This window comes from Pinus tabuliformis, chromosome 8 (assembly GCF_031772625.1).
Source record: "Pinus tabuliformis cultivar Carrire ecotype Pingquan chromosome 8, CPIR1, whole genome shotgun sequence".
In the NCBI taxonomy this organism is placed as follows: domain Eukaryota; kingdom Viridiplantae; phylum Streptophyta; class Pinopsida; order Pinales; family Pinaceae; genus Pinus; species Pinus tabuliformis.
In genome coordinates this window covers 1000224793-1000296881 of record NC_142294.1, presented here as the reverse complement: position 1 = coordinate 1000296881, position 72089 = coordinate 1000224793, and the positions used below count along the sequence as shown (strand labels likewise).

The 72089-nt window shown below is 39.4% G+C and overlaps 1 pseudogene; it reads left to right on the top strand.

The window, feature by feature from the left end:
* Positions 1-23765: 23765 nt before the first annotated feature.
* Positions 23766-64146, top strand: LOC149238761 (ubiquitin-conjugating enzyme E2 22-like; annotated as a pseudogene).
* Positions 64147-72089: the final 7943 nt, after the last annotated feature.

Here is a 72089-nt window from a genome sequence, read left to right as displayed (position 1 = left end):
TAAGCACTTGTTTATAGTATTTTCAGTAGGGAGAAATTGCATACCTTATCTTTAAGGTTCCAAATATTAATGATGTTCATGCTAACCGTAATGAAAAATTATTCAAAGCAAATTAATATGGATCTATGGTGCCCTTCTTTATACATATGCAAATCTAGTGCGGAAAGCTTACTTACTCTATAGAAAATTATACTCGTTAGTGGTCCATTTTAATTATTATTTTGTTGGGTAAGAAAACATTGTAAGACAATTAATCTGGAAACCAAATAAACTGTATATTAACGATTATCTCAATCAATGATGTACAATGTGTACATATTAATACATATAGGAAACAAATGAATTAGTTTTCGGGTTTTCTTGGACTCCAATAACTACTCAAACTAACCCAATCTTAATCCCGAGGATTAATTGTCTAACATTACCCATTTAATCTGAAGGGATGTACCGAAGTCCAATAATGAGAGCTCAAAATGCAAAAATGCATCTCAGCCAAGAGTTGCATATCTCTCAAGAAATGGTTTTTAAGGATGACCACAAACCAATATGGGAGAACTCAATGTCTCAACCAACACCAACTCTAGAACCTTTATGGCAATTCTCTAAACAACCAAAAATGTGATTTTAAGGTGACCACAAAATCTGGAATAATCAATATAGTTCCTCGAACAATTACAAATACAGAAGTACTCATTCACAAACAACTCAATCAACATAATACAAAAAAACAAAACTCTCAGAACTCTAGCTCTAACGGGGACAAGTTGTGGCTCAGGCTCAATGTAGATCTCTGACTCAGGCTCACTTGAAATCTTGAGCTCAAACTTGTAGCAGACCATCAAAAATTCCCCAGGGGGGCTTCACTGAGAAAGTAATACCATATTATGTGTGTTCATATTGGGGCATAAAAAATTCAAAAAACACAAAATAATATATTGACTTTATAGTAATGGTTTAAAGGGGTTTTATTTGTTATATATATATATATATATATATATATATATATATATTATAAGGTATTTTTTATACTAAAAATTGGCCAAGCGGAGGCCAAAACAGGCGGGGAGTAATGAGGTTCGTGGATCGGGTCTATGGGAGTGACAGTGCACACTCTGTTCAATTTGACACATCTGGTTAACATTGCATGCATATGTAACATTCAATTTGATCACCCAGACTGTAGGATAGAGTCTTGAATTGGTTGAGACATTGACAACCTATGTTCGCAAGCCAAAAACATATGAGACCTCTATTCCTAACCTTGTAAGGGGATACCTGTGTTCATAGTATATGTATATTGGGAGAGATTTCTATTGGTAATAGAATGTGGATAAACATTCCAGGTATTTTTACTAGTTTTCGTTTTTGGGCTAAAGAGAATTATTCTTGTTCTTTAGATAATGATTAAGGATTGTTGTTTTTGGTCGAGTATAGCATTGTTTATGAGAATTCTGGCATATGGTGGAGAAGGTTTTGTTTACTCATTTCCTTTGTGAATGACCTGTGAGATTTTATGAGTCCATCAATTGGTGTTTCACAAGTAGCATGAACTCGACTAGAGTTTGACCTGCCAGATATCCATGAATCTTGTCGTTTGAGATGAACTACCGCCAATGAAATGGTTACACACCTCTTCCACCAGATTCAAAACTTCACCATTGTTGCTAGCTCTAGCCATGGAAAATCCATCTAAGGTAATACAACGATGCTCAATTTCTTCCAAAACAATTTAATATAACGAATACAAGGGAACATTTCCTTGATTGCAACCTCGATTGGAGCAGAGTAAATATTCTATAAATATGGAATTTTTATCATATGCCCAAGTAGGGAAACTAAGTAATGTCACCTTTAACACTGCTTGTATACCTATTTGTATATATCTAACAAGCAAGCAGTCTATTACCTTAGATGGAATAAGTACACAAGAACAAAATACAGTAAATGCAAAAGTGGAAGCTAGATAATCGTATTGATAAAATAGTATAGTATCATTATTTAATTTTGAATTTTTAGTTTTTAACATTGAACATGTCTCTTTTGTTGCAGTGAATATCCACCATAAATTTTCTTAGTTGGAGTGGGAGATGGGCCTTGGGACATGATGTGGTAGTTTGATGATAATATTCTAGCTTGAGAATTTGACAACTTCAAGGTTATCTGGCATTTTTTTTTTAAATGGAGAGAAATGATGTGCAGTAATTTGTACTTTTGTACTTCCATTTAATTTTCTAGCTTAATTTGTAATTTTTCTTTTGGTTTTGTAGTTTGTGAACTTTATAGAGATTATGTCCAAGGATGTTGCTCAATCTAGGAAGGAGATTGAGTTTTCCCTTGCGTCACTTAAGGAAATACCATCTTAGTACAAGGCCACACTAGATCTTCAAATACTGAGGTATCTTGAATTTTATTATCATCATGTTCTCCTTATAGATTATAATAGTGAGACTTCTTTAGATAAAATATGTCGTTAGTTTTTATCTTATCGATTGATGACAAAATATGGGTAGTTATTGTTGTTTTCTCTTTGTAAGAATTGTTGGAATATAATTGACAAAACTCACTATATTCTATGGTTTAAGATGATAAAATTTGGATGGATTTTCATACAAAACATTAAAACAATAATGGCCCTAGTTCTGGATAACCTGCTACAACTAAGAGTGCATAAGAGGATTTTTAAGGTTCATTTCCAGTTGATATGCTACTCTTGAACACCTCTATAAAACCTCTCCCAAATCAATATATATAACTTTCTCTAAAGTAACCCTAAGCTTGCTATGCACTCTGACCATAGAATCCATCCATTATATTGCATAATTATAGCAAATATATATTGCAACTTTTTCCTATAGACTAATATCTCACTTTCCTAGTTCTATCTTGCTTTAATTTAACCACTGCCAATGGGATTGCAAAGAAGTGATAGGTGTAGGAACAAAAGTCATCTCCATAGTTGTTTTCAACTGTAGTTACATTTACACATTGTTACAAGATTCCAAAATGGAGAAACTTGTGGAGTGTATATCTAAGGACTGCTTTTCTTGATCTAACTTAATGATTGCTTCTATTGATCTCTGTATTGATGTGTATGGTTCAATTTCCCCACTATACCTTGCATTTTTTCTCTTTTACCATTCTTATGTCTTCAACAATTTGGCTCTGTGGGTTGTGGGGATATGTCTCTATTCTTATGGATCCCCACAAATGTGGGTTGTACAAACTTATCATGTTTTGGAGGTCTATTCAGGCTTCTTGCAACCTAGATTTGTAGTCATTCTAGATTTGCATAGTTGGATCTTGTGGTTTCTACTAGATAGTGGATATGTTGTTTTTTTCCTCAACTAGACATTGAAAATCATTCTTGCAGTCTCCTTAGACTCTAAAAATATTCATAGTGCACATTGCAGCTTCATACGTCCTGTAGGTTGCGACTAACTTAACTGTCCATGAGATTTACTCCCCCACAAAATCAACAAATCTGATTTAGATCCAATCTCACCACTTTGAAGTTAATGTTCCTCTCGACATTCAAGAGTTGGGGATTTTCACTGGAACTTGTTTCTTTGTTGTATACATCTCTTGTCTTTTGCTCATCTGCTATCAATTTAATATTCAAACTGACATTGAGTAAGTGCTTCTCTAATGTTATTATAACCAAAGAAACCTTCTCCTCCCTCTTGTATGAATCAATGAGATAAGTTTTTTCATCCTCTTACAATTTATATTAATTGGCACGCCTTAAGGTAATTACATATTTGCTCCACATGTAGGGACTATCTACCTTAATCTCAAAAATGCCCATGGGCAGTACATCACATTTGAGTTGACTAGTAAACTGGGAAGAACCCATGAACTTGAACTCAAACTATTTTGTGACTATCAACTCTTTACATTATATGGAATAGTTCTCAAGGATTCAAAGCTAGATGGGCCTTATATATAATATAAGTCTGTCAATCAAAACCTCTAATATAAATTTCTTTTGACTCCATGAATTGAATATTGTAGCCACTCTAAACCTTTTATCTGCATCTTGACAAGGAACATATTTTCTCTTTAATTGCTCGCAAAAGTGATGGGTTTTTAGAATGGTATTGACGGCCTTTGGGTCTTGTTACCTTGGCCTAAATATACATAGATTTTTTATTCTTCACTAAAGGTGTAAAAACAAAATGACTCTTAACTCCTTTTTTCAATGTATTCGTGCAATTTATTGCCTCTAACTCATTTTCAGTGGAATTGCAAAACTTATTGATGATTCTAATACGATGTCTTTTTATTCTCTAGAAATTTGAAACTATATGGTATTCTTGTGGAATTCAGAATTGTAATCATTAACCTTTTTCCATGTTTTTGTCCAAGATGTTGTCATTCTCTTTCATACCCTCATGGTATAACTTTTGTAATTTTTTCTTTAATAAAATTTCGCCAATTGAGGAGTCTTACTTGTTTTCTGTGAGTAATTGCTTTTCCACCACACCATGAATTTTCATTATATGTATTCTTATGGGATTTGGAGGTTTTCATGAAGTCTAAAAAGTCCAATTCATGAGATGATTCTTGCATGCCTAGTATACCTTTTCTAGCTAAATTTTACTAGTCTTTACATTCATTCTACCAGTAGAAATCCAACATTCAATATGTATTCACATGGTTGTTTTAGATTTATGCATCATTTCACTGTAGAAGCACCTTTCCCTTCACTCTTCATGTGCTTTCATTTGCCCATCCTTTTCATCAACCTAGTGTTCTAAAGACTTTACCACATCATAAAATAACAAAAAATAAATTCACTGTTTAGTTTCTTGACCTCTTCTTTTGGTTTGTTGCTTGGCCATTCTTTTCCTAGTTGAGGAGGTTCATTTTCCCTCACATCCTATGAGGGAGAGTATTTAAACAATGTTAGTACTACTTTGGGGAGTAGCTAAGTCACCAAACACGTCCCCACCCCTCGTGTCTCAAATCCTACATGTTAGACGTGACACGTGGGTGACACGTGTCCGACACGAGTTTGACTCATGTCCTATTTGTAGGACATGAGTTTGAGTCATGTCGAACATGAACCCTACTATGTCTTGAAATTTGGACACACATATATAGTGAAAAACCATCTTGAAATTGATTTATTGCCTCATTCTCACACAATTTAGTCACAATTTTGGATTTTCAAAGGTTTTGGAGTATAGCTAAGGACAATTAAGCAATTTTAGAGGGGATTCCAAGTGGTTGGAAGTGGATTTGTCCAAGCCCTACTAATTCTATTAATGGTAATGTTAAATTATTATCCTTCATTTTCATCCTTTTACTTAAACTTTAACATTACCATTAATTGACTTAGGATGTTGGAGAGTGGTTTCGACCTCATTGGATTTCATATGGAGAAAGTAGAATTTTAGATCCCACTAAAAATCCAACCAACTTAATAGTTTTTCAGGATTTTAGGATTGGGGGGATTACAATGTTTTTGTTGGAATTTTTCATGTATGAGGGTATGGAACAAGAATTTAATTAAGAGGAGCAATCCCTCCATTTATCTTGATGTTGGTGGTATTGATTGTTGAACTCCTCTATCACGACCTAGTAAAAATGCACCCATAGCTCAAAAAAATCTCAATTTGACATGCTAAGTTTTTTCTATCTTATTTTAATGCTTAGAGGGTGATGTTGATTATGAGGATCCCAATATAGACAATGATTTTGACGATATATAGTACTAGAATACAAGTTATTTTTTGTAACATGATTTTTTTGGGATTATACAAGCCATTTAAGGCCTCTTTGTTGATGTATTTTGGTTTATAGATGGATTTCATTTTCACTCAATTCTATTTTGGTTATATGCATTAGTTGCGTGATTGAATTTATATCATCATCATGTAAATGTTTTATATATTTCATTTTCATATTTTAAGTGTAATTCACTAATATATAACGTGTCCTCTGTGTCATGCTTGAGGGGTCATCATGTCACATGAAGGACATTCATATTTTCATGTCCTTTGTGTCCCATGTCTTCGTGGAGAAGTGTACTTTGTTATCTGGTTTCCTAATTCACTATCAATTGACATTGTCTTACCTCTGTTTTGGAGCAATTTCACCTCTTCATCAACCTATGCGTCCTACACATCAAGGCCCATCAACTGCCAATGTCTACCTTGCATCAACTGTTTACCTTGCACTCGAGATGATTTTTAGTCTCAAACTAGAAACCTACATTAGATTTTAGATTTTCTCTAGGTTGAAAACTACCTGTTTTCTAATCAACAATGGCATCATTGTTGATGATCACTATTATTTCAAAATCTAGAATCCTAGTGCAAAACGTCAATAGGAAATCTAGGTTTAGGAAAACAATGAGATCAGCCACCATTGTTACCTTGGTGGCTTCACCCGTTTTGTTTTGTTATTAGATATTATCCCCATAGGGGAGGATTCCCCAATAAGCTTAGAGGTTAGATGAATAAGGGATTCTATTCCAACTGTCTCTCTAAGGAGCCTACAAATTTACCAACCTTAGAAAGGTCTTCAGTAAAGGAAGGTTCAGGGGGGGAGAGAGAGATGATGTATTGAAGGAAACCACTGGTTAGGCCTAAGAGATGGAGACAAGTCCTATAGATATTCAAGTTATTTTATTTTACTAGCCACCATCAATTTATGGATTGTTTTTAAATTAGTTTTTTAGGATATTTCAATTTTTACAACATGCAAAACTTATGATAGCAATAGTAAAATAGCCTATTAGAAGTTTTCACAAAAAATCCTAAAGGTTTAATTTGTAACCACTAGGTTTTTAATGGTTGGAAATGAAAAAAACAAACAAACCCTAAAACTAAGCCCTAAAAATAGGGGTGAAAAATGAATAAATGATAAATTTTTCCCTTTTAACATAATATATGCAATGCTTAATTTAATGATAGTAACACATACGTGAAATCAAGCTATTAAATGTATATTTACCCAAATCCTAACCCTATTTTACCATCAAATAAAGAAAAATGGAAAGTTTAGGTTGATCGACACACAAGGACTAGTTCCTTCTATCATTTTGTCAATGGACTCAATAGGACAATGTTTAAGAGGACCCTTGAACAAAGAGGAGAGAGAATTTGTTCTACTACCAAACCCTAGTGAATTTTGATTCAAGGAGTGGATACTTTATGAAAATTTTTGCATAATAAGAAACAAGAGTGCATAAATAATATTAAAATTTTAATATGGCACAAGATAAACCCTAATTTCAGTAATTAGTTCAAAATGGAAGAAAAATAACTTTAAACTTACACCATTCAAACAAGCATGACTTCAACAATTCAAAGAAAGTCTCTCCATGCAAAACATATCCTCTCCAAGGTAATTCACAGACTTGGTTAGCCATTATGTCCAAGTGAAAGAGAGAGAACTAATGTGCACTATTTGCAAGAGAAAGAATTGAGTGTCTATGATAATGATCCACTATATTCTACTCCCCTCTATTTATAGGATGTTAACCAAGTCGATTTGGACATAAAATCCCTAAAATTGTGACTTTAAGTGTTCACAAGGAAGATAGGTCATAGATTGACCTATAAGATAGCTCTCTTAATGTATATACATAATAAAATTCCATCATCATCAAGTGAAATTCTCCATCAAGGAAAGTTCCAATGAGTTTCCAAGAGTTCTCATCACTTTGAGACATCCCATCAATGTGAAAGGGTGCATCATCAAGCCACAACTCCTCAGCCACAAATCCTCAAGTCGTATGTCATCATTAAGAGGCCACATGTCATCACTTTGGGGTTTGTAAGGGTGATGTTGCAAACCTAGTGCATGAAATCATCTTGAAGTGGTGTACCAACCCTCCCAAAGTCTCTCAAGTCATCATCATCCTCGTTTGGGCTTTGGAACAAGACAATGCTTATCAAGAAGGTGCAAGGACAACTTGGGGGCATCTTAGGTCCTCTGGGGTACATCATCAATTTTGGAAACATCATAGCCCCCGTGCTTAGTGTTTCAAGATTTATATGTGTAGAAGTTGTCATACATCTATGTGAGGGCTCATCTATGTGGGGCTAACATTGTGGTTGCAAGGTCATAAATGTAGTCATGTTGCAGTAGAATCCCTCTTCAAGGTACTGTATAAGTGTCAAGACATCCCTCAAGAGATATCCAATACACTTGGGAGGAAACAACTAAGACATACCCTTAATATCAAGTGTTATCAACATTATTAGGTAAAGAAACCATGAAAGTATCATAGTGGACCATATTTAATGTTAGGGGCACCAAAATACTTCACATAAACCTTGCCTTCAAATGTCATTCTAGTTGATGATTTGTAGGCAAGTTACCACACTTATGTTTGTGATGGATATTCATTATCCCTATTAGATGTTTCCAACCCTAAGGAGAAGGAAAGTTCCCAGGAAGACACATTAATCCACAGGTGCATATGATAAAGGTGGACATGGAATGGGAAAGAATTTTGGGACGATTCCATTGCCTTGGTAACAATTGAATGGGGTTGAACATATTGGAGTGTAATGATGAGAAGATGGAACAATAATGGGGGCTTCAGTAACCCTTTTTTCAACCTATTTTTACCACCTATCTAGTGTGCCTTTTACTTTAAATATTTTTCTTTTTCTTTCTTGCATTAGCTTGGGTAACTTGCTTTCTTGATTCTTTCAAATACCCCTTAAATAGGTAATGGTTTCTTGCTCATCGGGGTTGGTAATTTCATAAGTTCCTTATATTTAGATAGATAATGATATGCGAGGAATTGGGTGATGGCTAATGAGGGGAGTCATGCTCAGGTCAAGCCTTTGTCCAAACACTTTACTTGTCCTGGATATATTTTGCATTTTACGTTTTATTTCATTTGTGGCTATAAATTATTTTATCTTTTTTTAGTTGCAACAACCTCTTCTAGGCCCTTAATTAAAGATGAGGATGAAGGGTGCCAGTACCGGTGACAAACGACAATCAACCCAAAAAATGGAAGTGGATACAAATGATTGTTTTAAAGTGATAAGTTTGAATTACCTTGGGCATGTTGTATCAATTAATGCCTCCTATTTGTGCCCCTCCTAGACGGTGAAAAGGAAAGGCCTTAGGGAAGGTCACATTGGACTAGGCACAAAGGAATCACCTCTTAGTTGAAGCGTGGGAATAAGGATACAAACAAGAGTGGTCAATCATCTAGCTAAAGCTGTTATTCATATTAGAATGCCCTTAACATTAAATGAAAGCAGATTATTACAAAAATGGTTAGTGTACCTTATAATATATGACCCACCTTCCTTCATATATGCTAGGTGAGGAAGAAATAATTTGTTATCACTTAGGTTGTTCCCCAAAAGATCTTGAGAAAAGGGAATACGGCCGAGGTAACCACTAACCAGTCTTTTAGCTGCATATTCTAGCCAATTTGCAACCAGAGAGGGCTCTCTCTTTATGATTTAGATTTGTTTTGTTATATGTTAGGTTAGTTATGAAGCACAAGTATTTTTTTGGTGTTTGGAAGGTGACATTCAATAGAGTAGGACTGCAAGATGAGAGAAGTTCAGACCATTGGGTTAATGGAGTCAATTGAAAATGAACCTCTGGTAGGGTTTCTTTGGCACTAGAAGGACTGCAGAGCAAGATAATTAAACACGGAACAACTTTCAAGCTAGAATAATATGGAATGAAGTTAGGGAATGAAAGGCAATCGAGAATCTTTCATTATGCTAACAAAGGGAAATTGAATAAACATTACCAAGGAGCAGTTAAGAATTCCTTGATGATGTTCAGAGTGAAAGAACTAGGGAGACAAGAGCAATCAAGAATTCTTGCCTATGTTGGTCCTGAAGAAAACATAATAATTGACAGGAATTGAACACAGAGTACAGTCAAGCAATTTCTGAGTTATCCTTTTTTCTTGCAATTCAGAATATGATATATAGATGATATGTAAAACATAATGTTGTGGGGAAAAGTATCCAACACGGAATGACCCTATCCCACTCTAAGGGTGATAGTTCCTTAGCAACAGCTGAAGCAAAGCTATCTAAAGTTACTTCTTTATGACATGCAAGAGATGAAAGGAAAAGATCCACTTACCGATGTCTTGCGCAAATGGTCGATCCAATCTCCTCTATTTGCCGCTCGCTCCCAGCTCCAAGTCTTCTCACGGGCCCAGCTACACGAGATCCTGCGAACAAGACAAGAAAAGGAAACTACAAGAAGCATGCATTCATAATTGATTCAAGGATTAGCATAAATCAAATACGCAAGTAAGACAATACACCATTGAAACACATGCGAATAGAAGAACCTCAAATGATTTATTAATATAAGGAAGTAAGGTTCAGGCGGTGATACAACCGTGAGAGGTCCAATCCAGCATCACCTTCCCGACGGAAAGAAATCTCCTCTTCACCTCCCTCAAGCAATCACCCAATACTCACAACTGTAAACCAACAACAATTCTTTGCACAAAATTCCGGCCTCTAGATCCCATGGGATGAGATCCTTATATAGAGTTTTGGAGTGAAGATAAGTCAGCTTGATGTGTGACTTGTTGTCCTCTTCAACTCCAGTTGTTCTTCAGTCCTTGAGTCCACTCGGAGTTTCTACCTTCCACTTGGAGTTTTAGAACCTCTTTACTCATCATTAGGCGAATCTTCTGATCCAAGTGTCATTTTGGAAGCTTCCTGGGCACTGGCACATTGAGAAAAGATTCCTCCATATGTCAAAGTACGCCCAGCGCAAGTAGCCTTTGTTGCACTTGCTATGCAGCGCAGGTACACCATGGAGCTTTTGTCATTCAGCGCAGATGCTTAGTGGAGCAGCTGCTTTGATCCAAAATTGACCTGTTTTTGAGTGTTTTTCAATGGAGAACTGATTTGCAGTGCTGTGGTTTGCTGACCTTGTTCCTCTAGGGGTAGGAACAACATGTTTAGGGACTTTGGATCCCTTAGATTATTGACATTTCATGCTCTATGCTGTAAGGCACAAAAATGTCTATAACAGTTGCCCCCTAAAGTATGAGGTCGTTTATCGGGTGAAATGCTTTATTAGGAGGATCCGAAGTTCATTCAATCGTCGGGAGGTGACCTGTAACAAAATACAATACAATACATTATCTTTTCATACTTTCTTTTCATGATCTAGCTGATGCGGGCATTTCCCATGCTCAGCTTTATAAATACATTTGCTGTACATAAACAGACGATCGTCTGATAATAGACTGATAATTCTCTGCTTTTAATTATCATCCTTTTAGTAGGATGATCATATGCTGCACATGTCTATGTTTTTATCTCCTGAATATATATCGCAGCCCGGATGGATGAAACTAGATCCGGGGTCTTCAAACTTGTCCGATCTTCACTCTAGTACAAGTCGATCCATGTGAGAATTTCTTGAAGTCGAACATGGAAAGACATCGCTTGATTACCAGTCAATAATGTAAACTGTTAACAAGCGCGAGAGGAATCACCGATACTGATGATGACCCTCAAGGTACTGCAGCACAATTCACGTGGCGTGAATATAGGATCTGACGTCGAACACCACGCAAAGTCTCCCAGTCGAAGGTCATTAATGTATACCTATCACCGGAAGTGAGAAACTTGCCATTGAGGCATGCAAGCTTCAAAGTACTGAGGGGGTGTTCCTAGATCCACTTCTTGGATAATGAGCTGATGTCGACAAGAAGTGATCCGTCAAAGGAGGGCCTTAATGAATCCCACATCAGTGACACGGAACGGAGCTAGTGATGATGGTGAAAACGATCTGTGAAATATGATTCAGGGTGGCGGTCATGGAAGGATGAAAGATGATGTATGGTAGTGGATGGGACCCGGTTGACACTTTCTGAATGACATCTCTTGAACATATAACGACACTGATGTGATGGATCGGTAGCATTACCCCATGTATGGATGGTATGGCGAGACCATGGTGAAGGGACCGGTGAATGATAATAACCCAACCCGATATTTACGGAGGCAAAAGTGTCATGTTCAAGAGCGACTTGCTACCATTAAGCTTTGAGGTTCTCCCAATTTTTCCCCAGTCATTTCTGACCAGTACCTCTTTATTTTTGTCAAGCTTGAGGAGGATAACATATGCTTGTTCTATAACCTGCCCTTCGGGCAAGCCCATCGCTATGTTTTAACGAGCTTAACGATAGGGAAACTCGTTCTCGTCTAAAGACAAGTTTGTCGCTATCTAATATTTTTAACGAGCCCAGTGACAAAGACAACTCGGTCCTTTTCATCTTTAGAGAGTCTGAAAAGCGTACATAAAGTGGACTCCAGAGGTCCTTTTTCGTCATCTAATCCCTTAAGTCCAAAAAAGTATAAAACAATACAGAAGGGATGAATGTTCGATATCTTTATCGAGCCGAACTAGACAAGCGCTCGATCTTTTTGTGCAATAATCCCTCAGGTCCAAAAAGATTAAAATCTAGAGGAGGGATAGCTTTTCCGGTCTTTTTAACGAGCTGGAAGGCCAAAACTCGGCAAACTTTTCATATTTTACGAGTCAGTGAAAAGAGCTCAAAGAAGACTCGTATTTTGAGGAACGAGTGATAAACAGGGATAGCAGCAGATTCCAGGTACAGGTTGGAATTTTCCAATCACGGCAGTATTACAAGGATGGCTAGGTGAAATCACTCTTCGCAGCTGTTCCTCAAAATAGGTAAACAATCAAGTGGATGTGAATGATCGGCCAAATGAAAAGTGGAGGTGATGGTGCAAACACGACCAAGGCTTTTATGGCTGATGAATTTACGGTCTCAAATGGTTATTTACCGGTTCATTTTTTCTGGATGAGCTTGAACTCTGGGGGGGAAGCTTGCTCACATGCTTATGTTTATTTTTTAATGAGCATGAAGTCCGCGTTAAAACTGCTCGGTTTTGCGTTTATTTTTTAACGAGCATGAACTATGCCAAAACTGCTCGTTTTTATGCATACCCCCAGCATCATAATGACGCATGTCAAAGGAGGGTGCCCCCCAAGCTTCATTGCATTCAACTTGGTGGTTGGAATGAAGGTTTACCTTTGAATTTTGAAAAGGGGGTTTGTTTCATTTTTTAATGAGGTTGACACAGTAAAAGAACTATCCTCATGACTCCTTGTTTCATTTTTTAACGAGGTTGACACGAGATAAGAACCGTCCTCGAAGCCCACTGTATTTACAGTATTTCCATTAGGGCGATGATCCATGCTGACAAAATATTTAGGAATCTTCCGAATCCGTTGGATATAGAAGATTTCATATTGTAGGTTTCCACTGTGGCTACTTCTGCCAGATTACCTGCCGGCGGTAGGGCAAAAGTACCCATAAGGCAGGGTCTTTTAGGAGACCTACCCCAATATTTTGGAGCGATTGATTACTTTCATGGATCATTGTGCTGCTTCCCGTAACTTGAAAACTGTTGGGGAGAAATGTTTGTTGGTCGACGATTGTAATTTTTCCTTGAAAAGGAAATACAATCCTCCTGAAGTAGGTCGACACAACTGCAGCCATGGCATATATCCAAGGCCTTCCCAGTAGGATGTTGTAATCGAGGTTTCCGTCGATTACTTCCACATCAACTTCTACTGTTTTGCCCCCCAGTTCAACTTGCAAGTTACTTAAAATCCCGTATGGAGTGTATGATCGTCCATCAAATGCTTTTAATGTCGTTGACGATTTCGACAAGGGTGGTGAGCCTAAATTTTTCCAGCAACTCATCGACATAAGACATGTAGATGCCCCCTCATCAATAATTGTTCGATGAACAGTTTTGTTGAGGGCTTTCACTTGAATAAGGAAAGCTAGTTGAGCTGGTAACTGAGGGTCATATCCATTATGATCAAAGGCCACAAGATTGGAATCCATTGGGCCAATCCCACTTATTGCTGATAGTAAAGCTTGCTCTTGGGAGGGGCAATTTTGCGCTACCTCAAGTGTCGACATAGCGGACGGCGATTGGGCCAGGTCCTCTACTATATTATAATTCTGTGCTATTGTTGCACGAGGATTAAATGTCGATTTGTGTACTACTCCCTTTGGCGACTTTATCATTGGTTCAGGAATGATGGGTGGCACGACTTTGGTCAAAGTTGTTGTTGAACTACTAGGTTGTTTATTTGCCTTGTTGTTCAACTGCTTTGGATTCCTGTAATCTTTATTCCTTGTCAAAGCATTATTTTGCTGTTTCGATGTGGACAACATAAGCACTTGGGATCGGGAAGCATTTTGATTAGCAACCAGATTTTGTCTTGGATTAGGAAACAGATCAGTCAATACTGCTGGGGTTTTTGAACTCTTGAAGAGTTTCTTAACTTCAGCTATATGTGGACAATCTTTCGTCCAATGATCCTCATCGCATATATGACACCCTGTCGGGGTTTCCCTTTCCTTTTCTTTTTCTTCTTGCCCCCTGGTTGCTTCAGTTGTTTGCTCTTGTCGGTCGACATGGCATTTACTTCTGAGGCAAGAAGTTCCTCATTTTCATTTTGACTAGAGATTTTGCGTTTGCCAGTCACGCCATTATTGGCGTGAGAGTTAGTATTCGATTTAGGAGGGGGAGGAATTGAAAATTCAGGTCTAGGGGCGTCAGGTATTTTGTCATAGAGCGTGCCCGACTGAGTATATACTAAGTCTAAGTATTGAGCACGAGCAATGACTTGCTCCTCTGTTACGACTCCTCCCTTGGCCACATCTTCCGTTATAGCCGGAAGTAACGACTTTATAAACCATTCAGCTAACAGCTGATCGGGAACGTAAGTTTTCACCATCCTACGACGACGTCGCCACTCATGTATATGATCAGATATGTGAGTGGCCGTTGTCTGTTTGAAGTTGGTAAGGAGTTCTGTTCCCGTTTCATACCTTATCGGTAATTGAAAATGGGTTAAGAAAGTCGTGGCTAAGGAGCTGAAATTGTCGAAAGAGGCTCTTGGCAATTCAATGTACCATTTAGCCGCTGGACCTGTCAATGTCCTCTGGAAGAGGTGAATTCTTATCGAATCATCGTTTAGAGTGTTCGATGAACACCACAGATGAAAAGTCATGACGTGATTCGACGGTTCTTCACCTGGATTTCCATTGAATTTAGGAATGTCCGATGGAAGTTTATGCGGAATTGCTGGCCACCAAGGGGCATAAGCAATTGGATCATTCGTCAGCCGGTTTAGATCTGGTAATTCTAGAGTTGCTACAAAGGGCAACTGTTGGTTCAGGTTAGGCGAAGCATATCCAGGATAAGATGGTATCGCCTGAGCAATGGGTCTTTGCAGACCAGCATAATGCTGACAACTTTGACAAAGTTGATGGGCATAACCATTATAGCATGGTTGCCCATTACTTACAAAGACTTGTTGCTCAGGTCCTTGATATGATTGCTGGAATGGCGGTTGTTGAGATTGAACCAGCTCTGGTTGTTGGACCATTTGCTGTTGACCAATACTGGATGATTGACCAAGATGAGGAGTCACAGTACTTGTTTGAGCCTGAGTCGCTCCAGATAAGGAGGCACTACCCTGAGATTGTGATTGAGCCGCTGAGACAAGAGGTTGTTGTATTACAACAGGTAGCGCTTGTACTTGCGTCGCATTCGCCATAGCAGGTGTGGTGGTAATATTCGACGCAGGGTGTACTGGTTGCATTGAATATACAACTCCTGGCTGTTGGGGCAGTATTGGTACCCAACCGCTGGATGTAATTCCAGTTTGACCTGAACCTTGTTGTAAACTCCCATATGGTTGTTCTCCGGGAGGGAACAATGAAAGAGCATACTGCCCTCCATATGGTGGAAATCCAGTACTTAAAGGGTAAATTGGCCTTTGAAGACACATTGGATCAGTTTGTTGAGTTTCAACATAAGAAGTACCAGATGATAATCCGGATGAAGAAATAGGAACTAACCATATTGTCGCCCCCGATTGGACTCCGGCTTGTTGTTGACAATTTGCCGGGACAGATGGTATACCAGCGAACATCGTTGGAGTAGCAGCAGGAGGTTCTGCTGCTGCTGTGTTAGACGACACAGTCCTAGATGTCGACGGTTGTTCAGACATATCTAGTCTATCCAAAAGATTTCTTAGCGATTCTACAAGAACTTACGATGCCAAAAGACTAACTTCGAAGATCAACGCAGGAATAGGACGTGATTATGTTCCGTTTAAAATGAATTTTATATGACGACGCTTTTAGACACAACTTGCTTTTTCACTTTTTAAGAGTCGAGAAAAAGCTAAAGATGACTCTAGTCTCCTTCGATGTATTAACGAGCCCAAAGTGACAAATGGTCGGATGGACTTTTTCAGTTATAGAGTTTGAAAAAGGCCAAAAGAAACTACTCTGGAGTTCTAGGCAGAGGGTGTGCCAAACCTTTCGCGAAACCACAGAATACGTTTTACGGTACGAGTGGTCGATCTTCGTGAATGCTGTGTTCACTGCATCGCGATCAGTAGGGCGGCCGACACGGCTTCCTACGGATAAAGGCTTTGTTCCTATAGGGGTATCCCAATATATGCGACGGTACGCGGGAGCACAAGTCCGTATTAGTGCTATCGTCCCTCAGGAGGAATCACCCACCTTCGTAGAGATCGACAGTCACTATGTTTAACGACGCCGGAACACGTCTCTACCTAGACCTCTACTGTGTTTCGTTATGTTTCAAAGCGTTGTTATGTAAATTCAGTTCGTTTTAGGTTGATCTTGCTTAGCATTTTGCCTTTATGGATCACCACGTGATGTATGATACAACTCCTAAATGCAGTCTAAGAATGATAAGCAAGCTTTTTCAATTCTTTCAACTTATGAAAATCTTAACTACTGAGGGAAAAGAAAGACATCATCTTTTCAAACAGATCATAGAGCACACACTGATGCACTTCCCTAAATCGACATGCAAACTGTCAAAATGCACATGCACAATGCAAGTATTCCTTTTCTTCTTCCTTAATGTTGATGTATTACAAAAAGAAAGCTGTTGTATGATTTCGAATTCAATTTCAAGCGAAAGCAAACAAGCTTTTGTCCAATAATCAAAAGAACACCTTAAGATTCACTCGTTTCAACACAAGAAATACTGAAATTCGAACCATATAACGAAAGCAAATGCTCAAGCAGCTATGAACAGCAATAAACTAGCTCTTAGAATCACAACGACACTTTCTCACAGGTCTAGATCCAAGAGGTCATAGCAAGACTAGTTCACTTTCGCTATGGGAAACTGTGAATGAAAGCAAGAAATACAATAAGAACAATCACGGTTTCTTCATACAACTGAGGCAGAATGAAGGCAAAGAAAGGTAGTTTCAGCTGGGTATACAGGTTGACAACAGGCTGCAAAAACAATATTGAAAACTGGGCAACAGACAGTGGGGAATCCCAGTTGCACAAGGCAAAACTGGATCAGCGCAGGTAGCCCCTTCGGGACCTGCGTTGCAGCGCAGGTAGCCTTTGCTGCAGCTGCACTGAAGAGACAATTCTCGTCTCTCTCAGATTCCGGGTCACAGTTTGCTCAAAAATCAATGGTTTTTGGCCAAATCAGAGGCTATCAGTCAAGTATACACTAGAGGATGATGAACACTATCACAAAGAGCTAAAAAGAGTCCTTGTGGATCAGCTCTTCAAATCATAAACATGCCCAGCACTGAGCTAGAGTAGCTGCCCTCTACTTTGCATTCGAAGGATTCGAATGCAGTTCGATTCGGTACTCCCTTTGTTTAGGAAATGAATAGCAAGAAACACAAGCTACCAACAAGACACGATCCCTAGCGGAGTCGCCAGTCTGTTGTGGGGAAAAGTATCCAACACGGAATGACCCTATCCCACTCTAAGGGTGATAGTTCCTTAGCAACAGCTGAAGCAAAGCTATCTAAAGTTACTTCTTTATGACATGCAAGAGATGAAAGGAAGAGATCCACTTACCGATGTCTTGTGCAAATGGTCGATCCAATCTCCTCTATTTGCCGCTCGCTCCCAGCTCCAAGTCTTCTCACGGGCCCAGCTACACGAGATCCTGCGAACAAGACAAGAAAAGGAAACTACAAGAAGCATGCATTCATAATTGATTCAAGGATTAGCATAAATCAAATACGCAAGTAAGACAATACACCATTGAAACACATGCGAATAGAAGAACCTCAAATGCTTTATTAATATAAGGAAGTAAGGTTCAGGCGGTGATACAACCGTGAGAGGTCCAATCCAGCATCACCTTCCCGACGGAAAGAAATCTCCTCTTCACCTCCCTCAAGCAATCACCCAATACTCACAACTGTAAACCAACAACAATTCTTTGCACAAAATTCCAGCCTCTAGATCCCATGGGATGAGATCCTTATATAGAGTTTTGGAGTGAAGATAAGTCAGCTTGATGTGTGACTTGTTGTCCTCTTCAACTCCAGTTGTTCTTCAGTCCTTGAGTCCACTCGGAGTTTCTACCTTCCACTTGGAGTTTTAGAACCTCTTTACTCATCATTAGGCGAATCTTCTGATCCAAGTGTCATTTTGGAAGCTTCCTGGGCACTGGCACATTGAGAAAAGATTCCTCCATATGTCAAAGTACGCCCAGCGCAGGTAGCCTTTGTTGCACTTGCTATGCAGCGCAGGTACACCATGGAGCTTTTGTCATTCAGCGCAGATGCTTAGTGGAGCAGCTGCTTTGATCCAAAATTGACCTGTTTTTGAGTGTTTTTCAGTGGAGAACTGATTTGCAGTGCTGTGGTTTGCTGACCTTGTTCCTCTAGGGGTAGGAACAACATGTTTAGGGACTTTGGATCCCTTAGATTATTGAAATTTCATGCTCTATGCTGTAAGGCACAAAAATGTCTATAACACATAAGAACAATAAAGCAAGGGTAAAAAGACTTATTGTTCCATGCAGTAACACGAGAATCCTGCAATATATTCTTCTGCCATTAATCCCACAACAAAAAGTTCACCAGCAAAGCATTCCAGCAATCTTTATTCAGAAAGTTTCTCAATATTACAGCGCAGGTCCAGAATGATATTCACCAGCCAACAAAAATACATATATTGAGGAGGTATTTATACAAAGAGAATTACAAAATATCCCATAGGGAAAATATCAAGCAATAAATTTATCCATCTACTTCTTCAACGGCAATAAAGGATGTTGGAAAGAGTGCGTAATGAATGCAGAAGTAACTACGCTGTACTGGTTGGCTTAGGTGGTCTGTTATCCTTGAATTTTTGATTTATTAAGTCGGCTGGCTGCTGTCTCATTGATTTGCGTTCCTGAGTTGCTGTCACGGCCCTGTCACCTGTGCCTGATTCTGCCTTAATGCATTCTTTGCGTGAATTCTTTCCTTTGTTACCCGTATATTGAAATTTGCTTTAATGCAGATGATCAAAGAAAGAGAACCAACATTACCTTGGTAAAACCTCAAGCATGCTCTGCCACCATTGATCTGGTGGCAACTGGTGTCTTTGTAATTTTATCAATGTCTCATCAGCTTCAGTATACCTGTAGTAATTGGGCTGGACTTCAAAAAGATGTTTTATCTCATGTTCAATATAGAAAAAAAATTCTAATTTGTCATATAAACTCTGTCCAGAGGGAGGCACTGTCTCTTCTGAGCTGCTTGATGATGTTGTAATTTGATTGGTAACATAGGTGTTTACCCTGTGAGCATACTATTCATGTGTTAACAGTCTTCCATGGCTGGTCAGTAAGCTGGGTAACCCCTTGCTCTGCAACATTGCAAAATTTTGTCTGAAGGCATTTATTTCTGTTTGCATTTCTTAGCACTTTATTTCCAAAGTTTGTACAAAATTCCTCATGGTCAGCACCTTTTTTACTGTCAAAATTGTATCTGTTCTATCCTGGATATCTAGAGCTGCTATTTGATCTCTAGTATGAGTATTCAAAAAGTGAATCAATCTATTGGCCTGTTCAGGCTTGTTTGCCAATAATGCTCTAGCCTTTTGAGTTTCAAATTGAGCTATCGCTATTAATTCAATCTGGTCATGAATAGTCTGGATTGATGTCCATTGATTAGTGATGGACTGGCCAATTTTAGCCAAAAAATTGTTTTGATTTCTGCCAGTGTTTTGTGAAGAGTAAGGTCCTTCTCCAGGGCTTTTACCTTATTTTCTATGGTCTTCACTTCTCTTGTTTTCTTAGCCACAGTCATTTTGGATTTATCATAATTCACCTCTATCTTAGCCAGTTTTTCTTTGGATTCTTTTAACTCTGCCATTTGGAGTTCTAGAGCCTTTATTTCCTTCATCATTTCTTCCATGCTCAGACTGGCATCTTGTCCTACTACTGTTGTTGTTGTAACTGTTGCTGTAGTTGAGGTACTTGATGTTGATTCTGGGACAACGGGGAGGACTGCTGCTGTAGTTGTAGGAGGAGCAGTTGTAAGAATTGGAGTTGTTTGGGCTGGCTGAGAGGCCAACTCTCCCTATTTTCCTTGCAGTGCTACCTCCAAGGCTTTCTCTGTTTCTACTAGCCTTTCATTCATCCTCATTAGCAAACTTACCACATCCTCCTCTTCTTTTTGATGTGCAGCTTCTATGGTTTGAGGATGCATTGTAATTGGTAGCCTGAGCTGCTTTCTGAGGGCTGCTATATCTTCTTCTTTCTTTTTAATTAAATCTTGTATGCCCTTGGGATCCTTGGGATCAGGTCCCAACTCCATAATAATTTCCTCCAAGGATTTGATTCTATTATCCTTGGCTAATGAGGAGGCCTTCTCCAATTCCAATTGTGTAGATGTATTGTGCAATGAATTTTGCAGTTTGTGAGCCAATAATGTTTTGTTTGCCAAGGTGGAGTACACCATTTCACCAGTTTGTTTATGTAACTCAATCTGGTCCATTGGGTGGATGTCTTTAGAGAGAACTTCCAGATTGGTTCTGTTATAATCAACAGCTAACTTTGGCTGCTGCGTTGTAGGCCTGAATTGACTAAGGGTCATTTTCCCTTCTTGGATATCATAGGCTGCCATTAGCCTTTGTTGATTGGTGGGAGCCATTCTTAGCAATTGATTATAAAGCTGGAACCTTACAGGCTCATTTCTGGCCTTTATTTCAGTGAATGCCTTTTTGATATCCGAGCCTTGTTTACTCTGTTGCTTGGTGGATGTAACCTCCACACCATGTTGCCTCTCTTGCTCTTGCTGAAAAGAGCTAGTTGATGTCTCTAAAATTGGAGGAGCCTGCTGTTCAGTTGTCTCCTCACCCCTTAAGTTGCCTGTTGTTTCTTCAGTAAATTCTTCCTCAGAGTAGGGGTTCAACCTTTGCCTCTTCTCCCCTTGTTGTTCTGTGGATCCCCCTGTGGGTGTCTCTTCCTCCCTGTCCATTTTCTTGTCTCTTTCCTCATTGATAGGAGTTTGTAACACAGGGATTTCAGGTGCCTTTGTTTGGGTTGAAGGAGCTTGCCCTTGACTTTGCTCCTTGGCTGTATTTGGCCGGTTTGCCATTGTATCCGGTTGCTATGAATGCTGCACTTCCTTTCCTTTGGATGTTCCTGTAGAAGGAGTACTCGCTTGGGTAGGTTGTTGTGAAGTTGTGGCAGATGATGTGCCCGCTCCAAGGTGTTGAGGCAATGTGAAAGGCATCTATCCAAAAGAGTCCAGGTCAAGTGATTTTTCAAGCTCTTTCATTTCTTTTTCTAATTTCTCCTCATCAGTAAGCTCTTCAACTAGTGTGCCTTCTACCCATTCCTGTTGATTAGCATATTGTTCAATCTCAAGGATTTTATGGTGCACATATCCTGTAAGCTTGTTTCTGACTCCTCTAAAACTTATGAAGTGTTCAGGGTCATATGGTGACCAAAGAAAACTTTGTTTCAACATAATTTGATCTTTTAATATCTTATCTGCTTCTTCCCAGGCTTCTTCCCTCTTATTGAAGATAAAAGGGCCCAATTGGTGTCTTATCTTGAGCTGTGCCTTTTTCCTAGCACCATAGAAATGAGTCAAATATGAACTACTGAATTTCCGGTAGTATTCCAGGGCAAAGAGTCTCATAGGGACATACTTTGGAAGCTTTTAGGGAGCTAAATGACAGCTATAAATCCTGATCACTATGTGGTTTTGGTAAAAAAACTAGTCACCAATGCTCTATTCCTTTGAGAGATGTAGGATTTTCTGCATCTCAGCAGAGAGCCTGGGAGGAGGAGTTTTTATTAACAAATAGGTGGCTGGATATATGAACAGGTCAATGAACTCACAGTATGAATATGGGGAGTTGTGGACTTCATGGAATACTGAGGTCCAAAAGATCACAAACCTCCTTTCACCTTTGAGATCCAATTTTTTAAGAGGAACTTGGAAGCTATCAGGTTGATAGTACAACAGTAAATGATATATGTAGGAAGTATACTTGTACAGTCTTTCTCTCTCCAAATTCATGAACCACTCATGGATTTTATTAGCTATGAAGGTAGCATAATCATACTTGACAACAGGGGCTGTCCTAGAGTGAATATGGACATTAATACCAAAAGAGTTTCATCAACATACTCACTAGTTTTGAATCCTAAAATGTAGGATATCATGTCTATAATGAGTCTCCTTGCCTCATTGAACTAGACTTGGAGATAAGGAGGGGGCTGATCAGGCTGGCAATTTGGTTTCATAAACAACTGAGCAATTCTTGTTATCTCTGAGCTAGGTAGTTTGGCACCTTGGTCAAGCAAGAATTTCATGGTGAGAGGAGCTAGAGGCTGAGTTGGTTTGAAGTTCAACATCTCATTTATGGATTGAGGAGTGATATAGAAAAGTACAGACCCTGATGGAGCCATAACTGCTCTTTGTGTGGGTTCATAATTTTCACAGCATAAATGGATGAAATCAGGGAGCACATTTACTGAGGGGAGGTAATAGATAGGCATGTTGGACTCCCAAATTCCCAAGACATCAGTGCTGCTTCTGTGGCTATTTCTAATTTCACAAAAGGCTTGCAGGTGAGATTTGTAACCCATCATATCCTTAATTTGGTAGTCCCTATCAGCAAGGGGTATCCATTCCAATTCTTTATGTGGGGCATTCAAAGGGGCAATATTCAAGGCCACTGGAGCCTCCATTTTCAATTTGTTAAATGACCTTTTAACTTGGAGTTAGAGCTTTTGTAGCAACAGAAAATATAATACTGGCTTTGGTTTTCCTCAGGAAATTGCAGACTGGTTCTCTTCAGGAAATTGCCTTGCTGGGTGAAATTCACAGTAAAAACAGAGTTTGCAAAGTTTAGTTAGGAAGCTAAAAAAAAAAACAGTGGAAAGGGTGCTTCTTCTGCAGGCATTTTTTGGTGGTTTTGCAGGCGGAAATGAGCTCGACTTTCAATTCAATGGGAAATTAACAGAGGACCACAAAATTAGAAGGTTTTTTTTTTTGGAAACACGGTCAAACAGTGACTTAGAGTACCGAGGTTTTGTAGGTAAGAACCTACTTTGATTCGACTTTTAGTTCTCCAAGTGACTTTAACAGAGAAATTTCGAAAAAACAAGGTCTGTGGGCAAATAGCGGGTAAATACCTGTTTTACAGGCGACTGGTGCGAAATGTGGTTGCAGACTGAGATGAGGGGGTCGGGTTTGCAACTTGAACTCGCTTGGGTGGCGGACTGAAGTGTTGGTGGCGAATTGGATGTAATTCGCATGCACAGTGTCCACAGTATAACGAAATAGAAATAAACAAAACCATCGCTTTCATGTCTTTTTAACCAAATTTGGGCTTTTTCGGGCTTTTTGGTGCTTTTCTGGGATGACATCATCATGACGCAATTTTGTCCTGTAGCAGAGTATGGAAGGTGACGTGGCAGATGACGTGGTTGCTGACATGGGCAGATGACATGGCAGACACGGCAGACAGAATGGTGATGCAGGCGCTGGCGTGGGAGGGTGACATGGTCAGCGGGAGGCAGAAGCGATTTGTGGTTTCTATCACACCGCCTTCTGTACGGGGGCGGTTTCTGGCAGAATGGGCCCGATGCAATGGGCTAACGACACGCGTCTTGGGGTACGGCGGAGAAACCGCTTTCTATCGGGCGATAACGATCGGACGTCAGAGCGGCTCCGATATTAACGAGAGCCGTCGGATGGGGAGGGCCCGATTCGACGGTTGACGGAACGTGGAGGTGGCGAGCAGTTATGGCACGGGAGCCCACCAAACATTAATGCTTTATATGCATTGCGGGGGTTAAAAACTTTGGGTTATGGTATTTTTCAGGTGCGGTTGTTTATTTAACCGGGTGTTAAATAAACCCCGATGGATTATGAGTGCGGAAGGGTTATTATTAAGGTCCCAAATGGACCAATAATTCCCGAAACTGTGTTATATGGCTTTAATTTCCAGGGGTAGGGATATTATGTATTTTTTTGGTTTTTTATATAGTTTTTTGTAGAATAGGGGTGGGAAAATGATAAAGGAGCTATACAATAGAGTCAATGTTAATATGAATATATGGGATGAAATAGTATGAATAAATGCTAAGTTTATAGGGTGAAAAAACTTAGGCATAGGGAAATGGAATAATTATTTTTACACAAGAAATGTGGCTTGTTTTGACCAAGTAAACACAAAGTTTCACTTAGTATTTCTCATAAAATGAAATGAGCTAGGAGCACTGAGCGGATCCCAATGTCCTTGAGGGGATGTTAGTGATGGCTGCTTGGGGAAAATGAGAGGGGGAAATTAGTCATGCTTCACTGAACTGTAGCTACTTTGCCATGATGTTTGGGATACCCATGAGATAGATCACTTTAAAGCTGATCACCAGGCTTCTGCAACACCAGAATTACCTACCCATTCTACTACACCTAGCATTTTTCTTCATCTTGTTTGGGTGCATTTGGACTAGCAAACCCTTTCTTTCTTTTTCTTTTGACTGCCCTCCTATATGAGTCTACCCTATTTCTTCCAAGGGCCCAGATTAAGCAGTTGGGCTCCTTTGTTTCTCTACCTATCTACTCATCTGCCAAGCTTGAACTGTTTGGACAGACCTTTATTCTCTATTCTAAAACAAGAAATTTAAACATGGACTGGCCAAGATTGAGCTGTTGGGCCACCCATCAAGTGTGACAAATTCATTGATTGCATGATTTGAATTTGTTTGCCACAAGTAGTATAGTAGTGGCATTTTGACTAACCACTTTCCTGGTCTTTCTTTGGGGTTCATTTTCTTTTTCCTTGACCAATTCATTTTTCTTGCCCTTTAATTTTTCTTTTAGGGCATACCCTCTTTACATTTTTAAATTTTTCTGTTTTTTGGGAAAATATGGAACCTTTGCAGCATGGAAAGGATGATCATATTTGGCATTTCCACAGTCAATCATAAAATATGACACCTATTGGTATAGGAACCTAACATAATTGACCAAACATATGTGGAGAGCTCTGAGGCATATCTATATGTCGATCATACTAAGGCTGCTGGCTATTAGGTTGTCATTTAGGAGAAAAAAATTCTCCTGGTGGTTATCCACTTGGGTGGGCAATAGTCACCTTGTTAGAACTTAGACTTAATATCTAACAAGCTATAGGCATTTAATTGTTCATTATATTCAACAAACCTCAATTTGCTGCATTTTGGATCTAAGTTGATATTTCCTCATATTGAAATAGGACGTATGCAACTGGAACATTTTTTTTTCAAGTTGCAACCATGCATTTTTCTTGTGGACTAAGCTTCCATTGGTGTGACATTCCATCCTATCTTTCGTAGGATTCCTCTTGATATGGTACATTGCAATGTGCACTCTTTTCATTCAGTACTTGTTTTGAACTTCCCTACATCCCAACAATCAACTTATTGTTTCTTTCTCACAACCCTAATTTGTTGAGGTGTATAAGTTATAGAAGCAAGTCTTTGGATACCTTCCTCCTTACAAATCTGACAAATTCATTAGACGAGAATTAATATCGACTCTCATACTAAATGATCTTTATAATTTAATTGATTTCTTTTCTTCTGTCTTAATATTCTTAAATACAACATATGCATCTGACTTAATTTAAGAAAGTAAACCCACATCTTCCTAGAGGAAACATCTACAAAGAGAAAAAAATACATTGTACCAAATATTTATAATCACCTCAATGGGCCACAAATGTCATAGTTTACCAATTCCAACATTTCCTTAGCCCTTCAAGCATTCTCCTAATATAAATCTAATCTATGTTTCTTTCTAGCTAAATAATCATTGCAAAGATCCCCCTTTTCATCTATGTCTAGCAAACCAAGCACCACAGTTGAACCAAATATAATTTAAAACAATCTTAATGTTGGAAACATTTATTTTCACATATTATAAATAAAATAATTCAACTCTCAAAACAAGTTTCCAATTCTTCTAACCATAGTATATCTTCAATGCTCCATTAGCCTATCGATATTCCATGATGTTGTCTTCATTTTCTTATGCTTTCTAGGGCATCAAACGAGTTAGAAGTTGTCCCTTAACAAATGAGTGAAATAGTCATGCAAGCTAGGAATCTTTAGATTTTTGAAGGCCTCCATGAGATCTTGTTAGGTATACAAATTAAAGAGTGCATGAGGTGAGCAAGACCTCTTATTTACATTTGTTCAAGGAGGTATTTGAGAAGAACACACTGGTCTTTGTTTTTTTTCTAAATGGCTTATGGCCTACTGATGACATGTGCGACCTTGGAAGGTGGCTAAGAATTTGGACATGTTTAGCTAGATGAGGCCTTATTGTTCTGTGAACTATTTCTTACCACCTGTGTTCAACATTTCTTTAGGAATATTTTGAGTGGTTGGTTGAGCATGAGGAGCTTATGGTTGACAATTGTCTAGTTTGGACATAAAGGAATGTTTCCAAATCTTGTGGTCAAGGGTCTGACACCTAAAACATGTGCTGGGTATATTATTATATTGCATTGGCTTGTGGAACATTTTAGTCAAAATAAGAACATAGTCTTCGAGGTCCATGTACATATTGACCTTGATATAGATACATTTTTACATCGCAAGGTTGTAAAACCTTAGGCTTGTGATAGTTAAACCCCGTAATAGGATTGGTGAGAATGGCCAAAATTTCATAGATAAGCTTCATAATTCAATCCATATCATGTAATTTAATTGAAATTTTTTGTCAACAAAACATATTTGGTCTAAGGCTTCTTGGAAGTAGGAAGTAGGAGTGGGAGTGATAATTTTTAGAAACTTTCGGGTCGGAAAGCATTGACTGTATTTTTTGTTGTGTACTCAGTTGTCTTTTGTTCAACTATTGTTATGGAAAATCCATCTAAGAATTTTCAAACTGTGACATTTACCAGTTCTTTCTATGCCAGAATATAAACTTGACAATTCTCTTCATATTCAAAATATTGGGAGTCTCTAGCTAGTGTTGAGGAAAAAAACATATCATGGGAGAGATCAAGGGCCTGAAGACAGAGTAAAATGATCCAGTGTAAGAATACTGAACGCTTTGCCCTATCTTCATTTAGGCATTGACATACTACCATGTCCTACTATAGTCTTATAAATTGATGACCACAAAATCCCATTTTACTTGAGAATACACTTCAGTTGATGTAAGACTCTTACATTAAGTGTGCTTGATGAATGTTTATTCAAAATGAGAGTAAATATTGGATTTCTTAGAGTGTTTTGTTTGACACGAATAGGTTTGTAGAGATCCTCGATGGGGGCACTATTATGAAAGGTAAAACAAGGATCCAATCAATGAAAAATATAATCTTTGGTCTGCAAGGGAAACATCTTGCCAATTACATGAAAAAGATGCCTTTAGTAGCTAGACAATTAGTTGAAAACCTTGTGTTTTATTCATTTGTCTGTTCCCATAGAACATGAATTTTTTTTATCAATCAATTATGCCACATATTTGCACAGTTAGTGATCTATTTATCTCTATCAAGTCAAATGTTGCAGCCTATGTTAAACATTTTGTTGGTGATGGTGGAACAATCACTCTATAACCAATTATAAAGGATTGGTGCACATCGACATGGCAACCTATTTTGATGCCATTGTCAAAGGAGTTTATTGTTTGATGTATGATTAATTGATAGGCCAATACTTATAGGTTAATGATGTAGAAAGGATGGAAATGTATTTAATGGATTGAAATGTTCTCTGACATCCATGGAAGGCATTAAAATATTCACCCTGTCGACAATGGAGTTCTTTTTGGGTGAGTTTTATAGTTATTGGAGAACGTGGAAGTAAAAAAAACAATAATAATGCAAGATAAAATAGATCCGACGAATCTTGAATGTTGAATATTGTTTTGTAGCTTCTAAGGGTTTCAGGAATGAGATTTGGTTCCTTTTTCACACTTTGAATCAACTCTATTTGTGTCATTTTGGCCTTGGTTTCATGTGGGATAGGTTTTTATGTCATGGAATTGGGTTAATTTTTTTGATTGAGGCTTTGAGCATTCAGTTAAGTAGGTGAGGGATTTTTTAGATTTTTACTTAGTCTAAAATTTGATGTAGTGAAGCTGTGTCTACAAGAGAGTTTTGTTCCTAATATATTTTGGGGGTTGTATCTCTAAGGGCTTTGTAAATATGTGCAATGAAATTTGCATTCCGGGCTTTTTTAAGTATGTGAATTATTGGGATTATCGATTACTCATATGCACAAATGTAAATTTACATTCATGGAGAAATCTGGGTAAGACAACCTGTGCTTGTATAAATTCTATTTTTCTTTCTTTATCTTTCTCACAAGTAGAAGAATGCATAACTTCTTGTATTTCTTTTAAATTTTAATTGGTTATGTTTTGGGGTTTTCTATAAGGTCATGTTTTCGACTCTTATGGAATCATCACCTACATTAGCTGGGTGGTCAGAGGCTCAAAAGCACTTCCTTGCACCCACTTTGTTAAGTTGTACACATGATTTCAAATTTTTTGGATTCATTCCTTGAAAAGACAATGCAGAGCCCTATGACTGCATGTCACTGAAATAACCCTATGAAAAAACTGGTAGTTCAAGATTTCCTGACTATGTTGGCTTTAAGTCATTTTTCTCCTAACAAAACAGAACAACATAGGAGAAATAAGCTAACTAGATGACTATTTGATTGTCATTATTTGCGGTGAGCTTGTGCATGGACTAAAATTTTGACAATTTTCTGCAATGGATTATGAAATATGCAGATATTCCCTTCTGTCGAAAATCAAGTGTGATTGGAAGATCAACCACTTAAAAGAGATCATGTATGTGAATGCTGATACAATTTTGGACAATTTTTTATCATCTACCGTTACAGACAGTTGAAGACAGGTACAACCTGAGAAGAGTACTTTTGTTGTAAAAAAGACAACCAAATATGTGGACAACCAATTTTGGGGTTTTTAGAAATTTTGAGAAGCATTATATGTGTCATATAAATTGTTTTACTTCTGATTTCATGGTAAGTAAAGTATGCCTTCTGTTTTCAAGGTGGAAAATTATTTTATTATAATCGAGTTTCATTTTATTGGGTTGTTTGTTTCTCTTAGGCCTTCCTGGTTCCACATTATTTAGTGAAGAATCTTTCATGTTGAAACCTTAAAGTTAAGAAATAATTATTGTAATTGATTTTACCTGCAAGATTAGAGTTTTATTTTTCTTCCAAGATCAGTAGGTGGAAACTCACAATCATTGTGACATGTCATAATACAAGAAATTATGTTACTGTTGTACACATTTTTCATCCTAATACAATTGGTCAATATGGATAGAAATGAATACATGGATCCTTTATCTTGTCATGGCCAGTGGTATTTATTCCTTTACCATGTTATCTATTCTTGTTTCTTTCCACATTCCTTATTGGAGTTGTCATCCTCAAGCCTTAAAGGTAATTGAGAGTTGTCAAATTCCATCTTACCTACTAGATAGGGAGGTTCCATCTGCCAAATCAACAGGTGGATGTTTTGAGCCAAGAATTTTAGTCAATTGTATCAGTGGGACATGGTAGAAATCTTGACCCCACTAATGGATGATGGGGCCTTTAAGCTCATTGTAGATACTGAATTATCTCTCATAGAGGTTTGCCTACAACTAAATTGGCATATTATGAATGTTTCTATCCCTTTTTCTCCTCGTGCATAGATTTGTTTATTTTTTACTACAAGGAAGTCCCTTTTCCTTTCAAAAGTAAAAATATTACATCAATAAATAGTTGGGGCCTTTCATCTCTTATTGGAACTTGATGTGATTTCTATTACCATTTTCCTATACATAAATATCTATCAGTAATTGGCATATTGTGAATGTTTCTGTTTTTTCTTTACCAATACATAGATTTTTGGCATATTTTTGTTTCTTCAACACTGCAATAAAGTCCCTTTTCCTTTCATCTCCTCAATTATAAAATTAAAAGTGCAGAGTTTTGATTAGTCTTCAATTTACAGAAAGTAAAACCCCAATATCCTGGACAATTGTGAAAATTGCATGTAGGCTGTTATATTTCGAGTTGCTCACGATCAGTTAATATGGTTTCCGTCAAGTGTAAATTTTGTGATTCTTTCCATTTTGAAGTGGATCTTCATACATAAATACATATATATCTTGTGTTAGAGGCTTAAAACTATTAGAAAATTCTATATTATAGAGCAATAGAACACATAAAATATATTGCAGAAATATAAACATAGAAAACACATAAAACAAGAGAGACATAGATATACGTGGTTCACCCAATTTGGACTACGTCCACAGAGAAAAAGCCAGTCCTTCCTTTTGTAATTCCCTCTTCGCTCTCACACAATCTCCTCCATCTTTCTTGCTTAGAATACAAATCTACATAGACACAATACAATTTCCTCATATATAGCGAGGGGTTGCCTTCTAGGGAAAAAACCCTAAATTAAACATAACTTCTACTGTCAGATCTCTGCCTAATGAATGACCCAGATTGACTACAAAATTATAACATTTTACAAGGCAATTTTACATCTATTTTTAGCTTCGGGGGCGCTGCCCCCAATTCTCACTAGGGGGGTGCCCCAAATAATCGTTGTCATCCCCCCTTGGACCCCCATGGAGGAGAATATTTTACAGGTACGAACTAGGGTCCAATGCGATGATACCTCTAAATAAAGAAGATAATCAAGCTCCAAACCCAACAAAAAAAAGAACCTCCCACTTGGGGTGATAAATGAAATTGCAAAGGATCTGAAGAGTCTTGATGAATCACCTCATGGAGGTATAAAAGTGGTGGTAAATGATGACAACTTTTCAATCACAGTTGCAGACATTGAAGGACCATGTACATTATAAAAGAATAATCCATAAAAAAATAACATATTTTGGATGTTCTATGCTTGAGAAAGGGATCATTTCTTCACATTGGATTTACTGAAGCATCTGAATTCATTTTTTTTGCATGCTTATTACTAGATTTTTGGAACATGATATATATATTTAGATTTATTGATGCTTTTTCCTGTAGTTGGCACTCCATATGAATTTGGTGTTTTTCGAATGAAACTGTTTCTAACACCTGATTTTCCAAACTCTCCTCCCAGAGGTAATTGTTGATCCTTATAATGATGCTTCATTTAATTTACATTCTCTTAAATGGATATCATATTTTCTTTATATGTTTAGTTTCCTAAATGACATTCCTTTTTTTTTAATTCTTACTTCTTATCTAAATCATCAAGTATATAAGGGGGATGCATGACTTGTAAAAAGTGAGAAATAAAATTTTGTGTCTTCAATAGTAATGATTGGCTTGGATTGCAGGGTATTTTGTCAAAAAAATCTTCCACCCTAATATTGCAAGAAATGGAGAGATTTGTGTCAATACTCTGAAGAAGGATTGGAATCCAACCCTTGGATTGTGACACATTCTTCTTTTATGATTTCATCCACTTATCAATTTAGCTTATTTATCATAATGTTTGTTAATGATTGTAGTGTGTTACAATTGGTTGGACACACTTCTACTTGTTGCATATTTTTTTCTTAAAATATATTTGGAAACTGAAGATGCACATAAATTATTTGAATGACATTGTAGTGTGTTAATTGCTTCGATACAATGCAAGCTACATGATTTCCACTTGTTGCATACTACTTAAATGATATTTGAAAACTAAAGTTGCACATGACCACAAACTTCAATGGATTTTTCTCATCTTGTGGATCAGTTTTTAGTAGCCATTTTTAACTTTCTATAATTAATTGACCAACAAAATTAGGGATTAACTATTTGTGGTTCTAGGATTTAGAAGAAAATTTTAAAAATGTATTGAAAATGTTACATTTGATGTGATCTGTGCACACTGCTTAGTGAAAACTGATTGGACTTCATGTGAAGAAGAAGAAACTCTGTTGGAATATTTTTTATTGTTATTCATTGCATAGTTAACACACCTTTTATTATTGTCTAAATTGCGCTTTTTATCAACTCTGTAACAGTAAACTGACATGGAAATTCATGTAGTCTGTATGGATTCTTGGATCTTAGTTACAAGGACCTGAGTACATGACTTTTTCCACAAACGATAGTAATTTCTATCCCTTTCTAAACTTTGGATTACTATTGTAGGTAATAAGATGACTATGTGTAGAATTATTCTCGGAGCCTAATTTGAATGAACAGGCTGGGAAGATTCTCATGGAAAACTATGAAGCATATGCAAAACATGCCAGGAATTTTATATTTTTTCATCTATATATGGAAAGTATTTACATTATTACAATTTTTTCCTACAATTTTGGGTTATATATGGCCCTAACCCTAATATTTATCTCCTTCCTTTGAGAAAAGAGTACGATCATATTAAATTCAATATTAACAAAGTGATTGGGGTATTGATAAATAACTGAAATGTTGAACATACCCCTGTTAGAGGAAATGAGTATTGATCTTCATATCTCAATTTTCTAGTTATTGACATAATTATGGACATTTCCTCGTGTAAAGATGACCATGTTTTAAGTATAGTTTCTACTAACATTTCCCCTAGTGAGCAGGGTCTATAACTTAACATTTTCCTTTAATTTCATTCTTTTAAGTTTTGTATACACATTAGATTTATCAAGTTCTTCACTGGTTGTATTCTCTCTATGTCTCCATCTACATTTGCCGCACTATATAATGTTGAGTAGCACATCTCCCTTTTCTAGGTTTAACACTCGCGCGTCACCCTTTCTTTGGGTCTTCTTTCTTGTTTTCACTTGTATCCCATAACTTGTAGCTTAGGCTTTTTAATTGGGTTTTCTAGCCCCTAGCCTCATTCACCTGTTTTCCTTGTGACAAATTTTGCTTTATCAATAACATAAATAATAGTGTGAGAGGTTCTTAATGGGTCCAAATCCACACATCAACACCTATCTCTACACATATGCCTTTGGTAGTTGTCTACCTCGATCTTGTTATGCGAGTCTTCCTTTCGTAATCATCTACGTGTGTCTACTTATGCGAGTGTGCCGTATATGTAATATGTAAACTGTTGAGACATGACATGGATCTAGCCTAACTCTTCTAAAAACGGTATCATAAAAAATGCAAACAATCTTGTGTGCCTATTTAATTATACAACCTAATTTATTTCTCTTCTTTCCAAATATTTGTTTCCAAGAGGTACAATGTGCTTATGTTACAAACACAATATATTGATATGGGTTTATTTTGCAGGCTCTATACAAGCATTCACGCTTCGAAGCCCAAATTGAAGAGTAAAGTGGTAATTTTAGAGTCTACTGCTTTAAATGAAGGCCCAAAAAATACCCTTGTGACCTATCCTATCCCACTTGTACCATGCACAACAAATATGTTAGGGTCCCACCCTAACCCCCTTATTTATGTAGTGGGATCGAATCATAGTAAAGAGTCAATAAAGCCCATATTAATAATTGTAAGTGGTTAACCCGCAATTAATGACAGGACCACAGTTAGTTGCAAATGGGCCATGGTATTAGATAGATGGTATTAATAAAACCCATGGTATTGATCCATGGTATTGCATGTATGAGTCATATATAAAGGATAGAGACTCCCTGCGAGGAGCATCATGTCTTATTTTTGTATCGAGCTCTGCTCTATTGGAGGTTGCCCCCTTGAAGAGGCCAGTGAACATTGCTTCCTGAATAATAAAATATTTGTTGTTGTCTCTCACTATTCTATGTTCTGGGTATCTTTCTTCGCATATTTTGTATTTGGGTATCTTTTTTGCAGGTTAAGAGAATAACAAGTGGTATCAGAGAACATTCCAGGGCCAGTGGGATCTCCATTTCTTAGCAATTTTTTTTTGTGGCTAGAGATGTGTTCCGACGTCTTTAAACCACGGGATCTCTCGTTGAGCGCATAAACCTGCGGATTTGGGGAGGCATGCAAGCAGGAAATACAAGAGGTGGTGACACTTGTTGGACTCCCTTGTAACCCTTGTGGGTACCCCTTCGAGTAGTAGTGCATTAGACAGAACCACGCACGGACTGTCTTCCAAGTACCTTCTAGGTATATCGGAAGCCCCTTAGCTCCTCTGCAACCTCGCCATAGATAAACCGTCGGCCGTCTTGCTGCTACAGTACACCGAGAACAACACTCGGAGAGATTACTCGCCTGTACGATAGGGTAGTTGGGTTGTACGGCTAAGGGTATGGTTGATCCTCCTTAGTTAGAGCCCTGAAACATTGGGCCAAGTACTACTGTCAGACCCTTACGTATATTGCGATCTGTAGCACCTGAAACTCCTCGAGACCATAGTTCCCTTTTCTATCTTGGGATCACGCATCATCTCTGCCAAATCCACTCGCGCAAAGGGGTGCAGCAGCAAAAAACATTAGTCCCGTAGTTCCGACCAGCCATTCCGATCTATTAGATCCATCAGATCCGCAACAAGAATCTGTTCCGCCACTCAGAGCTATCCGATCCGCCATTCAGATCTCTCAGATCCACTGAATCTGAGTAGTTGTGTGATCTAGCTATACGACGAGTTGAGCGCTTATTAGTGATCTAGCCCATCAAAATCAGGACGACGAGCTGAGCACAGTGGTACCATTCAATTCTTAGTGAAATTTTTTTTTGGGTAGTCCCAAATTTCAAGAACATCAGGTCGGTGCATGGTAGAAACTAGAGCTCAAGCTATGGCCAATGAGAGGATGGACAAACTAGAACAAACCTTGCAATCCCTCCAACTTCAGCTTGATAGACTAACTAGCATAATTATGAAGGGCAAGGAGGAAGCCCACGAGGAGGCGTATATTGGCAATGGATACAGTGAGGGTGAGTCTAGCCACTCTCTTCACCTCTGGGGCCCCCACCAACAATCACGTCCGTGACCATCCAAGTTGGATATGCATAAATTTGATGGTTCTCACCCAGCAGCATGGATAGCACAAATGGAGTAGTATTTCAATTTGAATAACATCTTAGATAATGAGACTCAGCTTATGGTGGGGAGCAAGTACTTGGACACTGAAAGGTGGAAATGGTGGGAATGGCATTTGTTAGAGTCGGTCTGGTCAGCCCTCCGTTAGAGATCAAAACTCTTTGTGCATTTCAATTTTAGGTGTCCCGCTCCATCCACTCAGCTGCATTTCGCTAGGGACATGCCATGATCTGACGGAGAAAGTCATGCTAGTTGTTTTCCTTCATGTCTGGCCCTTGCTGACTCAGGTCTTTTTCCATAATCACCAAAGCTCATGACAGTCAAGGTCTCGTCCTTTACAGGGCTAAGTCATCTTTTATGTTTGAGTCTAGGAAGTCATCAATTTGGTCTTTGAAAACATGTCCAGAACAAGCCATGCAGGCCAGAGGGAGGCCTTACACAGTAATGGTTCAGAGAGCTTCATCTCCAAGTGGAAAGACTTAGACCCTTCTTCAAAACTCTGTGTTGAAGAAAAGTCAAACAAGGTAATTTATGACAAAATTTTCCAAAAATGCACAAGTTGATTTTTCAGATGCAGTCATGATTTCCATAGCTAAATGCCCAGTCACACAGTCCCCGCAAAGAAATGCCGAAAATCCCATCATGTGAGCAAAAATTTCAAAGGAAAAATGAAAATCAAGGTGTTTTAAAGTCAATGAAAAAAGTGCAAAACACAAACATTAGAAAGTGGGTTTTCAAGGAAGAAAAAATCAAACCCATCTCTCCCAAGCCTATATATACTTGTTGTGGCCCAAAGCAAAACCATTGTGCTATTGCAAGCTTGGGAGAGACATTGCAAAGGTAAGGGAGTGAAATTTGGAGAGTTTGAGTGAGTGAGAGCCGATTTTCGAGGGCGCGGCGCATACACCAAGGAGCGCGGCGCACACAGAGGGCACAGTGCACACGCAGCCAACCCGCAGTGGAAAGTTTAAAAGGGCACGACGCACGCCCAGTGCGCGGTGCACTGGGCTTGGCACGCGACACACATAGCCAGGGGCGTAAAAATTTGCCAAAACTACTTCAAATCTCGGTGGAGACTAGCAAACAATAGGTAGGTCCAGTTGAAACCTCTTCTCTGTCAATTTTGTCTATGCTTTGGGGTTTGTAAGATTTTTAATGGTACCTAAAAGCACAATGGCCATCCATGGAGAAAATCACCAAGGAAAGCGATAAATGGGGTTGCAAGTTTGCGATGATTCCACCAAGGTTCTGCTCCCCTCCCCTTGTCCCCTCACTCCTCATCGTTCCCACCTCCATTCCATCATGTTTCCTAAGGAAACCACCCTAAAACCACCACTAAAATCCTCCCCCTTGTTTTTCAAGCAAATTTGGGTGAGTTTACAGTTCGCGGCGCACACACGAGGTGGCGCAGCCCACTCAGGGCACACGGCGCACTAGGAGCCTGGCCACAGTGTAAATATAACACTAGCACGACACATACCATTCGCGCGGTGCACTAGGCACAGCGCGCGGCGCATAGACATATAAGCCCAAAAATTTACTAAATTGCCCAAAATTTTTGTGAATAACCCTCAAAATTGGAGAGGTAGCCCAACTACCTTCACCGTTGGCATTTAACTTGAAGAGGAATGTGATTATGATGACCATGAATCAAATGCAATTTTTTTTTAAAAGTAAAACAAAGATGACACAAAGAAGGTCAAGAAGATAGGGTTTTGATACAGTGACATTATTGCTAAAGTATGCTCCTACCCTACCTCTATCAGCTAATTCCCCTGTAGCAGTTTCCCCTAATAATCACCCTAGCTCCACTGTAATCACATCCATTTGTTCCCTCTATTCCTATAGCTCAAAATATCCAAACCCTACCCCATCAAAACCATACCCAAAATGCTCCCAAATCCCTGATAAATTTCTCCTTTTAAACCCCTATTCCCCTTTTCATCATTCCCCTCCTAACACTCCCTGTTTTATTGTCCCCTTGGTGACAGATTTTCGGAGCATCTACCAGTTCTATTGGATTCAGAGGGCAACATAAAACTCAGGCTACAAACAACAGTAATGGAATCAGAAGTTTCATCAGAGTATGAGGAGGGGAACCACAATGCCACATCTTCAGGAGAGAGGGCCCATAGGAGACATCACCAGAGTGGCAGACATCTTAGAGATGAGCCAAACACCCTCACTGAGCTGAAGGCATGTGCACTTGCCATGTCTTGTTTTCAGCACTTGGCATGTTATGAATTTTGTTAAAGGGTGGCAAATGTCAGAGTCCATCATGAGTTGGCCCGCCTTTTTGGACTTCATCTACAGGGAGGTCAATCTGTCCTGGCTGGGGTCACTTTCACATTGACACTGGAAACCATATCAGTGGCAACAAGAATACTGAACATTGGAGAAAAGTGGCATAAGAAAACGAAAGTGGAGAGGCATCATTATGAGACTTACATCGAGAACATCTGCTTGAGCCAGCTCACCAGAGTTTTTCCATTCAGATTTTTGAGGGATGAGTATGCCCCACTCATGAGATTGATCATGAAGTATTTCAGTTGCGAGGGGAGGTTTTCTCGCCTTTATGCATATCACATCAGGTTGCTCATGCACTTCACCAGGGTGCGGATGATGAGCCTCCCATTTTTCATCTACGGGAACATAGAGAGGATGAAGAATTTCATGCAGCACAAGACCCCTCGACAGCAGCTAAACAGTGTCTATCATTTTGCTCTCATCCGGATTTTGGTGGACCATCAGTTGGGATTGCAGGGTATTGCTTGGGAGGACTTCATCTCCCGTGATTTCTTCAACGCTCCACCGGTGGTATCAGAGGCAGAGCATGAGGTGGGGGGTCCTTCACATCAGTTTGAGCACCATGAGACTGCCACCATGCCAGTATACATCACATACCAGAAGGGCAGTAGACCCTTATTTGCAGCAGCAAAGCGAGTGTTATCTCCACCCGGGGTGGAAGGGGCCTCGCTTCTGACATCAGCACCACAGGAGCAGGGTAAGGGCAAGGAGCCAGTGTAGGAGGAAGGGCCATCAGGTGAGCAAGAGACCGAGTTTGTTCTCCTCCAGGATGATGAGACAGATGCAGAACCTACAAATGCTGAGCTGGGAGAGATCATTCAGGAGCAGCAATCAGTGATTGAGAACTTATCCTTTGACTTGGAAAGGGCCAAGTGGAACGTGAAGTATCTAGAGTAGAGGAACAAGCAACTTGAGGATCGGCTAGCTGAGATAGAGTTGCAAATGATCAAGGAAAACCAGCAATACATCCTGGCAGCACAAGGCAGACCTATGGAGCAAAGAGACGAGGACCAGGAGTATGTGTTAGAGAAAGTGAACGTTCACTTGGAGCAGTGGTTGGATAAGGCTAACAGGGAGAAAGACATGCTGAGGCGCATGTCCCACTACTACATGGCTCGAAACATGAGCTCCAAAGCAAGAATCAGGAGCCTAAAGGCAAAATTGAGCAAAGCGACAAAAGAGGCAAAGGAGCAAGATTGGCTTCGAATCCTGGCTGAGGCTTCCTTGGCACATTATAGCACTTCATAGAGAACATCCAACCCAAATTTCAAAAAATTTGGGCAAATTTTGGTCACTTGGCAAATTTTTGGATAAAAAACAGGAAATTCCTCCTTGTGCGCCACGCCATTGGCGCGACGCTAAAATTATAGGGCTCCAATGAAGAAATGGCTTGCATATTTGGATTCAGCATCGAAAATTACGACTACTGGTGTCCGAGAAAGAAATTTTGACAAGATCCAGGTCTCCTAAAGGTAAAAAAACACCCAAAAATGGCCTCTCTGCCACTTTTTTGACACACAGAAAGCAGTCTTGGGAGAATGAAAATTTGGAGGGGAAAATGAGCACCAAATTTGGAAATTCCAGTGGGGTTAGAAATTAGACAGGACAGGCTTTCCAACAAGCCCACTTGGGCACATTTTGGACACCTGAAAGTGCCCCAAAATAGTCTCCAAATTGGCGCGACACACAGAGAATTTGGCACGACGCACAGGGGAAAAAACTGCCAATTTTCTCCCGTTTTGCGAAATTTCGGGTCGCGACTTCTCCAAGTGGGCCCGATCATCTACACTTCGATTTTTTGGCACCAAAGGTGGCATTTAAAGAGTTTATTCTCCAGATGGGCATCTATCCAAGTGGCAATGGAATGCAAAGGGTCACCCCAGCCAAATGTCATGCTTGTGAGCGCGGCACCTGTAGCTGATGGTTGGCTCTCCTTCTCCATTTTGTAACTATTTGAGTAACTCCCCGATCCTTGGGCATTCTATGTCTTCCTCACACATTCTATATATCGTATGCAAGTTATTTACAAAGGGTTGGCTGGCTTGTAACTTCTGGGAGACTGTGGGAAAGAAACTCTGTTTCTGCACTGTGTATTTTTGACAGAGAATTAATGAAAGGAAGTGGCTCTGTTTCATGAGATTCTTGCGGTTGTGAGTGTAGAAAATGTGTTCTTATGTTCCATATGTATCTTGTTATGTTTCATAATTCAATTCACATTTCATTTCAATGAAATTTTCTAAGTGAGATTAGGTAGAATTCAATTTATATTGCTCTGCCTGTGGGAAAATTTCATGTACAGTGTTATTCTTCTGTTGAAAAGGATTCATGCAACTATGCCCTTTTCACTTTCTTCAGTAATCTTTCCATTCCGCTTTACCTTAAACCGAAATTTCAGCACTTTTCGCCTACCTTGCCTCATGGAATCATCTGTGCCTTCATATTCAATTCTCTGTTCTTTTTTGAGCGCCGATCCCATAAACATCCCAGAAGCTAGGTCATTCATAATTATTTTTTTTTTTTTTTTCAGAATCCCTATTCACTTACTAGCCTAAGGTAAATATTGCATTGTAAGTCATCTCAGACCATTTTCGATCATCTATTCACTGAGCGTGACTCGGAGAGAGCCCTCTCTTGCTCTGGTAGGGCTAGTTACTAGACTGAGCGTGGTTTGTGGTTACCCTAATTTTTGCCTTCCTTCAGCCTAAGGTAGATTTAGGTGCTAACATAGTGGCGACCATACTGGGGACAAAGTTGAAAATCAAATCCCCTTGTTTCATAAGAATTCTAGGCTTCCGGATGATGAGCTTAGGATTGGAAAGGCTGAGTAAGTTGGTTGTGTCCCGTAATTCCTCTCAATAGCACGCTGGCTTCGAGACGATATACCAGAGCGAATCCAGACCTGGACCCTCCTCATATTTACGAAAACCCAAATTTGATCCCAAGACTCCTTCGTCAAGAAAGCACCATAACTCCCGTGTTCAAATCCCATTCATGTCCCGACATTTTTGAGTATCTTGAAGAGCTTGAGTTTGACGAACGATTTGAAATATCTTTTTTTGAGTCTAAATCTGAAAGGGCTGTGGACTATACCATCCCCAATCAGCAATTTCTTGTAGACATTGAAACAGAAAGAGCCAATAGATTAATTGATAATTACATTGCAACATAGCCCCAAACTCCAATTGCAAACCCCTTGCAAACTGTGCATACTCCTCCAACACCTCTAAGGCCAAATCCCCCGAGAATGATGGCTGCTTGTTTCGCACCCCTTGTTCTGCCCCAAGTCCTAGATGACATGCCAAATGATTATCAAAGTAAAGTCTCGTTTTTTGATGGCACTCCTAACAGCATTACTGCTCAGCAACATGTAGACAAAATGGCAGACTTCCATGAACTTCATGAGATCGATGCGGAGAACGTGGAGATGAGGCTCTTTGTGCAAACATTTGCAGGTGATGTGAGGAAATGGTTCAGAGGTTTGAAGGCTACAAGTATCACTACCTTGGCTGAGCTACAAAGACAATTTTTGAACCGGTGGGAAGTGAAAAAGAATCCCCTTCAAATTCTGGCCGAATACGAGCAAATCAAACGGAATGCCGGTGAGTCGGTCCAAGATTATTGTGTTAGATTTAATGCAGTCTACAACGAAATTCCAGACCATCTAAAGCCACCTGTTGGACTAGCGATGATGAAGTTTCCAGATGGTTTTGATGCTGACATGGCGTACCAATTAAGAGAGAGAGAACCAGCTACAATGGAAGACATGCAGAAAATTGCGGTCAGCGTTGAGGAAAATCTGCTGTCCAAAAGAGCTAGAGCGAAAGCAGAGAAGAAAACCACGGTGAAATAAGAATATTCTTCAATGGATCAGCTTCTCAAAAAGGTAGAGCAGATGCTTGAAAGGGTAAAACTTGATAAGCCAGATCCACAAGTTAGGAATCCTAACTTTCGTGGCCAATGGTAGCCACAATATAGAATAAGACAAAGAGATCAGCGAACTCAAGAGCAGACAGCACAACAGCCGGTACAAACACCTTTGTAGCAGAATTTTGTGCATGGACTGGAGTCAGATGAGGATGGGAATGTAATAGGCGAGGAAAACCATCTCTTTACTCCAGATGAGCTGCCTACTTACATCACCGAAGAGGAAGAATGTGCAGTAAATTCAGCTACACACCAAGACATTGATTTCATTCTAGCTAGTGACACCGTGTTGGAGGAAGAATCAGAAGAATATCAAAGGGAGTATATGAATACTTTGTCCGCACAACAACAACGATATTCTCTTAGAAACAGAGATGTGCTGGCCAAACCAATTCAAAAGAAGAAGGAGAGTGAAACAACAAAAAATGATTCATCAGCTACACAAAGAAAAGGAAAGGAGGCGGTTGGTCCGGAGAGTAGCAAATCAAAATCAGCAGAACAATCACAACAACCTGCCACATCAAAAGAGAAGGAAAGGAAAGAGATCCCAGTCAAAGAGGTAAAAAGAACTCCCGCTTTTAGCCTAGAGAATGAGATTTCTAAGTTAAAGGTATCCATCCCCTTGACTGAAATAATGAAGAACAACTGTTATAGAGGACAGATTTCTAAAATGTTGAATTTGGACTGAATGTCCGATATGGTAAATGTAGAAGATGATCAGCCCAAAATGATTTTTGGACCAGCAACGAATGGTGAGTCTCCTGATAGCGACGTGCCACCCTTCTATATCAGTTTATGATTACATGATTTTGTGTTACACAACGCCATGTTCGATTCCGGAGCTTCTCACAATCTCATGCCCAAGGCTATCATGGATAAGCTTGGTTTGGACATCACCCGGCAATATCATGATCTCTATTCATTCGATTCCAGCAGAGAAAGGTGTATAGGACTCATCAAAGACTTGGTTGTGAGTTTGGATCAACTTCCTATGAAAAATGTTTTGATGGATGTGGTGGTAGCAGATATTCCTCTAAGGTTTGGCATGCTTCTTTCCAGGTCTTGGGTAGCGAAATTGAAAGGGACACTAGAGCTGGATTTCTCCTATGCAACAATCCTGGTGTTTGGACAAATGAGGAAATTATATCGGGAACAAAAGATGAAGTATATGATCACAAGCAAGGAGAAACCGATAAATCATCCTATTAACTATGTACATACAGATTTGGAGTCTTTTGTTTTGTTTTCAGATAGTTTAAATGAGATAGATAGTCAGATAGTAGAAGCAGACGACATTCTGGAAATAACAGAAAATTTCAGAGAAATCTTGAAGAAAGAAGGACAAGAAAAGCAGCAAAAGATTGGGCAATCAACTGAAAACGATGGACAACAAGCAGAAAAGGCACGGCAAACATATTTCCAGCACTTACAAGAGGAGGAAGAAGGCTTGTGGACCATGGATTTCGATGGAGGAGTAGGGAATGATGGTGCTGGAATTGGAATTTGGGTATGTAGTCCTTTCTCCGCCCCAAACAAAGTGCCTAGCAGCGTGAGAGTTTGATCTTACAAGCTGGCCTTTGAGTGTTCAAATAATGAAGCTGAATATGAAGCTTTGATTGATGGCCTGAAGATTCTTAGAAAGTTGAATGCAAAGAGGATTTCGGTATATGGCGACTCCGAGTTGGTAATAAAACAGGTCAGAGGTGAGTAACAAGCAAAACATCCTAGGATGTGGGCCTATCGTAATGCAGTTTTAGACATCTTGAAGCTATTTTCAAAATACACCTTGACATGTGTGCATCGAATACAAAATAGTATTGCTGATGCTCTTGCCAAGGCAGCGAGCAGCTTGAAGATCCCCATGAACTCCAGCAATAAATTTGAAATCCATGCCAAGCACCGTCCAACCATTCCTGACAATCAACGATATTGGCAAGTGTTTCAAGATGATGAGGAGATTAAGGATTTTTGCTCAACAAAAGGCAAGTTCAAAGAAACCTCAATCGATGTGGAAAACGATGAGGGTAAAGGGAATGGTACAGATGAATTGCAGATCAATAAAATGGACGTATTACAGTGGAATAATAACATCATTCCTAAAGGCGTGATACCCCTAGAGGAACTTTTCGATTAGGATGATGTATCCCGCAAGCCAACATTGCAACCGACAGAGAAGGGTGTAGAAGAAGTCAACATCGGTACAACTGCCAATCCAAAGTTGGTAAAATTGTCCAAAGCATTACCGCCAAAGATCAAGGATAAATACATCAGTTTGATGGCTTCATTTGCAGATGTATTTGCTTGGGATTATTCTGATTTAAAGACCTAGGATACAAATATCATTTAGCACAGAATACCCATCAAGCCCAACCCAAAACCATTTAGACAAAAGCTGAGAAGGATAAATCCAAAGTTGCTGCCATCCATCGAAAAAGAGGTAAATAGGTTGTACAAGTCAGGTATCATTGTGCCCATCAGATTTTTAGATTGGATATCTAACTTAGTGCCTGTACGCAAGAAGACCGGTGAGATCCGCCTATGCATTGATTTCAGAAATCTGAATAAGGTCTCATTGAAGGAAAACTATCCGCTGCCCAAGATGGACCATATACTTCAGCGAGTAGTGGGGGCATCTCGTATGTCACTGCTTGATGGTTATTCCAGATATAACCAAATTTCCATCCATGAAGATGATAGAGACAAGACAACATTCACCACTCCATGGGGAACCTTTAACTATGCCAAAATTCCGTTTGGTTTAAAGAATGCAGGTGCCACATTTTAGCAGGCAATGGACTTGGTGTTTGCGAATTAGAAGGATGTGTTTTTGGTGGTGTACTTGGATGATTTGATGGTGTTTTCAAAGTCTGATGAAGAACACATGCATCACCTAAAAATTGTCTTTCAAAAATGCAGGAAATATGGTCTATCGCTGAATCCTAAGAAGAGCTTGTTCGCCATGGAGGAAGGAAAATTACTTGGGCACATCATTTCAAAGGATGGTATTCTTATAGACCCAACACGTGTGCAAGCAATTCAGCAAATCGATCTGCCCAGGAACAAAAAGGAAATACAATCATTCAATGGTAAGATGAATTTTCTGCGTCGTTTCGTGCCTAATCTTGCAGAACACTTGAAAGAAATGACCAACATGCTTAAGAAGGACAGCCAGATGAAATAGACAGAGGAGGCTCTAAAATATTTCAACTTGGTCAAATTGGCCCTTTCTTTAGCTCCAGTTCTAGTTAGCCCGGACTACACTCAAGATTTCATATTATTTTCATTTGCTTCTGAGCACACTATGGCAGCGGTATTATTGCAGAAGAGGGATGATCATGAAAGACCCATTGCATTCTTCAGCAGGGCTATAAGGGATGCAACTTTGAAGTACAACATCATTGAGAAGCAAGCCCTGGCATTGGTAAAGGCATTGAAGGATTTCCGGGTGTATATCCTACATTCTCACATTCTGGGCTATGTTCCTAATACTGCTGTAAAAGATGTTTTAGTGCAGACCGATCCGAAAGGGAGAAGAGGCAAATGGATTGCAGCCTTGCTGGAATACGATGTGGAGATAAAGCCTACAAAGCTGGTCAAATCACAGGGGTTGGCGAAGCTAATGGCTGAATCAAACTTGCATGCCTTGGACATAAATTTGATCGTTGCCATGTTCGATGAGAATGAGGAAGGAACATCAATTCAGGTATCTGAAATGTTTGCTTTGTCCCCATGGTATTCTGATATAATATATGTGCTGAAAAATCTATCATCACTGCCCGACATGACTAGAAACAAAGCGAGAACACTCAAATTGAAGGCTGCCAAGTTTTGTATTTTGAATTCTGCACTGTATTGGAAAGATCCTGGTGGCATTTTGTTAAATTGTTTGGTGGAAGAGGAGGCAAAGAAAGTCATGGAGGATTTCCACGGAGGAGAGTGTGGAGGTCATCTTTTTTGGAAATCAACAACGAACAAAATTTTGAGAGCATGGTACTACTGGCCTACTTTGTTTGTTGATGTGCATAAGATGGTCAAGCACTATCATAAGTGTCAAATTTTTGAAGGAAACATAAATTACAGCCTTTGCCACTTAAGCCTATTGAAGTGAGCGCTCCATTCCAGCAGTGGGGGTTGGACTTCATTGGGGAAATTCATCCCGCCTCTTCTGGACAACATAGGTGGATCCTTACAACGACGGACTATTTCAAAAAATGGATTAAGGCAGCCCCTACCAGACAAGCGACGAACATGGTAATCATTTCATTTCTCGAAAATAAAATCTTGTCTCGCTTTGGTTGTCCAAACAAATTAATCACTGATAATGCAACAACTTTCAAATCGAAAAGGATGGTAGAATTTTGTCATAAATATCACATAATTTTGGGTCATTCAACTGCCTATCATCCGCAAGGCAATGGATTGGCAGAATCTTCAAATAAATCTTTGGTCAACATCATCAAGAAGCTACTGGAAATAAATAAGAAGAGCTGGAACAAGAGGTTGGTCCATGCGCTTTGGGCAGATCGGATCAGTCAGAAAAAGTCTATTGGTATGTCACCATTTGAGCTTGTTTATGGAGTGGACACAGTATTTCCCGCTTCTCTTGCTGCCCCAATGGTCAAACTTCTTCAGGAGGCTGGCAGTGAGGAAGATCCCATGTAGAGGAGGTTGAATCAAATGATCCACTTGCAGCAAACTAGAGAGGAAGTTTTCAAGAACACATCCAAGTTGCAGGAGAAGATAAAGAAAATCTATGACAAAAAAGCGAAAGCAGATAAATTTCAATTGGAGGATGTGGTGCTGAAGTGGGATGCAAGGAATGAAGATAAAGGCAAGCACTGAAAGTTCGAAAATCTGTGGAAAGGTCCTTTCAAGATCGCAGCATATAGGGGTCAGAATGCCTTTCTTCTGAAGGAAATGAACGGGGAAGATTGTCCTGGAGGTCTGATCAATGGTCGGTTGCTTAAGCGGTATCACTGTTGATCTATTAACGTTGCTTCCACTGTCATTGTAAATACCATTTTCATTTTAGTTTGTTTTCAGTCTGTAAAGTCAGTTTTTGAGTTATTTCAATGTCAAGTTTGAGTCAAGTTTTTGGTTATTCCAGTTTTATAAATAAGTCAGAGTCCTATGTTGTTTATTAAAATGATGACTCCATAGCCCAATGGACAAAAGGCACTATCTAGCTCCTCCAGAGATCTGTTGTTCTTGGCACCTCCAAGGAGCTACCATCCCCCATTGGAGCCAATGCTAGAGTCGGTCTGGTCAGCCCTCTGTCAGAGATCAAAAATCTTTGTGCATTTCAATTTTAGGTGTCCTGCTCCATCCACTCAGCTGCATTTCACTAGGGACATGCCGTGATCTGATGGAGAAAGTCATGCTAGTTGTTTTCCCTTATGTCTGGCCCCTACTGACTCAGGTCTTTGTCCATAATCACCAAAGCTCATGACAGTCAAGGTCTCGTCCTTTACAGGGCTAAGTCATCTTTTATGTTTGAGTCTAGGAAGTCATCAATTTGGTCTTTGAAAACATGTCCAGAACAATGCATGCAGGCCAGAGGGAGGCCTTACACAGTAATGGTTCATAGAAATTCATCTCCAAGTGGAAAGACTTCGACCCTTCTTCAAAACTCTGTTTTGAAGAAAAGTCAAACAAGGTAATTTATGACAAAACTCTCCAAAAATGCACAAGTTGATTTTTCAGATGCAGTCATGATTTCCATAGCTAAATGCCCAGTCACACAGTCCCCGCAAAGAAATGCCGAAAATCCCATCATGTGAGCCAAAATTTCAAAGGAAAAATGAAAATCAGGGTGTTTTAAAGTCAATGAAAAAAGTGCAAAACACAAACATTAGAAAGTGGGTTTTCAAGGAAGAAAAATCAAACCCATCCCTCCCAAGCCTACATATACTTGTTGTGGCCCAAAGCAAAACCATTGTGCTATTGCAAGCTTAGGAGAGACATTGCAAAGGTAAGGGAGCGAAATTTGGAGAGTTTGAGTGAGTGAGAGCCAATTTTCGAGGGCGCGACGCATACACCAAGGAGCGCGGCACACACAGAGGGCATGGCGCACACACAGCCAGCCCGCAATGGAAATTTTGCAAGGGCGCGAAGCACACCCAACACGTGGTGCACTGGGCTTGGCACGTGACGCACACAACCAAGGGTGTAAAAATTTTCCAAAACTACTTCAAATCTCGGTGGAGGCTAGCAAACAAGAGGTAGGCCCAGTTGAAACCTCTTCTTCGTCAATTTTGTCTATGCTTTGGGGTTTGTAAGATGTTTAATGGTACCCAAAAGCACAATGGCCATCCATGGAAAAAATCACCAAGGAAAGCGATAAATGGGGTTGCAAGTTTGTGATGATGCCACGAAGGTTCTGCTCCCCTCCCCTTGTCCCCTCACTCCTCCTCGTTCCTACCTCCTGTTATCACCAAAATAGGTCCCTGATAGGCTGCTGATAAGACTATCTCAGTGTAACTATTTCAAACCAATCTTTTAGCTAAGGCTTAGCCTCCTTAGCCTGAGAGGGCTCTCTCAAAGGGTTAATTATATTGATTAAAGATATGGATAGATGGCTAACTCTATGGTTTGTGATTTTATATGTTTGTAGATTGGAAGATGGAGACTTGCTACCATTGGGCTATGGGGTCAGTGACAGAGATAAGGATAAAAAATAGCTCTTCTTATAAAACTGAGGCTTGTATATACTTCAATGAAAGAGTGACACATTCAAGAAAGTCTCAATAACTTGAAGTTCATAGGAGTCAGAGCATGTGAGCATGAATTCTGAGTAATGATACATCAAGGTATTCAAAAGGAAAGAATTTAAAGTGATAGATCAAAGTTTAATACCTACATGGAAGTCAGGGCATTCAGCATTTAAACATTCAGAACATAAACTCATATGGGACCACACAGTTTATGAATGTATACAGAAAGTCAGCGCACATTCAGTGAATTCTGAGTGATTATACATCCATACCACTGTAAGAATTAAGGAAAGGACAACATCACATATTCTGAACATAAAAAATCCTTCATGAATCCTGAGAAGTAAGCATTAAGACTATGGAAGTAAAGAATTTCAAAGATAAAAGATGAAGCTCACTGAAGTACACTAAGAATCTCAGCTTCAGAAAAGTCCAACTGCTTCTGTATATATCAATCCCTGCATATCATTTACAAAAGTAGTCTTTTTCTCTAACATTTTCCAACCCCTTGCTAATTCGACCTCTTGCTCTATATAAAGCATTTACAATTAGGATTCCATCATCCCTCATCAAGAGAATTCGAATTTGCCATCAGTGACACCTATTCTAACCATAAAACAAACCATTAATTAGAACTAGCTGTTAACTAGGAGTGCTAGTGACCTAATACAACTAGGAGTGTAACTCATTATTATGATTACAACAACCTTATCTAAGCATTTAAAGCATTCTTTGACAGCTGAAACCTCATGAATTCTAATTTGATGAAGCCTCCCACGTGGTCACCCAACTGCTGATGACAAACCCTAGAAATTAGGGAACATGTTTCCCTGTTTTTAGGTTTAGATCCTTGAAAATTGGCACGTGGGGCAGAGCCTTTATCTCTTCATCCATGACACATTTTACGAAAATAAAGGAGGTTTTTGTATCCCATGTTGTCCAGAACAAAAACCTCTCCTGGTTTTTTAAAACATTTCTCCAGTTGTCCAGAAACTGTCCTTGAAAAACACGTGGCAAACAGGAAAAATCCGTTTTCTGAAAGTAGAGTCTCAATGAAAGCTTAGTATCTCCCAACTGAGAACACTTATGAATAAAGTGAGATAGGTTATTGTATCTGGAGAGTTTATGAAGAGAAACCTCTCTCAGAATTCCAAAATACATATTCTTGTAACCAGAAACGGATCTTGAAAAAAACTGCTAAAACCAGAAGACAAAGCCTGACTTTCAGCAGTTTCGTAGCGCAAGTTTAACCATAAATTTCTCCCACCTCAAAATGGAATTGAAGAAACTGAAAGAGGTTTATGTAGTGCAGCATGTTAGGAAGAAAAGCCTCTTTCCGTTTGCAAAATTAAGTTCTCGGCTGCTCAGGAAAGCTTTTGGAAGTTAACTACTAAAAACAGTTTTTCTGCTAAAACAGGCTGCTACAGGGGTTTCGTAGCGCGCTACGAAAACTCCTAGTTCAGTGATTTCGTAGCTACTTTAAAAATTTCTCCAAAATGATGTGAGATATGACTTATAAACAACTGGTAAGACTTCTAAAACATGGAATGAGGCTGTCAAACATTATTTGGAAAAGAGATATGATCTTAAAAGACTTCTAACCTTATGACCTAACCCTTAAAGCATGAAATGACCTAGAGACCCTTTAACACCATGACTAGAAGAAGGGTTTGTCAATGAGAATGACACTAATTGTGATGAGATGACTCAAAAATTATAAGACTATGACTAGAAACAAGACAACTTTCCAAAGCTTAGAGACAAAGATTTTAGGGTGATAACACCTCCATCCCAACATGTTTCCTAAGGAAACCACCCTAAAAATGCCACTAAAACCCTTCCCCTTGTTTTTCAAGCAAAATTGGGTGAGTTTACAGTGCGCGGTGCACACACGAGGTGGCACAGCACACTCAGGGTGCGCGGTGCACTGGGAGCCCGACCACAATGTAAATATAACACTGGCGTGGCGCATACCCAGCGCGTGGCACACTGGGCAGAGTGCGCGGCGCACAGACATATAAGCCCAAAAATTTACTAAATTGCCCAAAATTTTTGTGAATAACCCTCAAAATTGGAGAGGTAGCCCAACTACCTTCACCATTGGCATTTAACTTGAAGAGGAATGTGATTATGATGACCATGAATCAAATGAATTTTTTTTTTAAAAGTAAAACAAAGATGACACAAAGAAGGTCAAGAAGCTAGGGTTTTGCTACAATGACATTATTGCTAAAGTATGCTCCTACCCTACCTCTATCAGCTAATTCCCCTGTAGCAGTTTCCCCTAATAATCACCCTAGCTCCACTGTAATCATATCCATTTGTTCCCTTTATTCCTATAGCTCAAAATATCCAAACCCTACCCCATCAACACCATACCCAAAATGCTCCCAAATCCCTGATAAATTTCTCCTTTTAAACCCCTATTCCCCTTTTCATCATTCCCCTCCTAACACTCCCTGTTTTATTGTCCCCTTGGTGACAGATTTTCAGAGCATCTACCAGTTCTATTGGATTCAGAGGGCAGCATAAAAATCAGGGTACAAACAACAGTAATGGCATCAGAAGTTTCATCAGAGTATGAGGAGGGGACCCACAGTGACACATCTTCAGGAGAGAGGGCCCATAGGAGACATCACCGGAGTGGCAGACATCTTAGAGATGAACCAAACAACCTCACTCAGCGGTAGGCATGCCCACTTGCCATGTCTTGTTTCCAGCACTTGGCATGTTATGAATTTTGTCAAAGGGTGGCAAATGTCAGAGTCCATCATGAGTTGGCCCACCTTTTTGCACTTCATCTACAGGGAGGTCAATCTGTCCTGGCTGGGGTCACTTTCACATTGACACCGGAAACCATATCAGTGGCAACAGGAATACCGAACATTGGAGAAAAGTGGCATAAGAAAAAGAAAGTGGAGAGGCATTATTATGAGCCTTACATCAAGAACAGTTGCTTGAGCCAGCTCACCAGAGTTTTTCCATTCATATTTTTGAGGGACGAGTATGCCCCACTCATGAGATTGATCATGAAGTATTTCAGTTGCGAGGGGAGGTTTTCTCACCTTTATGCATATCACATCAGGTTGCTCATGCACTTCACCAGGGTGCGGATGATGAGCCTCCAATTTTTCATATGTGGGAACATAGAGAGGATGAAGAATTTCATGAAGCACAAGACCCCTCGACAACAGCTAAACAATGTCTATCATTTTGCTCTCATCCGAATTTTGGTGGACCATCAGTTGGGATTGCAGGGTATTGCTTGGGAGGACTTCATCTCCCATGATTTCTTCAGCACTCCATCGGTGGTATCAGAGGTAGAGCATGAGGTGGGGGGTCCTTCACATTAGTTTGAGCACCATGAGACTGCCACCATGCCAGTATACATCACATACCAGAAGGGAAGTAGACCCTTATTTGTTGCAGCAAAGTGAGTGTTATCTCCACCCGGGGTGGAAGGGACCTCGCTTCTGACATCAGCACCACAGGAGAAGGGTAAGGGCAAGGAGCCAGTGCAGGAGGAAGGGCCATCAGGTGAGCAAGAGACCGAGTTTGTTCTCCTCCAGGATGATGAGACAGATGCAGAACCTACAAACGCTGAGCTGGGAGAGATCATTCAGGAGTAGCAATCAGTGATTGAGAACTTATCGCTAGACTTGGAAAGTGCCAAGTGGAACGTGCAGTATCTGGAGGAGAGGAACAAGCAACTTGAGGATCGGCTAGCTAAGATAGAGTTGCAAATGATCAAGGAAAACCGGCAACACATCCTGGCAGCACAAGGCAGACCTATGGAGCAAAGAGACAAGGACCGGGAGTAAGTGTTAGAGAAAGTGAACGTTCACTTGGAGTAGTGGTTGGATAAGGCTAACAGGGAGAAAGACATGCTGAGGCGCATGACCCACCACTACATGGCCCAAAACATGAGCTCCAAAGCAAGAATTAGGGGCCTAAAGGCAAAATTGAGCAAAGCGACAAAAGAGGAAAAGGAGGCAAAAGAGGCAAAGGAGCAAGATTGGCTTCGAATCCTGGCTGAAGCTTCCTTGGCACAGCATATCACTTCATAAAGAACATCTTGCCCAAATTTAAAAAAATTTGGGCAAATTTTGGTCACTTGGCAAATTTTTGGATAAAAAACAGGAAATTCCTCTCTGTGCGCTATGCCACTGGCGTGACGCTAAAATTATAGGGCTCCAATGAAGAAACGTCTTGCATATTTGGATTCAACATCGAAAATTATGGCTACTGGTGTTCGGGCAAGAAATTTTGACAAGATCTGGGTCTCCTAATGGTCAAAAAACACCCAAAAATGGCATCTCTGCCACTTTTTTGACACACAAAAAGCAGTCTTGGGCGATTGAAAATTTGGAGGTGCAAATGAGCACCAAATTTGGAAATTATAGTGGGGTTAGAAAGTAAACAGGATAGGCTTTCCAACAAGTCCACTTGGGCACATTTTTGACACATGAAAGTGCCCCAAAATAGGATCCAAAGTGGCGCAACACACAGAGAATTAATTTGGCGCGGTGCATAGGGGAAAAAACTACCAATTTGCTCCCGTTTCGCGAAATTTTGGGTTGCAACTTCTCTAAGTGGGCCTGGTCATCTACACTTCAGTTTTTTGGCACCAAAGGCGGCATTTAAAGTGTTTTTTCTCTAGATGGGCATCTATCCAAGTGGCAAATGAATGCAAAGGGTCACCCCAGCCAAATGTCATGCTTGTGAGCGCTGCACCTGTAGCTGATGGTTGGCTCTCCATCTCCATTTTGTAATTATTCGAGTAACTCCCCAATCCTTGGGAATTCTATCTCTTCCTCACACATTATATATATTGTATGCAAGTTATTTGCAAAGGGTTGGCTAGCTTGTAACTTCTAGGAGACTGTGGGAAAGAAACTCTGTTTCTGCACTGTTTATTTTTGACAGAGAATTAATGAAAGGCGACGGCTCTGTTTCATGAGATTCTTGCGGTTGTGAGTGTAGAAAATGTGTTCTTATGTTCCATATGTATCTTGTTATGTTTCATAATTCAATTCACATTTCATTTCAGTGAAATTTTCAAAGTGAGATTAGGTAGAATTCAATTTATATTTCTCTGCTTGTGGGAAAATTTCATGTATAGTGTTATTCTTCTATTGAAAAGGATTCATGCGACTATGCCCTTTTCAATTTCTTCAGCAATCTTTCCATTCCGCGTTAACTTAAACCAAAATTGCTGCACTTTCCGCCTACATTTCCTCACGGAATAATTTGTGCCTTCATATTCAATTCTCTATTCTTTGCTGAGCGCCGGTCCCATAAACATCCTAGAAGCTAGGTCATTCATAAAATTGTTTTCAGAATCCCTATTCACTTACTAGCCTAAGGTAAATATTTCATTGTAAGTCATCTCAGACCATTTTCAATCATCTATTCACTGAGCGTGACTCGGAGAGAGCCCTCTCCTGCTCTGGTAGGGCTAGCTACCAGACTGAGCGTGGTTTGTGGTTACCTTAATTTTTGCCTTCCTTCAGCCTAAGGCAGATTTAGGTGCTAACAACATCAACATTGCAATGGACCTTTTGTGACTTGGACCACCTTCAAAAAAGCTCTTACAGACTGCTTTGACCAAGAATCTTCTTTTCTGGGTCGTCTTACTAAGCTCCGACAGACTAGCACAGTGGATGAATATGTTACAGCCTTTGAAGCCTTAGCCTTCCACACTAGGGGTCTCTCAGATGTGTTCTACATGGAATGTTTTATCAGTGGTCTTAAAGAAGCCATAAAAGCCCACGTCCTACTGCACCAACCTCCCACATGGACAGAGGCTTGCAAGGTAGCTTGTAACAAGGAACGTGCATTAGCAGCCCAGTACAGTCGCCCAAATTCACAGCTAAGGGTCGGCCCCCACAGGCTCACAACACGACTCAAACACTTAAGGTTCAAAAGGTGTCACCTACAAAAATGGCCAAAAGAAGAAAGCAAGGATTATGTTACTACTATGATGAAAAATACTCCCCAGGTCATAAATGCAAGGAGCCCAAATTTTTTCAAATTGATGCCACTGATTACAGCTCATCGGAGGAAGATCCACCACTGTAGGAACATGAGGTAGTAGAAGAGGACAACCAAAAGTACAATGTCCCTAACGAATCCATTATTTCGCTGCATGCTTTGGCCAGGATTTCTTCACCTCAAACTCTCAAAATTAGAGGTTTTATTAAACATCGCCCAGTAGTAGTCTTGATTGATAGTGGAAGTACACATAATTTCATCCATCAAAAAGTCGCGGAAGAAGTGCATTGTTTTGTACGAGCAGTTTCTAACTTCCAAGTCCAAATTGTGGATGGGGGCACAATGAAATGTGAAGGCCACTGTGAAAATGTCAAACTTCAAATGGGGGATTATCAGTTGAAGACCCACATGTTTTCCATACACATGGGAGGGTGCGACATTGTCCTCAGTGTTGAATGGCTTCACACCCTTGGGCCAATCACAATGGATTTCCAAGAGTTATATATGAGTTTTAAGCAGAACAACTCCACACATACCCTCCGTGGACTCCAGGCGGGAGCTCCCTCTATCATCAGCTCGCATAGGATGGAAAAATTGCTAAAAAAGTGCCATCATGGAGTTATATCTCAATTTAATGCCATCCAAGTAGTCGAAACCAAGTCTCTGCCGATTCATCCTAAGATGCAACAGATTTTAAATAACCATCTGCCGGTCTTTGACAAGTCTCATGAGCTTCCACCCTCGAGAGGGGAATATGATCATAGCATCACCTTGGTTCCAGGGGCCCAACCCCCAAATGTGCGCCCATACAGATATCCGTTCACCCAAAAGAATGAAATAGAAAAAATAATCAAGGAACTTTTGGAAGCAGGTGTCATTCGTCCCAGCATTAGTCCTTATTCATCACCAGTGGTCATGGTGCTCAAGAAAGATGGGGAGTGGCGGATGTGTCTAGACTTTACGGCCCTCAATAAGTTGACAGTCAAAGATAAATTTCCCATCCCGGTGGTTGATGATTTGCTGGATGAACTCAATGGAGCTCAATTCTTCACTAAGCTGGATCTTCGCTCAGGCTACCACCAAATTCGCATGAAGCAAGTCGACATTCCAAAGACTACTTTCCGAACTCATGAAGGCAATTATGAGTTCCTGGTCATGCCATTCGGTCTTTGTAATGCCCCATCTACCTTTCAGAGCCTTATGAACCACCTTCTCAAACCATATCTTAGGAAATTTGTTCTTGTCTTCTTCGATGACATCATCATCTATAGTTGCACTTGGGCCGTACATCTTCAGCATGTAGATCTACTCTTGCAATTGCTCCGCAAGCATAAATTATTTGTTAAGATGTCCAAGTGTCCGTTTGGCATGGAAGAAGTTGAGTATTTGGGCCACATTGTGGGGCGTGAAGGTGTCAAGGTGGACCCCAAAAAGATCCAGGCAATGCAGGATTGGCCTCAACCTAAGACCTTGAAGAGCCGGAGAGGATTTTTGGGTCTCACAGGCTATTATCGCAAATTTGTCTGCAATTATGGTCCCTCACTCAACTCCTGAAGAAAAATTCATTCTTCTAGAATGAGGACGCACAACAGGCATTTACAGCTCTAAAAAATGCCATGTGTTCCACTCCAGTCTTAGCACTCCCTGACTTCACCAAATCTTTTGTCATTGAATCTGATGCTTCGGGTACAGGTATTGGGGCGGTCTTAATGCAGGAAGGGCGACCTTTGGCCTTCACAAGCCAACAACTAAGTGGGAAGAATCTGGGCCAATCCACCTATGAGAAGGAAATGATGGCCATTTTACATGCAGTAGAGACCTAGCGACCTTACTTATTGGGGCGATGTTTCCAAATCCGCACAGACCATCACAATCTTAAATATTTTTTGGAGCAATGTCTGTCCTCCCCACAACAAAATAAATGGCTCGCCAAAATGCTGGGATATGATTATGAGATCATTGTAGAAATTTTGAATAATTTAACACATATTCAACAGAGATTATCCTGATCATGTACTATTGCAGAATACATACACAATACATAAGCTCCTCTACGTTGATCATCAATATAGCAGCATCAATAACAATAAAACATCAAGAGCATTCACACATTAACACAGTATGTAACCCGGGGAAAGCATCTCGCTAAAAACCCCAACTATCTGTATATTAATGATTGAGACCATGTAACATTACAAAGTACAATGCTTATCACAAGAAATCCAGTACCAGCTCTAGCTGTTACACACAATATAGCTAAGATCTGATCTCCAAATCTATTCCACTGCTTGCCTGCCTCCACTGCTCAATACCTGCTCAAGAATGAATGAGAATTGTTTACCAAACTCGTATTTCACCTCCAAATAATCACTCACACTGTGTTAGATGTGAGCAGAGGCTATAATACTGGGAAAATACATGAGAAAACTCATTGGCATACTCAATCCCTTGATTGTGCAAGATCTGATGCACAAATATAGTCACAACTGATAGCAATCTGATTCTCTAACACCTGTCCCTGTTGAACTGAACATGCACCGACATGCAATTGAGTTAACTGATGTATTCTATAGTTGTATTATGAGTTAATAATTATTTTTACAACTCACCATTAGTCTATTTGTAGTTAGACTAACTACAACTAGTTTAACCAAGTCAAACTGAACACAACTCCATCAACTCCACAATCAACTCCACCAAACTCAACTGATTTAGTTCTAATTGAAGTCATGCATGCAACAACTCAACTGACTCATAAGAAAAGTGTACTTCCTTCTGACAGTTGCGTGGGCCACATCTGTAGCTCAAATTGAAGTGCTCCAAGAGAATAAGATCAAGTTTATAGTCCAAATATTATTATGAGACAATAATATTTGACTTTTCTATTTTGGACAGCCAGTCTAAAAATAGACTTTGATCACTCCTGCTGTGGTCACTCCTACTATGATCACTCCTGCTGTGGTCACTCCTGTTATGATCATCCCTGCTGTGGTCACTCCTGCTGTGATCATCCCTGCTAGGATCCAAAAATAGAACTTGCACCATAATTTGCCTGCGGGCCCACTTAGTGAAGACGACTCTTTTCACTAAGCTCCATCATCTTGTTGCAATCTCAACACTCCCTCTCGACAAGATATGGATTATCAGCCACCCCTATCCTGCCTCGGTGGTACTCAAATTTGCTCTTGGTGAGAGCCTTCATCAGAATATCAGCATCCTGATCCTCCGTTGGAATGTATGAAAGCAACATGATCCTTTGTTGCACACAATCTCTGATATGATGGTACCTGATGTCCTTGCTGCCATATACTCGGTCTCTTGAGCTCCCTGCCCAATCTGCATCCTCCTGTCTGTACCAAGATCCATATCCCGATGTGCCTCTCAAGTAGCACAATACATGCTTGCCCGCCTTCCAGAAGAGCTTGGTAGGCTTAACCATAGCTTGTGAAAGCTGGTTAACTGCATAGCATATATCAGGTCGTGTATTAACCAAATACATCAGTGACCCCACCAACTGTCGATAAACAGTGGCATCCACTTCTTCTCCCGAAGTGGCATCCTCCTTCCTCCAACCTCCAGGAAGAGGAGTATCAACAGGCTTGCAGCCATGCATGTTGAACTTCTCCAGTATCTCCCGAGCATACTTGCCCTGAGAAACAAACAGTCCACCACTGCGTTGCCATATTTCCAATCCTAGGAAATAGTGAAGGAGGCCCAAGTCCTTCATATCAAACTCTATAACAAGATCCTTCTTGCATGACAGTATCAATAGCTCATCACCCGTTAGAATCAAATCATCAACATACAATACAATGATAAGCAACTTACCCTCCACCACAATCTGGTATAGGTTAGGATCTGCCTTGCTCTTGGAGAATCTAAGTCTTGTGAAATAGCTGTCTATCCGTGTGTACCAAGCACGTGGTGCTTGCTTCAACCCATACAACGCTCTCTTGGGCCTGCACACATGCGACTCGCTGCTGAAGAACTCAAAGCCTTCGGGCTGCTCAATGTACACCTCCTCCTCAATGACTCTGTTGAGGAACGCAGTCTTCACATCCATCTGATGAATGTGCCATCCCATCTGCGCTGAGAGATCAAGAATCGTCTGTATGGAAGAATACCTTGCGACAGGTGCAAAGGTCTCCTCATAATCGATCCGCTCTATATGTGAAAAGCCTCGGGCAACAAATCTTGCCTTGTACTTCTCTACACTCCCGTCAGCTGCCTGCTTAACTTTGTAGATCCATCTCGAACCCACCACTGATTTCCCTTCTGGTCTAAGAACAATCTCCCATGCACTGTTTCTGACAATAGAATCATACTCTTCCACCATGGCGTCTACCCATGCGAGATCCTCCACATATTCCTCGAAAGAGGATGGCTTAGTCACAACACACTTGCTCATAAGAGCCATGTATCCAGTGTATCGATCAGGTGACTGTCTCTGCCTTCGTTGGGCTGTAGGTGGTCCTACAACTTTCTCTGCATCTTGAGCCAGTCGCTCAGCTTCTGTCAAGCGCTTTCACCCTCTGATGGTTGGCATTGCATGAGTGGTCTCTTCCACTCCATGAACCTCGTCCTGTGGCTGATCCACATCCTGAAGCTCATCCTTAGGAACTAATAGCTCCTCATCTGCATGTAAGTGTAGCTCCCTCTCAAGCGAACACTTCATGGCTTTCTCCTCCTGAAATTTTATATCACGTCGCACAATAGTTTTACCACTGTCTGGAAAATACACATGATAGATGTGGGGTGTATCAGTGTACCCCACAAATATCCCAACCTCTGCGGTCGGCTCCAACTTCTTCCTGGCATCCTTCGTCCCATGCATGTATTATTAGCACCAAAAATCCTCAAATGAGAAAGATCAGGCTTCTTACCAGAATAAGCCTCCTCGGGTGTACTCATGCCAAGTATCCTATGAGGACAACGGTTCTGCACATAAACTGTTGTATTGCATGCTTCCGCCCACAAGTGAAGGGGTAGGCCATGATCATGCAACATTGCCCATGCAGCACCCACTATCGTTCCATTCTTCCGCTCAGCCACCCCTTCTGCTGTGGGTTATGGGGAGCTATGAGCTCTCTATGAATCCCTTCTGCCTTGCAGAAATCCTTGAACTCATCCGAGATGTATTCACCACCATTATCGCTCCTAATAGCCTTCACCTTCTTCCCCGACTCCTTCTCAACCAGTGCTTTGAACTCATAGAACTTTGAATATGTCTCGCTCTTCTTCTGCATGAAGAAGATCCAGCACTTACGAGAGAAATCATCAACAAAAATCACATAATACCTGTGTTTTGCTGTCGAAGCAACTGAGAAATGTCCACACACGTCTGTGTTAATTCTCTCAAGGATCGTCATGGCGTGACTATCCTTCTCGTGAAAGGTGGCTTTCACAAACTTCCCCAAAGTACACCCCTTACAGTGATCCGACTTCGCAAGTGTGCCTTTAGGAAGCCCTGTAGTGATCTGCTGCAGTATCTTCAAGGCTCCATGGTGAAGGTGACCCAATCTCTTGTGCCACAACTCGCCATCATCCTGGCTCACCAATCCTTCTGCCTTACCTGCCATTGCTGCGCATACATCTACATGCAACTGATCAAGGTTCCTCACTCGAACCCCTATCTTCTGGGTCTCACCAGTTGTCTTGCTGCGCATCCATCTACATGCAACTGATAAAGGTTCCTCACTCGAACCCCTATCTTCCGGGTCTCACCAGTTGTCTTGCTGCGCAGGAAAGCCTTTCCCTCGCTGAAAACAACATCACACCCCTTGTCTTTTAACATCGCCACTGAGATAAGATTCTTCTTCAATCCTGGAACATGCATGACTTCCTTCAATACGAAGGGTTTACCAGACTCCCTCTCAAAGGAAATGGTACCGATACCGATCGCACTGTATCTACCATCATCACCCATCTCGATGTGCACTCCAAGATCTTTGTCCTCCAGATCAGAAGACAAATCTCTATCTCTCGTCATGTGAAAAGATGCACCACTGTCCAAGAACCACACCGATCCCATCACACTTGAAACCAAGCATGTGATCAATGAAAAATCAAGCTCAAATTGTGAGGCTAGAGCCTCTCCTGCTAAAGATCTAGCAGCCTGCTTGTTCTTCTTCTTCTGCGGACAATTAGTGGCATAGTGTCTGTGCTGGTGATAGTGAAAACACTTCACCTTGGACATATCCTGCTTCTTGCCTTTCGCACCAGACTGAGAAGCTTTCTTGTTCTTCCCTTTGTTTGCTTTGGAAGCCAAAGCGCAATTCTCTTCATCAGATACCTTTGATGAAGATCCATTCTCACCTTTATTATTTCTGAGTTTATCCTTGAGCGCCAGGTCACTCTTGCTTTGGAATAACATTTGCAATCCGTTGAAAGACATTTCAACAACACTGCTACAAATTCGATTTCCGCCGGCTCCCAACTCAATCGCCTCGGATCTAAGATTCGTGAAAACATAATATTTCTCGTACAGAGATTGACTGTATGGGCATTCACCGAATATCTCACCTTCCAAAGGAAAGATGAATCCAGAGGCCACCTGGCCCGATTATAGACTCTGCCTGAAGAAATAGAATGTAAACACTTCCTGAATAGTAGATCTGATGATCAACAACTCTGATACCATGTAGAAATTTTGAATAATTTAACACATATTCAACAGAGATTATCTTGATCATGTACTATTGCGGAATACATACACAATACATAAGCTCCTCTACGTTGATCATCAATATAGCAGCATCAATAACAATAAAACATCAAGAGCATTCACACATTAACACAATATGTAACCCGGGGAAAGCATCTCGCTAAAAACCCCAACTATCTGTATATTAGTGATTGAGACCATGTAACATTACAAATTACAATGCTTATCACAAGCAATCCAGTACCAGCTCCACCTGTTACACATAATACAGCTAAGATCTGATCTCCAAATCTATTCCACTGCTTGGCTACCTCCACTTCTCAATACCTGCTCAAGAATGAACGAGAATGGTTTACCAAACTCGTATTTCACCTCCAAAGAATCACTCACACTATGTTAGACGTGATAAGAGGTTATAATACTGGGCAAATACATGAGCAAACTCATTGGCATACTCAATCCCTTGATTGTGCAAGATCTGATGCACAACTATAGTCACAACTGATCGCAATTTGATTCTCTAACACCTGTCCCTGTTGAGCTGAACATGCACTGACATGCAATTGAGTTAACTGATGTATTCTGTAGTTGTATTATGAGTTAATAATTAGGTTAACAACTCATCATTATTCTATTTGCAGTTAGACTAACTACAACTAGTTTAACCAAGTCAAACTGAACACAACTCCATCAACTCCACAATCAACTCCACCTAACTCAACTGATTTAGTTCTAACTGAAGTCATGCATGCAACAACTCAACTGACTCATAAGAAAAGCGTACTTCCTTCTGACAGCTGCATGGGCCACATCTGTAGCTCAAACTGAAGTGCTCCAAGAGAATAAGATCAAGTTTATAGTCCAAATATTATTATGAGACAATAATATTTGACTTTTCTATTTTGGACAACCAGTCTAAAAATAGAATTCGATCACTCCTGCTGTGATCACTCCTGCTGTGGTCACTCCTACTATGATCAGTCCTGCTGTGGTCACTCCTGCTATGATCATCCCTGCTGTGGTCACTCTTGCTGTGATCATCCCTGTTGGGATCCAAAAATATAACTTGCGCCATAATTTGCCTGCGGGCCCACTTAGTGAAGGCAACTCTTTTCACTAAGCTCCATCATCTTGTTTCAATCTCAACAATCATTTACAAGAAAGGACAATAAAATAGTGTAGAAGATGCATTATCTTGCCAATTTGAGGAGGGAAGTACCCTGTTAGCAATTTCCCTTCCCATTCCAGAATGGATTGAAGAGGCTCGCAGGGAATGGTTTTCACATCTTGGGCTCTCGCAACTTATTTCTCAATTGCAGGCGGATCCAAATTCCACCAAGGGCTACTCGTGGCAGGATGGGATTCTTCGCTACAGGGACAGAGTCGTAATATCACCAACATCCACCCTCAAAAGTCACATTTTGGTAGAATTGCACTCATCCCCCATTGCAAGACATTGAGTCTTTCAGAAGACGTATGCTCGCACCAGAAGACCATTTTTTTGGACAGGCATGAAAAAGGAGATCCTTACTTTTGTAGCAGAATGTGATGTCTGTCAACGCCACAAAGGGGAGACCGTCAAAGCACCAGGCACATTACAACCGTTGCCTATCCCGATAACAATATGGACGGAGGTTTCTATGGATTTCATTACAGGTCTTCCAAAGTCAGGAAACAAGTCAGTCATCATGGTGGTTGTGGACAGACTTTTGAAGTATGCTCATTTCTATGCCCTACCCCACCCGTTTACACCGACTTTGGTCGCTCAATCTTTCATGGATTAGAGCTTCAAATTGAATGGCATGCCCAATTCTATTGTGTCCAATCGCGATCCGATCTTCACCAGTAATTTTTGGCAGGAACTCTTCAAGCTACAAGGCACCCAACTAAAACTCAGTACTTCTTATCATCCACAAACAAATGGTCAAACTAAAGCCATCAGCAAATGTCTGGAAACCTACCTTAGGTGTTTCACTTCAGAAAATCAACATCTTTGGGTATAGTGGTTACCTCTGGCTGAATGGTGGTATAATACCAACTATCATGCCACCACCAAAATGACTCCCTATGAAGCAGTATATGGTCAAATCCCTACTTCTCCTACTTCTTATATCAATGGGTGCTCAAAGGTACAAGCAGTGGATCAACTCCTACAAAACCGTGCAACCATGCTCACCCATCTTAGAGAGAATCTTCATCAAGCTCAAAACCGCATGAAGCAACAGGTAGACCAGCATCACTCAGAGCGCCAATTTCAAGAAGGGGATCAGGTCTTTTTGAGGCTGTAACCATATAAGCAAACATCACTCAAAGACAAGGGTTGTCAGAAACTATCTCCAAAATTCTACGGACCATATCAAGTACTTCAACGCATTGGAGAAGTAGCCTACAAGCTGTATTTGCCGCCTATTGCAAAAATCCATCCATTTTTCCATGTCTCATGCCTCAAGAAAATGATTGGGAACAATTGCAGAATTCAAACCATTCTACCTGAATTGGACGAGGAAGGGTCAATCTGGCTCCAACCTGAACAGGTCCTAGACAGACGAGAAAGGCACCTACGTGGCCGCATGCTTAGGGAAGTTCTCGTCAAATGGAAAGACACCTCTCCGGAAGATGCAACTTGGGAACCAACCACTATTCTTCAGCAGTTTCCACAGCTTCAACCTTGAGGACAAGGCTATTCTTAAGGGGGAGGGCATGTTAGGGTCCCACCCTAACCCCCTTATTTATGTAGTGGGATTGAGTCATAGTAAAGAGTCAATAAAGCCCATTTTAATAATTGTAAGTGGTTAACCCACAATTAATGACGGGACCACAGTTAGTTGCAAATGGGCCATGGTATTAGATAGATGGTATTAATAAAACCCATGGTATTGATCCATGGTATTGCATGTATGAGTGATTATAAAGGATAGAGACTCCCTGCGAGGAGCATCGTGTCTTATTTTTGTATTGAGATCTACTCTATTGGAGGTTGCCCCCTCGAAGAGGCCAGTGAACATTGCTTTCTGAATAGTAAAATATTTGTTGTTGTCTCTCACTATTCTATGTTTTGGGTATCTTTCTTCGCATATTTTGTATTTGGGTATCTTTTTTGCAGGTTAAGAGCATAACAAAATAGGGGAATAATATTCAAGATCCAAGCATAAATGTCACTTCAGCAGAAGCTATAGAGGAGTTGGTGCATCAACAGGTCATAAGAATAAGGATCTAGCTTCTACCAAAGTGCACATTGATAAGAAAAATCTTGATGCAAGGAAGAAAAGTCTTAAAAGATCATAGAAATTTAGCCCTTCTTATCAGTTATTTGAGTCTTTTAAATGGTCATGTTACAAAGGCGAGATAATTTATTCTATGAATTAAAATGCATTGATCCTTTGCGGATAGATTGAGTATAATGTATTAGAAGCTGGAAAGGTTTGGTTTCATAATTTTTGGTAGCCAAAAATTGGGTACCTAAGACATAGTTAATGGAAATTGCTACAATTTTATCAGTTGGTATCTATATTTATTATTTTTAGCGCCCCCTTAAATATTTTGTATTTTTGTGTTCTTTTACGACATTTCGTCCATGTAAATCTAGTTTGTAAGTAATTTTCAATGATTGTATGCAATTTTCGAAATAGTAGGTTTGTTGGTGCTAAGTTGTTACTCCGAAAAATGAGGCCCATAATGGAAACATTGAAGCAACCTGAAATATTGAATTTCTTTGGTAATGTTGAAATTTAGTCCTTTGAAAACAATTAGTTTTTAGTTGAATAATGCCTATTTTTCATTTCTGTGGGTATGATGTGTATTAAGAGGATGGAAAGGCTTGGTCTTAGAACCTTCTCCAATTATAAAACAAAATCACTAGTTAGACCAAGATGTTTAAACTTGATATCAAAAGTGGGTTGTTCTCAGATTCAAGAGTTTTTCTCCATTGAATTCACAATCAATTTTATCCGTTGTTCTGTTTTTCCCCTGATTCGATTCATCAAGAACCATAGCCAATACTTGTTTCTCCAATTGTTCAGGTTTTGGCTATATATTTGAACATAACATTGGGTGACATAATATTTCCTATATGCTATTATTCTTGACTGTACATCACAATTTTTGTTTTTTTTTGGGTCCATGAAGTTAACTATAGGTTGATGGTTAGGGATGCAATTTCTCCCCTTTCATATTAAAAATTTAGAAAACAAATTTCTATGTCACAAAATTACATGTAGAAAATACATTTATACAAAAAAGAAATGACATTTCCACCACATGGCTCTTGTTGGATCTCCTTGCACAATACTAAAAAAAAACCCATGTAAAGAAAAACAAGCACAGTGACATTGCCACCACATGGCTCTTGTTTCCCAAAGGAAACAACCTAATCATCTTATTTATAGAGGGAGTACCTATATATGTTTTTTAAGCCTGTATGAGTGTAAAATAGTAACTTTTCATTGGTCCCATATTTTCCATAGTTTTTATCATAGTAGATGTACATTATATGAAGTATTTCATCCATATTTTTGCTGAAAGGATGCTTATTTAGTGAAAATAACACCTCCTATGCTGAAATAGTCAACAAGAGACCATGGTAATACATGTTTTTGGGAGGTGTTGCTTAAATATATAGCTTCACTTATATTCGTAGAGTCAAAATAGGACTATGGTACATGGATGGGAAAGACCCTCCAATCTGCTCTCGATCTGTAACCTAGTGAAACTATCACAACATGATCTGCTAGTTATTATGCTTCATTGTTAAGGTCCCTGTATATATGACTAAAATATTACGATGGAATTTGGAAACAATATCGCATGCAATTCTTACTCTTGTTTGATGGAAAATATCAATAAATGTGGTGTCACCTGAAATCTAACCTAGAACCACTTGTGAGTGGCCATATCTACCAAGCAATGTCAAGAAGTGGGCACATTAAAGGAGCTATGTTGTATTGTTGGTGGCACTTCCAAGTATATGTTTTAAAGATAATGTCTCACTAGAGGGTATTAAGAGTCATTCTCTAGTATTGTTGAGTCACGGTTTCCCTTGAGAGGCACCATCAAAATATCCTCTAGAAATTTTAGAATTGTATTTCAAACGTATGATAGTGCAAGGAATCCTTGTCTTTGGTGAGGTGCATGATAAGTTAATGCTTGCCTTCAACATGTAGAAAATCTTGTAGATTTTTGGAGGTTTATTTTGGAATACACCATTGTTTTGAGCTAGAGAAATGGAGCAAATCACCTCTAGAACCAAATTTTTTTCTTATGATCTAGTTGTATTCCATTCATTTAATGCCTTTGCGTTATCTCCAATCCATTATTACATTTTACATAGTCTATGAATGATAGCCCATATCTTATTTGTGAGATGGAAATGAATCAAAAGGTGATTTCATGCTTTCCTTCTATTCACTTAAGAGTGCATCTATTGGGACTTGTCCATCCTCTTCTTCTAATCATGTCTAGATTGGGATTACACCCTTGATTTGATATTTGGGGACCCCAACCATGGTTGTATATAGTGGTCTTGCATCTAGATGGTCTAGACTTATGCTTGAACACCTTATTTGGTGCAAACCTATTCATAAAAAATCATCAATTGATTTTTCATCATCATATAGATCAATTTATATGTTATATTATATACATCCACATAATCAATCTTCTTAAAACATGGTTTATCTTGGTGTGCCTTAGACAATTAAATGCCACAAATCATAGTGAGATATGCTTGAGTGTGGGTTGAGTAATTGCATTGTGGGAGAACTAATATGCATTTACAATATATATCAAAAGAAGAAAGGTGCATTGTAGAATGCATGTGGGGTCATAAGAGAGACATCATGTCACTATACTAGGGATATAAATATAAAAGGGTATAAAAAATATTAATGAGAAAATGGATACATACTATACCTAGTGAAAATATGGGATTTTAAATTGGGAAGTTGTATTGGTAGGGGGTTAAATAAAGTGATTTTTAGAGGTATTTTCCAATATTGCATCAAATTATTGGTCTTGTTTAGTATGCCATGAATGCACGTGCTATGTCAGAGGTTCATTGACTGAAGCCCCCATGCAATTCCCCCCTTGTCAAATATAAGGTGAAAAGTATTCTTCATTACTACAAGTCTAGTCATCACTCTCGAACATATCCTTTGGTATGACCTGTAAATATTCTTGGTTGTTTTCATCCAATCCCAAGAAGAAATCCATCCGAAATTTACTTGCTCTCTTGCAGTAGTCTTCTTTTTGGAACATCTATCTGTATGGTGTTTGCACTTTCCACAATGATCACATGGGTGAATATCAAAACATTGATCTTTCACATGTCCAACTCTATTATATTGTTTTCATCTATCAACTTGTTTTGGAACAACACCATCCAAAAATCAAACATTTTAGAATTGCATAGGTTTAACAAAATATGGAATGTGAAAAGATAGATCCAGAATATCCTTGATGTAACCCAAACCAATTATGTGCTTATTGTGTGTAATCTCTTCCCATAGTCTTATAATAGGTTTCACATTAGAACTTATAATCACATCCAAATTTTCCATTGAAATCACTTTATTTATCCGATGATTCTCTGGCTGATGATCGGGCTCCAACAAACTATTGTTTAGAACAAGAACAGGTTCATAATTCTTCCTTTGTAATTTATGTAGTTCACCTCGTTGAAAATTAGACTCTAGCTCAAAGAATTCAAATTTTCTTTTAACATTTTTCAAACATGATTGGAGGTCAGAGAGCCTGTCCTTGCTGACTTGGACACGGTTATGAATAGTAGACGACATTAAACTACGTAATAATTGTAAAAAAAAAATCAAGTTTGGCCATCTTCTCCAACAATCAACTTTGAAAAAAGGGGTATCGAATACCACAAAAAATGCACCCAATATAAATGAATTTACAATGATTTAACCGGGTGTCGGGTTCAACCGAAAATTCACTCATTTACAACATAATAATTTCAACAAAAAAATTATCAGATTGCTGCAAAAAAAATGTCATCTTGCAAACAACCACTATAGTGATTATCACAACCTCCAAAATTAACTTCCTTTTTCGTTTTGTAAAAAATTATCAATCACAAATATTTGAACTTGTGACCTTGAACACACCATGTAACTGTATGAGCTTTGCTAACCACACTACCTTCTTTACAAGTTCAATTTCATTGTGCATTCATGCATCCCAAATACTCCAATTTTATAAACACTCAAACCACTCTTAATATTTCTCCTTTTCACTAAGGGCAACTCCAACTACTCCAACTTTATAAACACTCAAACCACTCTTAATATTTTTCCTTCCCGCTAAGGACAACTCCAAATATGGAAACTATTGAAGCCATAATTGTTTTGCATCCAATGAATTCTTCAAACAAATTCTTTTCAAATTTTCAAATATGTGAAGTAGTCCTCTAAAAGAAAATATAAATCCCTTTCTCCTTTTGCTTTAAATAAAAATTGGCTTAGTGATTTGATGGTGGGCTCCAAAACTAATCCATTAGAGAACTAAGTTCAAATCTCATTGTTTCATTTTTTATTTTTCTCTTCAACTTTTAAAACTTATTTCAAATTAAAATAAAAACAAAATGTTTTCTTTAATCACAATTTGATATAGTTTCCATTCACTTGATACTCGCCAACTTTTCTGATTCTTTCTCTGTTCACTTTCACCTTTCTGGCTCTGCCTACTTCCACACAAAGATGTTGATTCTGGAAGTAATATAAAATATATAGGAAATGTATTCATCTTACTTGTGGTCTCATATTCTGGAAAACGTCTCCATGTTCATTTATTTTTTCCAAATCCTTCTCAAACAATTATATAAATATTTTTTTACCTTCACTTTCATGAACCTTGAAGTAATAATAAAAATAAAAGAAATATATCCTTGATATAAATTTTTTGAAAATACCTCGCATAAAATTTTAAAATTTGGTGAATTTTATTTTACTGCTTTTACCCTTTGATAAATCTTTCCCACTCTTCGACTGCATTTTTTTAATCACCATGCCTCTATGCGACTCTTCCTTTTTAGTTGAAGATTAATAAAAAATCATTCGATTGAAATAAGAATTGTACCTTTTCTTTATGCTACGCCACTATTTCTCCATTACAGACTTCTCAAGGTAACTGGTTCTTCTTGCGTCAGCATAGATTCCACATGCATTTCTCTCCTTTTAATTCAAAGATGCACTAATATCTCTGCACATTATCAATCATCTATTTTTTCCCAATGCCATAGAGTAGTTCAAAGAATGTAAAAAGAGGGGTGCCTAGGAAGGCCACAAAACATGTGGCTTAACTTAATGAGCAAAACGAAGAAACCTCCGCTCTAATACCACTGTACGACAATCAAAAACCAAATAAACCATATATTAAAATATTGTTTCTATCAATTATGTAAAATGTGTACATATTAAAACATATAGGAAACAATTGAATTAGTTTCCGAGTGTTCTTTGAATCCAATAACTACTAACCATAATACAAACTAACCCAATCTTTAATCCTGAGGATTAGTTGTCTAACAAACACCATAATATTCTTATGTTGATCATATTTTTGGGATCTCTAGTGACAAAGGGAATATTGATTCCAAGTGAATGGTTGCCAACATACATTGATAATCAATTTGTGTTCTCTAAGTCTTGTTCAATACAATGTTGTTCAAAGAAATTATGGTGCAGAAATTCCAATTTACAGAAAGCTTCCCATTCTTGGTAGGCAAAGCTCTTTGTATATTAAGAGATGATTAGTATTCAAAGCAACCTTTAGCCAATGGAGCAGGCTGCCATAGTTGAAATGCATATAAGTTTTATACACCAGAAAATCTAATTGTAAAGACAATGCAAAGTGATTTCTTTGTTAAGAGATTGAAGTGCCTCCTTTTCTACTCGAGCAATCCATCCTTTAAAGAGAAACACAATTTTTACCAAAGCATATGAATGATGCCATTGAAATTACTAGGATGCGTTCTACCATAGATTGTTGCAATACCAAAAGGAATAAAAGGAAAATGCTTGATGTTTGAACTTTCAACTCTTGCATTCCATTATACCTAGGTATAAAAATGAATGATGCTCAGTTAACTCTTGAAGCAGAGATATCATGCCGGATATCACACCCAGGCATTGTACATTTATAGAGGGAAAAGCATTAGAATATGGGTTGTTGGGTACACAGAAATTATCATAGTGTAGTGTTGTGCACCTGACTAACCTCTTTCTCAACTCAAAAGGATAATATTCATTTAATACAACCAACAATAATAAACGAAAATGCAGAGTAGATTGGAAATATGGTCATTTGCGTTCTCATTATTGTAATGCAACAAATGGTTTGGTTGGATTTATGGATTGCTCCACATCATGTGGTGAACATATACCAGTAGGAGAACCTAACCAATGTTTTCACTAGATTTTTTAAATTATAGATAAAAAAAATTGCACTAGTGAGCCTGAAATCTGTGGTAGAAATGTCAAAGAATGAAATTATATGTGGCACATGTCGCTAGTAAATATAAACAAGACAACCGTTGAGTTGGAAAATTACTCTAGACCCTTAGGTGATATATATATTATGCAGATGGGTTGTATGAGCACGTGCTTGATATTCATGCAATATCTGATAAGTGTTGAACCCGTTTTTCATATCTTACTCTTTTGATGTTATGAATACATGGATCATATATTATAGCTCGTAGGAATAAAATATTTATAGATAGCCCATTTATTTCATGGATATATCATAAAATTAGGATTTGGTTTGACAAATATAACATTGAGAATGTTGTTTGATACTAAAAAATCCAAGGAAAAGACCAAGTAATTAAATGAATATGTGCACTGACACAAGGTGCGTATGGGCGGAAAAACAAGCGTAGGAATATGATATAATATGAGAGTGTAAAAATCTTGGTGAAAAGTTCATGTAATAAAAGTTAATAACGGAAAAATAAGACCATGGTTAAGGGACACTTATTCCAAGCTGAATGCTGGGAAAACGTATTGTAGTGGGCATCACTAGATGTGTGTTTTGGCTAAGAAAAATTGGCAAAGGCTAAGGTAAAGGCATTAAAAGGAAAAAAGACATTTTTGGCACATTTATTGATAAAAATAAAGGAAAATAGGAGAAAAGGAAGGTAAAAGGTCACAGGTTGCATGTGAGGAGGAAATTGAAGGAAAAAAATGGAAAAGGAAGAAAATATAGACCTCACTCATAAAAAGGCTTCTAAGGGTCAGTTGGTAACCTTTTGTTAGTTCAAGTTTGGAGCTTTCTCATTATTCTCTCTCTCTCTCTCTATCTCTTTCTCACTCTTGGTCACTTAAAGTTTTCTTGGAGCACTTTAGTTTGGAGCAAAGGAAAGGGAAAACAAGGAAAGGAAAGGAAAAGTAAGCAAGGATCAAGGAAAGGAAATAAGGACACAAGCAACTTCAACAGAAATACTTGCAAGTAACCTTTTGCATGTGTGATTTCCTAGTTGGTTCGGAAATGCATGGGTTTGCATGTTGGTGTATGGTTCTCTTATTGTTGGTGGCATGGTTTTGTTGAGTTATGACAATGGTTTTTAGCCTAGCCTTGCCTTCTTTCAGATGCCATGGTATGTTGGGATGTTATTTATGGTTTTTGAGCTTTGGATTGTTGGATGGATTTCAAAATATAGGGCGAAGGTGGTCTCAAGGCTCATTAACAAGGGCCTAGGAATCCCTTGACCGGTTTTGGTAGGATACACTGTAAATCTTGAGGGAGCAGTCTTGGTTTAGGGCCTAGAGATCTGGGGTTGGATTATAGTAAATACTGAGAGATATGGAGACAAATAATTCCTCGAGGATAATGATGGATTCCAGATGACATTACAACTTTTGTTTGGTTTGTTGGGTGTGTGTTATATTCTTTCCATGACTACCCCAGGTGCCGCAGGGGGGGGCAGCCCCCCTGTATGTTGCACTGGGTGCAACAGGGGGGTCACAGGGGGTATGCAAAGGGGTGGTAGCCCCCCTGCATGGGGTTCAGGGAAGCACCTCGAGAATTTTTTTTGGACCCTATATTAGGTGGGTAGACCTACATATGGTTTTGTGCATGGATTTCACACAAGGTTTTGGGCATGATGGTTTTCTATCCATGGTATTTTGTAGATCCAGTCAAGGGAATTACGGTTATGTTCTAATACAGGGTTAATGGATTGGGGCTTATGGATTCTTCATCATGTATATATATGT